The sequence below is a fragment of the Puma concolor genome, chromosome E2 (genome assembly GCF_028749965.1).
Source record: "Puma concolor isolate L17-30 chromosome E2, mPumCon1.1.hap2, whole genome shotgun sequence".
Classification (NCBI taxonomy): domain Eukaryota; kingdom Metazoa; phylum Chordata; class Mammalia; order Carnivora; family Felidae; genus Puma; species Puma concolor.
The window spans coordinates 41007107-41079195 of NC_141681.1; positions in this window are offsets into that span (position 1 = coordinate 41007107).

Below are 72089 nucleotides of genomic sequence, written 5' to 3' on the forward strand. Positions count from 1 at the left end.
GAAAGTGAGAGGATGGAGAACCATCTATCACACTACTGGAAGTCAAAGGAAGGCTGGAGTAGCCATACTTACATCAGACAAACTAGATTTTAAACTAAAGGCTGAACGAGATGAAGAAGGGCATTTTATCATAATTACGGGGTCTATTCATCAAAAAGAGCTAACAATTATAAATGTTTATGCACCCAATTCAGAAACACCCAAATGTATAAAACAATTAATCACAAACATAAGCAATCTTATTGCTAAGAATGTGATAATTGCAGGGGACTTTAATACCCCATGTACAACAATGGACAGATCATGTAGGCAGAAAATCAATAAAGAAACAATGGCCCTGAATGATACACTGGACTAGATGGACTTGGCAGATATATTCAGAGTTTTTCATCCTAAAGCTGCATGCAGAATACACATTCTTCTTGAGTGCACATGGAACATTCTCCAAGATAGATCACATACCGGGTCACAAAACAGCCCTCAATAAATATAAAATAAGTGAGATCATACCATGCACATTTTTGGATCACAATGCTATGAAACTTGAAATCAACCACAGGAAAAAGTTTGGAAAACCTCCAAATAAATGGAGGTTAAAGAACATCCTACTAAAGAATGAATGGGTCAACCAGGCAATTAAATTTAAAGAATTAAATTTAAAAATATATGGAAACAAATGAAAATGAGAACATGACAGTCCAAACCCTTTGGGATGCATCAAAGGCAGTCCTAAGAGGAAAATACATTGCAGTCCAGGCCTATCTCAAGAAACAAGAAAAATCCCAAATACAAAATCTAATAACACACCTAAAGGAACTAGAATCAGAACAGTGAAGAAACCCCAAGGATGGTAGAGGAAGAGAAATAATAAAGATCAAAGCAGAAAGAAACAATATAGAATCCAACACACACACACACACAAAACTGTAGAACAGATCAATGAATCCAAGAGCTGTTTTTTTGAAAAAAAGAAACAAAATTGATAAACTCCTAGCCAGACTTCTCAAAAAGAAAAGAGAGAGGACCCAAATAGATAAAATCACAAATGAAAATGGACTTATCACAACTAATTGCTCAGAAATACAAACAATCATCAGAGAATACCATGAAAAATTATATGCCAATGAACTGTACAACCTGGAAGAAATGGACAAATTCCTAGGAACCCACACACTACCAAAACTCAAACGGGAAGAAATAGAAAATTTGAACAGTCCCATAACAAGTGAAGAAATTGAATCAGTTATCAAAAATCTCTCAACAAATAAGAGTCGGACCAGATGGCTTCCCATGGGAATTCTACCAGACATTTAAAGCAGGGTTAATACCTATCCTTCTCAAGCTTTTCCGAAAAATAGAAATGGAAGGAAAGCTTCTGGACTCTTTCTATGAAGCCAGCATTACCTTGATTCCCAAACCAGAGACCCCACAAAAAAGGAGAATTACATGTCAATATCCCTGATGAACATGGATGCAAAAATTCTCAAGAAGATACTAGCAAATCGAATTCAACAGCATCTAAAAAGAATTATTCACTATGATCAAGTGGGATTCATTCTTGAGCTGCAGGGCTGCTTCAATATTCAAAAATCAATCAATGTGATACATCACATTAATAAAAGAAAGGATAAGAACCATATGATCCTGTCAATAGATGCAGAAAAAGCATTTGACAAAATACATCATCCTTTCTTAATAAAAACCCCCAAGAAAGTAGGGATCGAAGGAACATACCTAAACATCATAAAAGCCATATATGAAAATCCCACAGCTAATATCATCATCAGTGGGGAAAAACTGAGAGCTGTCCCCCTGAGATCAGGATGTCCACTCTCACCACTGTTGTTTAACATAGTGTTGGGAGTCCTGGCATCAGCAATCAGACAACAAAATGAAATAAAAGGCATCAAAATTGGCAAAGAAGAAGTCAAACTTTCACTTTTTGCAGACGACATGATATTCTACGTGGAAAACCTGAAAAATTCCACCAAAAGGCTGCTAGAAATTATATATGAATTCAGCAGACTCTCTGGGTACAAAATTAATGTACAGAAATCGGTTGCATTTCTATAAATCAATAATGAAGCAACAGAAAGAGAAATCAAGAAATTGACCCCATTCACAATTGCACCAAGAACCATAAAATTCCTAGGAATAAACCCAACCAAAGATATAAAAGATCTGTATGCTGAAAACGATAGAAAAGTTATGAAGGAAATTGAAGAAGATACAAAGAAATGGGAAAAAAAATCCATTCCCATGGATTGGAAGAATATTGTTAAAATGTTTAAATGTTTAAAACTACCCACAGCAATCTACACATCCAATGAAATCCTAATCAAAATTTAACTAGCATTCTTCTCAAAGCTAGAACAAGCAATCCTAAAATTTGTATGGAACCACAAAAGACCCTGAATAGCCAAAGTAACATTGAAAAAGAAAACCAATGAGGGAGGCATCACAATCCCAGACTTTAGCCTCTACTACAAAGCTTTAATCATCAAGACAGTATGGTATTGGCACAAAAACAGACACATAGACCAGTGGAATAGAATAGAGAACCCAGAATTGGACCCACAAATGTATGACCAACTAATCTTTGACAAAGAAGGAAAGAGTATCCAATGGAAAGAAGTCTCTTTAGCAAATGGTGCTGGGAGAACTGGACAGTAACATGCAGAAGAATAAAATTAGATCACTTTCTTACACCATACACAAAAATAAACTCAAAATGGATGAAAGACCTAAATATGATACAGGAAACCATCAAAACCCTAGAGAAGAAAGCAGGCAACAACCTCTTTGACCTCAGTCACAACAATTTCTTCCTCAACACATCTCCAAACACAAGGGAATTAGAAGCAAAAATGAACTATTGGGACCTCATCAAGATAAAAACTTCTGCGCTGCAAAGGAAACAATCAAAAAAACTAAAAGGTAACCAACAGAATGGGAAAAGATATTTGCAAATGACGTATTGGTTAAAAGGTTCGTATCCAAAATCTATAAAGAACTTATCAGACTCGACACACAAAAAACAAATAATCCAATGAAGAAATGGGCAGAAGACATGAATAGAAATTTTCCCAAAGAAGACATCCAGGTGGCCAACAGACACATGAAAAGATGCTCAACATCTCTAATCATTAGGGAAATACAAATTAAAACCACACTGAGATACCACCTCACAAACTTCAGAGTGGCTAAAACTAACAACTCAGGAAACAACAGATGCTGGTGAGGATGTGGAGAAATGGGGACACTTTTGCACTGCTGGTGGGAATACAAACTGGTGTAGCCACTCTGGAAAATAGTGTGGGTTTCCTCAAAAAATTAAAAATAGAACTACCCTATGACCCAGTAATAGCGCCACTAGGAATTTATCCAAAGGATACAGGAGTGCTGATTCATAGGGGCACATGTACCCCAAAGTTTATCGTAGCACTTTCAACAGTCGCCAAATTATGGGAAGAGCCTAAATGTCCATCAACTGATTAATGGATAAAAAAGATGTGGTTTGTATATACAGTGGAATACTACATGGCAATGAAAAAGAATGAAATCATGCCATTTGCAGCAACATGGATGGAACTGGAACGTATTATCCTGAGTGAAATAAGTCAGTCAGAGAAAGACAGATATCATATGTTTTCACACATATGTGGATCTTGAGAAACTTAACAGAAGACCATGGGGGAATAGAAGGGGAAAAAATAGTTACAAACAGAGAGGGGGGGAGGCAAACCATAAGACACTCTATATTTAATAGAGAAAAACTGAGGGTTGATGGGGAGGGGGATAGGGGAAAATGGGTGATGGGCATTGAGGAGCGCACTTATTGGGATGAGCACTGGGTGTTGTGTGTAAGTGGTGAGCCATGGGAATCTACCCCCAAAACCAAGAGCACACTTTACACTCTGTATGTTAGCCAATTTAACAATAAATTACATTTTTTTAAAAAAAGGAAAAACAAATATTATTGAAATGTCTATACTACCCCAAATAATCTACATATAGTGGTTTAAGGACCTAAATGTGAGACCTGGAACCATAAAATCCCAGAAGACAACACAGTAACTTCTTTGACATTGACCATAGCAACTTCTTTCCAGATAGGTGTCCTGAGGCAAGTGAAACAAAATCATAAATAAACTATTGGGACTACATCAAAATAAAAACAAAAGTTCTGCTCAGTGAAGGAAACAATAAAAAAAAATACTAAATGGCAACCTATGGAATGGGAGAAGATATTTGCAAATGACATATCAGATAAAGGGTTAGTGTCCAAAGTAGATAAAGAACTTATATAACTCAATACTCAAAAACCAAATATCCAACGAAAACTGGGCAGACATTTCTCCAAAAAAAGCATACAGATGGGCAATAGCACTTGGAAAGATGATCATCACTACCTATTGTCAGGGAAATGCAAATCAAAACCACAATGAGATATCACCTCACATCTGTCGGGATGGCTAAAATCAACAACACAGGAAACAGGTGTTGGTGATGTTGTGGAGAAAAAGGAACACTTGTACACTGTTTGTGGGAATGCAAACTGGTATAGCCATTGTGAAAATAGTATGGAGGTTCCTCAAAAAATTAAAAGTAGAACTACCTTATGATCCAGCAATCACACTACTGGGAATTTACCGGAAGAATGCAAGAACACTAATTCAAAGGAATACATTCACCCCTATGTTTATAGCAGTATCATTTACAATAGCCAAAATATGGAAGCAGCCCAAGTGTCTGAATAAAGAAGATGTGGTACACACACACACACTCTCACACACACATACACACACACACACACACACACACACACACACACACAGGAATATTATTCAGCCATAAAAAAGAATGAAACCTTGCCATTTGCAATGGCATGGATGGAACTAGAGATTATAATGATAAGCAAAATAAGTCAGCCAGAGAAATATCAAATCAGAAAATATTATTTCACTAATGTGTGGAATTTAAACAAACAAGCAAAGGGATAAAAATAAGAGAAAGAGAGAAATAAAGAAAGAAACAGACTCTTGATTATAGAAAACAAACTGATTGTTACCGGAGAGGAGGTGGGTGGGGGGACGGATGCACTTGTCATTACGAGCACAAGGTGATGTATGGAAGTGGTAAATGACTATATTGTACACTTGAAACTAATATAATGTTGTATGTTAACTAATTGGAATTTAAACGAAAACTTTTTAGAAAAAGAATAAAGTAAAAACCACTCACACACAAAAAAATTGTGTTTACAAATAAACCACAGGATGTGGCTTTTATCCCTCAGCATCTTTCACAAAGAAAACATTTTAAGTGCTGATGAAATCCAATTTATTGAGATTGTTTTCTTTGATGAATCATATTTTAGATGTCATGTCTAAGAACTATTCACCAAGCATTTGGTCCTGAAGATTTCCTCATTATTTTTTTCCAAATGTTTTATAATTTTATACATAAGTCTACTATTTTGAGTCAGTTTTTGTTTTTTTTTAATTTTTTTTTCAACGTTTTTATTTATTTTTGGGACAGAGAGAGACAGAGCATGAACGGGGGAGGGGCAGAGAGAGAAGGAGACACAGAATCAGAAACAGGCTCCAGGCTCCGAGCCATCAGCCCAGAGCCTGACGCGGGGCTCGAACTCACGGACCGCGAGATCGTGACCTGGCTGAAGTCGGACGCTTAACCGACTGCGCCACCCAGGCGCCCCTTGAGTCAGTTTTTGTACAAGGTGTGTGGGTTAGATTAATATTTTTTTTTTGTTCTTTGTTTTGTTTTGTCTCCACCACTGGTTGATGGAATGTCTACATTTTATCCATTTGACTGTTTTTGCGCCTTTGTTAAATAAGGTGTCTAAACTTGTGAATGGCTTTTTCTGTGTTCTCAATTCTGCTCCAATGATCTGTCTCCCTCTGCCAATACTTGATTATTGTAACACAATAAGGCATGTAACATATTGTGACATAATAAGACTAAAAAGAGGGTAGGGTGATTCTTCCTATTTTATTCTTATTTGTTAGAATTATTTTGGCTATTCTTTTACATTTTTATATACATTTTAATCTTGCATATATCAAGGAAAACCATTTATGGGATTTTGATAAGAATTGTGTGTAACAATAAATTTGGGGAGAATTTATATCTTTATTTCTACTCTTCCAATCTATAAAGTGAAATATCTTTCCATTAATTTATATCTTCTTGCTTTTAGTTCTGTAGTTTTTTCCATTCATATTTCGTTAGATTCACTCATAAGTCTTTTATTTTTTGAGTGATTATAAATTTCTTTATTTTCACTTGTCCAAAAATACACTTGATTTTTGTATGTTAATTCAGTATCCTGTAAATTTGCTGAACTCTTAATAATTTCTCAGACAATGTTTGTGTATTTTAATTGTTTTCTACACCAAAATAATTTAACATCTGAAAGTACACCAACACACTTACTTCAATTATTAAATTAACTAAGTGCAATTGCACAAATGACAAAAATAGATTATACGGTCAGCTTTAAAAGAAAAAAAAAAAACACACACATAACCTTAAATCCTTTATGGCCTGGAGTTAACAAAGTGCTAAATATAAGGTAAATGATATGGTTACTTTCCCCTGCATCCTTTGTTATTTTCCATGTAGTTAATTGTGTCATCTACAAATATGCAGTTTCATTTGTTCCTTTTTAATCTGTATAGCTGTCATTTCCATTTCTTGCCTTATTGTTCTTTCTACATCTTTCAGTAGTATGTTGAATGGATATGGTGGTTGTGGAATCTTTGCTCTATTTCTAATCTTAGAGGGGAAACAATCTTTCAATATAAAGTATGATGTTAACTGTAAGTTTTTAAAATAGATGTTCTTTGTAGGGGGCCTGGGTACCTCAGTCAGTTAAGCATGCAACTCTTGATTTTGGCTCAGGTCATGATATCACAGTTTGTGAGTTTGAGCCCTGCATTGGGCTCTGTGCTGATGGTGCAAAGCCTGCTTGGGACTCTCTGTCTCCTTCTCTCTCTGCTCCCCGCCTTGCTCATTCACACTTGTGGTTTCTCATGCTTTCGTTCTCACTCTCTCAAAACAAATAAATATACAACCAAAAAATAATAAAAAAAGAAAATATTATTTATTGATTTGAGGAGGTTCTTCATTATTTCAAGTTGGCTGAGAGCTCTTATCATGAATAAACATTAAATTTTTTGAAATTCTTTTTTGCATCAATTGATGCAATCATGTGGGTTTTACTCTTTAACCTGTTGACATGATAGATTACATTGATTTACTTTCAAATATTAAAGTAGCCTGATATCCTTGGACAAAGTACACTTGGGAGAGGTATATAATTATTATTATATGTTACATATTGTCTGTTTTAAAGCTCTTTTGTTTTGTGTTTATGTTTATAATTATTCTATATTATTGATAAATTGTGCCTTTTATCATTATAAAATGTCCTTTTATATATCTAGGGACAATTTTTGTTTTAAAGTCTATTTTTCTAAAAAAAGTTTAAAAAAAATAATAAAGGGGCGCTTGGGTGGCTCGGTCGGTTAAGCGTCCAACTTCAGCTCAGGTCATGATCTCACGGTCCGTGAGTTCGAGCCCCACGTCGGGCTCTGTGCCGACAGCTCAGAGGCTGGAGACTGTTTCAGATTCTGTGTCTCCCTCTCTTTCTGCCCCTCCCCTGTTCATGCTCTGTCTCTGTCTCAAAAATAAACGTTAAAAATTTTTTTTAAAATAAAGTCTATTTTTCTAAAAAAAAATAAAGTCTTTTTTTGTTACTCATATACCTATTTTCAGCTCTCTTTTGGTTACTGTTTTCATGGTATATCTTTTTCCCTTGTTTTTATTTCCATTCTATTTTGTCTTTGAATGTAAATAGAATCTCTTAAAGACAGCATATAGTTTGGTTATATTTTTTAAAATTCATTCTTCCAATTTCTGCCTTATAAATTAAAAGTTTAGTCCATTTACATTTAATGTAATAACTGGTACAATTATTATTATTGCAGCCATTTTGCTGTTTGATTTCTATGTCTTATTTTTTGTTCCTTAATTTCTTACCATTTTATTCTTTATTAAATAGATATTTTCTTGTGTACCATTTTAATATCTTTGTCATTTTTTTTGGCTATATATTTTATCAATTATTCCTTAGCAGTTTCTTTAGGGATTGCCATTAAAATCTTTGCTCATAGAGCCACCTGGGTGACTCAGTCAATTGAGCATCTGACTCTTGATTTTATCCCAGGATGGTGGGATCAAATGTCGAGTTGAACTCCATGCTCAACATGAAGCCTGCTTAAGATTCTCTCCCTCTCTTTCTCTCTCTCTCTCTCTCTCTCTCTCTCTCTCTCTCTCTGTCTCTCTCTCTCTCTCTCTCTCTGTCTCTCTCTCCCTCTTTCCCTCTCCCCCACTTGCATGCTCTCTCTCTCTCTCTCTAAAATAAAAAAAAATCTTTACTGGGGGTGCCTGGGTGGCTCAGTTGTTTAAGTATGTGACTCTTGATAGCAGTTCAGGTCATGATCTCATGGTTCATGAGACCAAGTCCTGTGTTGGGCTCTGTGCTGACAGCACAAGGCCTTTTTGGGATTCTCTCTACCCCCCCGTCCCTACCCCACTCATGCTCTCTCTCTCTCTCTTTCTCTCTCAAAATAAATAATAAACATTAAAAATAAAGGAACCTGGATCACATTAAAACAAAATCTTTACTTGCAGCATTATACTTTGGATTAATTCCAACTTTCACTAGTGTGCAAATTCACTAGTGTGCAAAATGTTGCTCCAATATAATGTTATTCCCCTCCTTTTGTATGTTATTATGTCACAAATGCATCTTTATGAAGTGTGTGCACATAGACATATATTTACAATTATAGCTTTATGTGATTGTTGTTTCAGTCAGGTAGAGGGGGAAAAAGTTACAATCAGACCAAAGTGTTTATATTATATTTTTAATTTATGTATGCAGTTACTTTTACCAGTGCTATTTAATTAATTAATATATTTATTTATTTTTTGGCCCTGGTCTATTCACACACTCCAGAACTGCTTTGTCTCAGCCCTGCTCTAGATGTTCAGGCCTCCTCCCTGTTGCCACCGATTGCCTAGCTAATTTTATTGAGGATACCTTGCACAAAGTGTGTTGTTTTTCTGCTATTTTCAAGATTTTATTTGGTTTATAGTATTTTTATTATAATGTGTTAGCTGTGCATATCTGAGCTTTTCTTATTTGGAGTATGTTGAGCTTTTTGTCTGTGTAGATTATTTTTTTACTCAAAATTGGAAAGGTTTTTGGCATTATTTCTTCAAATATTATTTATTCTCCTATCTCTCTTCATGTTATCTTATTCTGAACCCCTATTACATAAATACTGGTATGCTGATGTTGTCCCACAAGTCTCTGGTGCTTTGTTCATTTTTTCATTCATTCATTCATTCTTCTTTTTTTTCTGTGCATTAGACTGGAAAATCTCAATGAACCTATCTTCAGGTTTTTGGGTCTTTCTTCTGCCTGCTCAAATATTTAGTTTGTTTAGTTTTTCCAGTAAGCTTTTTGTTTTTCAGTTATTGTACTTCCAACTTTAGCAATTCTGTTTCATTATTTTTTGAAATAATTTATATCTCTTTATTGATATCCTATATTTGTTAAGATATTGTCATAATCTCCTTTAGTTCTGTAGAATTGGTTTACATTAGCTAATTAAACATATTCAGAATAGATAATTTAAAGTATTTGCTAGTAAGCTTGATGCCCAGGTTTCCTGAAGGTGTCTTTATTGATTGATTTTCCATGTTTATAATCTATCCTTTCTTGTTTCTTGGCATGTCTTCTAATTTTTGTTAAAAATAGAGTATTTTAAATATCACAATGTGGAAACTCTGGAGATCAGATTCTCTTCTCCTTCCCAGGGTTTGTGGTCTTTGCTGCTTATTGTACTTGTTGCTGTTTGCCTAGTGATTTGTAAATTAATTGTGTAAAGTCTATATTTTAAATGTCTGTGGCCACTAAAGTCTCTTTTCAGTTAGCTTAGTGATCAGGTAATAATCAGAGATTTCCTAAACATCTTGAATAAATAATCTCCCCACTTTTGCTGAGGGGCATACATGAATTTTGAGGTATGCTTTCAAAACTCAGCCAGTTGGCAATTCTGCCTTAGCTTTCATTTGGGGCTTGTGCAGAACCTTGAAGGCAGCCAGAAATAAGTTTAGAGCTTTCATTCTCCAGGCTTTCTTGAGCATGCACACAGCCATATACATGTGCTTGCCTTTCTAGATTCCCAGAAATATGTTTCAAAATCCCTATGGATATGTCATTTCTTAACTTTTCCCTTAATGCTTTTCCTTTTAAGTGAGTCTATTCTTTTGCCTCAAATATTAGTCATTGCCTCAGGTGGTCACAATATTAAAACATTTGCATGTACATGTTTTTTGATGAACTCCCCCTGGGAAGAGACTTAACAATGATAAGCTCCAAGTCTACTTAAAGACAAGACTTGTAAGTAGGATCTTGTAGGGAATCACCAGATACATCAAGTGACAATTCTTTTATTATTTACTCCCTCTGGTACCAGTGATGTGAGCTTTGAACTGAGGAGTGATGGGATGGAACTAGGGTAGATTTAAACACCACAAAGTTTGCTGTTCCCTCTGTGCTTCAACCACTTTTTTTAAAAGTGCCCTTGACTGTTGTTAAGTCTCTAGTTAATTTTTGAAATTCTAAAAAGTTAATTCTGACAATTTTTTTTGCCATTTTTTTATTGGGTTTTACACAGGGCTTAATTTTTAGAGGTCCTTGCTATACATTTTTTTCCTGACATTACCTAGTTCTATTAATTTTTGCCTCAGATATTTTGCAGCTATGTTGTTTGTTACCTACATAATTAGTTTAGTATTGCCATGCCGTTTTGGTAGTGTGACTCTTGTCATTACTTAATGTCCCTTTCTGTCTCTGATAATTTTCTTCAGTCTGAAATCCACTTTATCTGATATTAATATAGCCACAATAGTTTTTAAAAATAATATTTGCATAGTATGTATTTTTTTCTATCATTTTACTTTCAGTCTATATTTATCATTATATTTCAAGTGACTTTCTTGTAGACAGCATATCATTGGGCCAGGATATTTTATCCATCCTGCTGATCTCTAGCATTTAACTGGTATCTTCACGTCATTTAAACTATTTACATATAATGTAACTATTGACCTATTATGTTTAAATCTTCCTTTTTATTTATATTTTTCTGCTTATTCTGATTTTTGTTTCTATGTTTTCTTTCTCCTGCATTTCTGTGAGGGTACTTAAACACATTTTAGAGTTCCATTTGATCTATAGTGTTGTTGTACCTTTTTAGTAGATGTGCTTGGTTGCATCCTTATTCAAGTTTGCTGTTGTCTACATTTCAGTCATTCCAAATGAAGTGTAGAAATTTTACCCTCTTTTGCATTCCGTAATCCTCTTTGTTTATATTATGATTGTCTTAAATTATATTATCTTAAATTTATATTGCAATTATCTTAAATTATCCTTTATATTCATTGACAGTCACATCAGACTGTGTAACTTTTTTTTGGCTTAAATCATAAAACATTATTTAGAGAACTCAAGAAGAGAAGTAAATTCTATTGTGTTGACCTATATTTTTGCTTTATCATGTTCTTTTTTCTTTCTTTATGTTCAGAGATTCCTTCTTTTATTATCTCCTTACTATTTAAAGAATTTTCTTTAACCATTCTTTTACGGTAGGTCTGATGGCAACAAATTCTTCGTTTTTCTTCATTTGAGGATGTTTATTTTTTATTCCTAAAGAATATTTTCACTGGATATAGAATTCGGGGTTAGCAAGTATTTTATTTTGGCACCTGAAATGTATTGTGACACTTCCTTAATGGTTTCTGGTAAGAAATCGGCTATCAGTTGGGGGGTTCCTTTCCCCACCCCCTTCAATAGGTAATACATTGTTTCTCTCTTGCTGCTTTCAAGATTTGTGCTCTGTCTTTAGTTTTCAGGTAGTTAATTATAATGTGTCTTGACATGGATTTCTTTGGGTTTATCCTATTTGGGATTGCTTACCTTTCCGAGTTTGTAGGCTTATGTTTGTTTTCTAATTTGGTATTTTTTCAGTCATTATTTCAACTAATATTTCTTCAGCACTTCCTTCTTTCTTCTATCTGAGACTCCAATGACACAAAGGTTGAGCCTTTTGTTATAGTCCCACTCACCAGTTTGACGGTATGTTGAACTCCAGTCTTTTTTTCCCCCATCGTGCCTGACACATTTACTTCTAGACTTGTGAAAGCTCTGTTTTGTGCATTTTGTGAAGATTTTAATCATGTAGTCAGTGGAAAAAGCAAGATGGGGTGTGCTTACTTTATCTTACCCAGAACTAGAACCTCTTCATTTTATTTTGAAAATCTTTTTTCAGCCATGAAGTCTGGAGAGGAAAAAAAAAATGTTATTTTCTAATTCAGGAAGTTCTCGACACTCTATATTCTATCTAAATTATGATTGTAAATAGGCCAGTGTTTCATGATGTTATCATATACAGCTAAGTGCAATCAGCTAGCACTTTTGAAACTCTCACTGGAAATCATCTTCCCAATGTCAGCAAGTCAATTTTTATCTTTCATGTTACTACAGGAACCCAATTTTAATCATTATTTGGTCATTTCATAATAGAAGTTGCCATTTCCTATCTCTCATAATCACTTCCTCACCACTTTTCCTGCTTTTGTGAAGGGTTTCACTGCTGCGTTTCAATCCCCAATGTCTACCTGGTCCTGAAACTGATGCCAGCATATCAGGGTTTTGTTACAGCAGCACCCCACTTTTAAATACTGACTTTTTTTTTATCCATTTGCTTCTGAGACATAACTACTCCAAAATTAAGTGGCTTAAAACAACCATTTATAATTTTGTGAATTTAAGATTCAGGTGGCTGGTTTTGCTTAGTGGACGTTAGTTAGGTCAGCTAATGTGTCTGTAGTTACCTACACAGTCAACCAGAGGTGATGTAAACAGGACATTATTGGGTTTTGAAGGCAACAAAGGGAGCCTTCATTGGAGGACACACAGGAAGGGCAGAGATGGCCACCTGGCCCCAGGGAGTCCCAAAATCTTAAAGATCTTCATATTCATTATGGAAATCCATTCCAGTCTCTTCTGGACTTCTCTTGGTGACAAAGTTGTTCATTCAGACATTCTAATCCATTTCAGGAAGGATTTTAGAATGCATTTATTTAGTCTTCTGCTACCCTTGATAGTTCACTTGGGACTATCTGGAAGTTCCATGAAACTGAACATGGCAGCTGGAATGCTTTTGTCCTAACGAATTCCTCCGTTTCTGTGCCACTGGCTTGAATTATAAAGCTTTATTTAATGGTTCTAGACACCTTGGCATTGGTGGATCCTTCTGTAGAGACCCAGAGATAATGTAAACACACAGGAATGGCAGCAGACATATTCAAGATGCTCAAGGTCTTGGAGCAGGAAAGCCATCCCCAGGCACTGAACTTAGTGGGCCGGTTTCCTACAAATGGAATATATATATATATATATATATATATATATATATATATATATATGATTTTAAATTGCCTTTTCTTTAAGTGAGATTGGGTCATCACCCCTGCACTACTTTCTTCAGAACTGACATATCCCGTGAAAATGAAGCTAATGATGAGAGACAATATTTTAATGTTAATTAGATATTCCATGTGTCTTAGCTCATCAGACAACTTTTGCTCTTTTATGTATCAGATGAAAGCACAGCTCTTGCTTGGAGGAAAACAGAATACATAGAAAATAAAGTATTTCCAGTTTTGTAATTATTCAAATTATTGTTGCTTTTTAGAAAAACTCAGAAGATTTTGAGAGGGCAGGAGGATACTTAGCAATAACACAACTGCATGGCAGGAAGCCTCTAGGACCTTCTCCTTTCTCTTTCAGTAAACATTGTTAAAGGCTGTAATCTCCAATTAGGGAGCAACCTCCCCAAGAGTTACTCAGTGATTTGGTTAGACAAACAAGTGGTGGTAGGACCAAGCTTCCTTCTGAATGTATCTACCCAGGAAGAAAGAGCCAAAAGCACACCAAAAGACTCCTGGTGTCCTTTGGCCTCCGGCATGCCAATATCCAGGCTGGAGGAAAGACACTGGCATACCCATAATGAATAAATACTACAGTAAGACCATTTAAAATAGTGATTGGAAAAAGAATGAAGACCATTTCATTTGCCCTGTGAGCTTCCTATCTATTAAATGAATATAATGGATTAGTTCAGGAATTCTACATGAAGGCCACGGTCCCCTCTTTTCCAACCCCTGAGATGTACAGCAAAGCTACAGGGTCAGGGTGGGGCTGCTTTCCAATGACGTATGTCCAGATAAACCCTTTTACAAACGGGAATACGTTGCATTTTTCCGGCAGATTGAGGCATAAAACGGTCGAAAGCCGCTGTACTGGGTTATTTAACCATTCTGTAAACTCTTTAATTCCTTAATTTGGGAATTATCTGACCCCACTTGACAGGTGACTACACGGATAAATGTCTGATATTTGTGCATAAAACATTTATTTATTTATTTATTTATTTATTTATTTATTTATTTATTTTACTTTTGATGTTTTCTTCAAAAATCTTGGAATAATTTTAGATTTATAGAAAAGTGGCAAAGAGAGTCCCAAATACCACTCACTGTTTCCCTTAATGTTTCTGTCTTATATAATCATATTTTTTAAAACCTTGTTGCATTGTTATCAACTAATCCCAACTTTATTTGGATGTCACCAGTTTTCCCTGGCAGATGAATGTCCTTTTACTGTTCAGTATCTAATCCAGGATGCTACATTGCATTCAGAAAATATTTATTTTTGTACGCAAATTTCTATGCCCAGTATTGGTGGCTGTGTTTATGAGTCACAGAATAATTCAGTGCCCCCTCTTTCTAGAAGTTCACGAATGTGGGAGGCAAAATAATATGTATACAAATGTTCATGTGTCCTTGTCCTGAGGTGTTCAAAACATGACGCATGAGACTTCAAAGCCCCAAATGCCAACAGCCTCAGGGTGTGGTGGGTAGCAGGCTTCTTTCCTTAGGATGTTCTGACCAGGACAATTAAGTATAATGGGTGAGTTTGTCAAATGATCCAATTAAAAATAGAATTAAAAAAAAGTTACTTTTCATCAAGTGTCTGATGCTTTTTTTTTTTTTTTCTGCTTCTTTGGCACTATGCAGACAACTTGAGGCATGTCGATGATTATTTGTCTTCAGAAAGAATAATCCAGATAAAATTGGCAACACTTTTTAAATGGTTAATATCTGCTATGATGAGGATGGCGGAGAATGTGTACTCCATTGAACTACTGTTGGGAGAATAAACTGATGCATCCTTGAAGGTTATCAGGGAATGTGTAGTTCATGCCATTAAAATGTGCATACTGGGGCGCCTGGGTGGCGCAGTCGGTTGAGCGTCCGACTTCAGCCAGGTCACGATCTCGCGGTCCTTGAGTTCGAGCCCCGCGTCAGGCTCTGGGCTGATGGCTCAGAGCCTGGAGCCTGTTTCCGATTCTGTGTCTCCCTCTCTCTCTGCCCCTCCCCCGTTCATGCTCTGTCTCTCTCTGTCCCAAAAATAAATAAACGTTGAAAAAAAAAAAAATAAAAAATAAAAAAAAAAATAAAATGTGCATACTTATTGACCCAGTTAGCCAAAATATACTCAGCACAGCGTTTATAATGACAACAAATTAGAAGCAACATACTATTTAGCCAAGATTGCTTAGGCAAATTATGGAACATACATATGAAATTAATACACAGCTTTAAAAAATAATATTATAAAAGAATATTTAATGACACAAATGTTATGTAATACTACTACAAAGAAAGAACTTTACATACAGTTACGCACAGCATAATTTGTTTTTGCTTATGTATATTTATATCTTGAAAGTCATTTTTACTTAATGTATTGACAGTGGCTACCTCTGGGAAGTGTTTTTTTTTTTTAAGTTTATTTATTTACTTATGTAATTTTTTGAATGTTTCAGTTTTTTATTTAAATTTCAGTTAGTCAACATGTAGGGTAATATTAGTTTCAGGAGTAGAATTTAGTGATTCATCACTTACCTAGAACACCTAGTGCTCATCACAGCAAGTTCCCTCCTTAACACCCATCATCCATTTAGCCCATCCCCTCACCCTTCCCCCTTCCTGCGATTCCTAGTTTGTTATCTGTGGTTAGAGTCTCTTATTATATGCTTCCCTCTCTTTCTTTTCCTTTCCCCTATGTTCATCTGTTTTGTTCCTTAAATTCCGCATATGAGCGAAATCATGTGGTGTTTGTCTTTCTCTTACTGACTTATTTCACTTAGCTTAATACATTCTAGTTCCAACCACTTCATTGCAAATGGCAAGATTTCATTCTTATTGATGGCTTAGTATGACTCTCTCTCTCTCTCTCTCTCTCTATATATATATATATATATGTACATATATAATTAATATTACTCAAATCTATCTATCTATCTATCTATCTATCTATCTAACTTTGTTGACACACATACACACACACATACACACACACACACCCCACATCTTCTTTCTTTATCCATCTATCATTTAATGAATATTTGGGCTCTTTCCATAATTTGGCTATTGTTGATAATGCTGCTATAAACATCAGGGTGCATCTGCCCCTTTTAATCAGAATTTTTGTATTCTTCGGATAAATACCTAGTCATGTAATTACTGGGTCATAAGATGTTTCTATTTTTAACTTTATTGAGGAAACTCCATGCTGTTTTCCAGAGTAGCTGCACCAGTTTGCATTCCTACCAGCAAAGTAAGAGGGTTCTCTTTTCTCTGCATTGTCACCAACATCTGTTATTTCTTGTGTTGTTAATTTTAGCCATTCTGACAGGTATGAGGTGGTATCTCAGTGTAGTTTTCATTTGTATTTCTCTGATTATGAGTGATATTGAGCATTTGTTCATGTGTCTATTAGCCATTTGTAAGTTTTCTTTGGAAGAATATCTATTCGTGTCTTCTGCCCATTTTTTCACTGGATTATTTGTGTTTTTTTGGGTGTTGAGTTGTTCTTTATAGACTTTGGATACTAACCCTTTATCAGATATGTCATTTGCAAATACCTCCTCCCATTCCATAGGCTGCCTTTTAGCTTTGTTGATTGTTTCCTTCACTGTGCAGGAGTTTTGTATCTTGATTAAGTTCCAGTTCATTTTTGCTTTTGTTTTCCTTGCCTCTGCTAATGTGTCTGGTAACAAGTTTTCCAGCCTAGGTCAAAGAGGTCGCCGCCTGTGTTCTCTCCTAGGATTTTGATGGTTTCCTGACTCACATTTAGATCTTTCATCCATGTGAATTTATTTTTGTGTATGGCTTAAGAAAGTGGTCCAGGTTCATTCTACCTGTGTCTGTCCAGTTTTCCCAGAACTATTTGTTGAAGAGATTGCCTTTTTTAGATTGGATATTCTTTCATGCTTTGTTGAAAATTAGTTGACCATATAGTGTGGGTCCATTTCTGGGTTTTCTATTCTGTTCCACTGATCTATGTGTCTGTTTTTGCACCAGTACCACACTGTCTTGGTGACTACAACTTTGTAACATAGTTTGAAGTCAGGAATTGTGATGCTTTCAGCTTTGCTTTTCTTTTTCAGGATTCCTTTGGCTATTCAGGGTCTTTTGTGGTTCCATACAAATTTTAGGATTGTTTGTTCTAGCTCTGTGAAAAATGCTGGTGGTATTTTGATAGGGACTGCATTAAATGTGTAGATTGCTTTGGGTAGTATGGACATTTTAACAACATTTTTTCTTCCAAGCCATGAGTATGGAATGTTTTCCCATCTCTTTGTGTCTTCTTCCATTTCTTTCATTAGTGTTCTCTAGTTTTCAGAGTAGAGATCTTTCACCTCTTTGGTTAGGTTTATTCCTAGGTATCTTATGATTATTGGTGCAGTTGTAAAGTAGATTGATTCCTTGATTTCTCTTTCTACTTCTTCATGATTCGTGTATAGAAATGCAACATATTTCTGCATGTTGATTTTGTATCATATGACTTTACTGAATTTACTTATCAGTTCTAGCATTTTGTTTTGTTTTGTTTTGTTTTTGTTTTTGTTTTTTTGGTGGAGTCTCTCAGGTTTCCTATATAGAGTGTCATGCCTTCTGCAAATAGTGAAAGTTGACTTCTTCCTTACCAATTTGGATATCTTTTCTTTCTCTTGTTGTCTGGTTGCTGAGGCTAGGACTTCCAGTACTATATTAAATAACAATGGTCGGAGTGGACATCCTTTTCTTTTGCCAACCACAGAGGAAAAATTCTCAGTTTTTGCCCATTGAGGATTATGTTAGCTGGAGATCTTTTATATATGGTCTTTATGATTTTGAGGTATGTTCCCTCTATCCCTACTAAGCTGAGGGTTTTTATCAAGAATGGATGCTGTATTTTGTCAAATGCTTTTTTTGCATCTATTCAGAGGATCATATGGTTCTTATCATTTCTTTTATTAATATGGTGTATCACACTGATTGATTTGTGACTATTGAACCACCTTACAGCCCAAGAATAAATCCCACTTGATCGTGGTGAGTAATTCTTTTAATATACCGTTGGATTTGATTTGCTAGTACCTTGTCAAGAATTTTTACATCCTTGGGGATCTTTAAAAAACAGCCTTATTGAGATATCTTCACATACCATACCATTCTCTCACTTAAGTTAAATAATTTAGGGTGTTTTTTTTGTATATTTACAGACTTGTACACTTATTACAATCTAACTTGAGAAAACTTTCTTCACCCCAAAAAGAAACCCTAATGCAGTCAATATTGCACACTATTACACTCTTTATCAAGCTCTTGGCAAACACAAACCTACCTTCTGTCTTTATAGTTTTGCCTGTTCTGGACCTTTCATATAAATGGAATTATACAAGATGTGACCTTTGTGACTGTCTCCTTTCACTTAGCATAATGTTTCTAAGGTTCATCCATACTGTAGCATGTATCAAGTACTTCATTCCTTTTTTACTGCTAAATTATAGTAGTATATTGTCTGGATATATCACATTTTATTTCTTCATTCATATTTAATAGACATGAATCATTTCCATTTTGTGACTATTATGAATAATGCTGCTAAGGACCCTTGTCTGAGTACAAGTTTGTGTGGAGCCATATATTTTCAATTCTAGAGTATACACCTAGAAGTGAAGGTACAGAATCATATGGTAATTCCTTTGTCAACATTTTCAGGAACTACCAGAGTATTTTATAAAATGCCTGCACCATTCTACATTGCAACCGGAAGTGGATGAGAGTTTCAATTTCTTCACATTCTCATCAATACTTGGCATTGTTTTCTTTTTAAAAGTAGACACTGTAGTATATGTGAAGTGATATCTCAGAGTTTGGGTTTGTATTTCCTTAGACTAATGATATTGAACATCTTCACATGTGCTTGCTGTTTATTTTTTAAGTTTATTTCTTTATTTTGAGAGAGAGAGAGAGAGAGAGAGAGAGAGAGTGAGAATCCCTAGCAGGCTCTGTGATGTCAATGAAGAGCCCAACGTGTGCTTGATCCCAGGTCGTGGGATCATGACCTGAGCCAAAACCACGAGTTGGACACTCATCCAACTGACCCACTCAGGTGCCTGCTTATTGGCCATTTGAATATCTTCTTTAGAAAATTGTCTATTCAGATCCTGTGTCCAATTTTTAATTGGGTTAACATCTTTTTTATTATTAAGTTGTATGTGTTCTTTATATATTCTCAACATATCAATAAGATATATGCTTTTCAAATATTTTCTCTCACACTCTGTAGCTTGTCTTTTCATTTTTTTCAATTACATAATTCGAAACAATTTTTTTTATTTTTGGTGAAATCCAATTTATCTTTTTGTTTTTGTCCTTTATGCTTTTGGTGTGGTATTTTGTAACACCAATCATGAAGATTCACTCTTATTTTTCTTCTAAGAATTTTATACTTTTAGTTCTTTTTAAAAGTTTAAAAGTTTATTTATTTATTCTGAGACAGAGAGAGAAAGACAGAGAGAGTGGGTAAGGGGCAGAGAGAGGGAGAGAGAGAATCCCAAGCAGCCTCCACGTGCTGTCAATGCAAAGCCCAATGTGGGGCCTGATCCCATGAACCATGAGATCATGATGTTGGCTGAAATCAAGAGCTGGCTGCTTAGCCAACTGAGCCACCCAGGTGCCCTTATAGTTTTAGTTCTCATATTAACATTTATTAGCCATGTTAATTTTTGTGTATACTGTGAGGTACAGGTCCAGCTTCATTCTTCTGCATGTGGGTATCCAGTTATCTCAGCACCATTTCCTGAAAAGCCTTCTTTCTCTATTGAATGGTCTTGGCACCCTTGTCAAAACTCAGTCAACTCTTGCATTTATATATAATCGTTTGTTGACTAAACTCTCAGTGTTATTCCTTATGCCAGTAACACAATGTTTTGATTACTATAATTTTGTAATAAATTATAAAATATGTAACTATGTGATAAGTAATAAGAAATGTGAGTTATCTTCTAAGATTGTTCAGGCTATTCTAGGACCTAGCATTACCATTTGATTTTTTTTATCATTTTTGATCAGAAATTTCCGTACTTTCTACAAAAATGCCGCTGGATTTTGATAAGAAGGGTACTGAATTTGAAGGCCAATTTGGACAGTATTGCCACATTCACAATATTAACTCTTATCTATGACCAGAGGATATCTTCTTGTTTATTTAGATCTTCTTTAATTTCCAGCAATGTTTTGTCATTTTTTGCTATACAAGTTTTACACTTTTTTTGTTAAATTTATTTTTCAGTATTTTATTCTTTCTGGTGTTATTGCAAATGAAATTGTTTTCTTAATTTTATTTTTATGTTGTTTATTGCTAGTGTATAGAAATTAAATTGCTTTTTGTATACTTATGTTATATCTGACAACTTTGCTGACCTCATTTATATATCCTAATAGGCTCTGTGTGTGTGTATTCCTTAGGAATTTCTATACATAAGATTATATATATACTTCTTCCTTTCCGACCTGGGTGCTATTTATTTATTTATTTAAACCTAACTGTTCTCTCTTAAATTTGAGTAGAACATGTTATGTAGAAGTGGCAAAAGAGTACACCCTTGTCATTTCCTTTTATTCTCCTTCTCTTTCCTTCTCCTTCTCCTTCTCCTCCTCCCCTTCTTTCTCCTCCTTCTCCTCTTCTTTCCTCTTCTTCTTCTTCTTCTTCTTCTTCTTCTTCTTCTTCTTCTTTTTGATCTTAGCAGAGAAAACATTTTGCATTTCACCATTTAATCTTGATATTGCTGATATTATAATTTTTTTCTTCCTTTGCTTATATATGTAAAATTTTCTATAATGTACAAATCACATTTGCAGTCTAATAGTTAGCAAGGAAAAAGAGTAAATGGCCCAAATCCTAGCAACTAATATTAATGAGGGTTGGGGTGGGGCAGATACAAAAGAGGACTCTGAACTACTTGCTTTTTTTTTGTGGGAAATTGTGTGCTCAGTGTTTTCACACTTCAGTTTTCCCACTGACCTCTAAGGCAGCCAGACAATGAAGTAGAAGGAGAGAGAGAGAGCAGGAACTATTCATGAATATGAGAATTATACTGTACTTTCCAAGGAACCAAGGAAGAGGTAGCCTCAGGCTAAGGACAAGTACTATTTTAAAAAAATGAATGGTCATAAACAAAAGAATTGGGTAATTTTTTAATTTGGGTTTCCCCAAAATCGGATTCTGAAATACAGATCTGAGTGCAAGTCGTTTATCTGGGAGTTGATCCCAGGAAGCACCAGAAGGGGAAAGAGGAAGGAAGACAGAGAAGAGAAGGAAGCCAATGCAGAGTGTGTCAATGTGCAAGATAGAACATTGGGCAGCTGAAGACTCCAGGAGACTATAAAACACATCCCAGTGCCATCTGAGGGGCAAGGAAGCTGGGGTATTCACCCTCCACTACCACTTGTCTTTTCTTGAGATGGGCTAGACATACCTTACCCCATACATCAAGCTTGTCTTATGTAGGTCCCACTATGCTCTTGCGGCCAGGGGAAGCCTTCATACAGAGTCACAGGGCTGACGGTAGAAAGCCCTATTCATGTTTGGGAACTGTAAGTGATGAGGGTATATGCCATCTGCTAGGGAGATTATCTATTTTCATTCAGTAGTCCTCTCTGGGTCCCCTTAACCAGCTGGCTTTTTAATGGATTTAAAATATAACGTGGTTTCAATTGTTCAGATGAGCATACTTTGCAACTTTGAGCCTCTAGGGAAAGAAATCATTTCTTATCAAGGTTCCCATTCCAACCCCTCTGTATTTTGCCTGGGGCCAGGAATAGAATGGGGGCACCATCTAATTTTGTAGAATTAACCAAGGGATTACAATATGTCCATGTCACAACTTTGTAGTTGGTAACTCTTGGTCTGGGGCCATACTGAGGAATAGAGAGGAAAAAGCTGTAATTGAAACAAGCCCATGTACTGTTTCCCATGCTGCTGGGGTGGGGATGGACACAAGTGGGAACACAGGCTTTTCTAGTCTCTTAAGAAGACAGACCCCCTGGGGAGCCACTCCTGCTATTTATCTGGGGTCTTTTATAAACAGAGACTTAACCCAAACTTACCTAAAAGAAATAGGAAACTATTGGTTCATTCCATTGGAAATTTCCAGGGATGCCCTAGGCAGACTCATGAGCAAAGTCACCAGCATCCAGCCTCTCTTCCTTTCTTGGTTCTGCTTCTTAGGTATGAGCTTCATTCACAGACAGAACTTCCTCCTGTGGTGTCTACTGACAAGTCTAGAACTAGATGCCGCAAGTCCATCAGCCCTAAGCGGAAGAACATTCATTCTAACAAAAGGCAAGTGTGAAGTCGCCTCGGCCTGGTTCAGGTCATGTGCTTCTCCTGTGCCAGCTACTAGAGTCAAGGGGACCGTAGTCTGATTGCATAGGCCTGGGTTCTGTGTCTATTCCTAGAAGGAATAGATGGGGTCAGAAGGACGACAGATGGTCCAATCATATGGACTAGGAATAAGAGAAGAGACATCTCCAGAGAAAGTGGAATGCTGCTGTCAGATGCACAAGTGACACTATGTAAGCAAAGATAACTGAGGTCTATGTGGCATAGACCAGTGTTCTGTGCCTATGGACATGCTCTTCCTTTAAGATTTATTTTAATTATTTACTCTTCGTCTCCATTTTCCCCACCTAGATAGATAGATAGATAGATAGATATAAATACAGATATATTGGTATAGATATAGGTATAGGTGTAGGTATAGGCATAGGTATAAGTGTAGGTGTAGGCAGAGATGATAGACACAGAGATAGAGATAGAGTTTTAAATATACTATATACCAGGTATTGAGACAGTCAGAGAATTATAAATCAAATAATCACATGGCTAAGTGTTTACTTAAATGCAAACAATGTGTAGAGATCAGAAAGCTACTATGATTACCTGGTTGCCTACTCGTGATCTAGCCGGTTCCTGACTGACCCATTTCCAGCAAGAGGGGTTGCATTCACACTGAACTTCTCATGGGCCAAATGGCCCTGAGATCTTCCACAGTTGAGCAGCTGGTATATCCTAGAAACTGCTCTCAACAATACAAAGTACATATACAAACAAATGTTCACAAGAGGTTTATGTATATGTCGTCGTATTAAGTTATTAAATTTAACTACCAATAACTGCCAAAAAAACCACAAAAAAATGTTAAGGATATAAGGTATTCTCTGACTATAAGGCAATTGGTTTAAAAATCCATCACAAAAGTAATGTTTAAAAGCCCCCCATAGTTTCAGGAAAAAAATTACAGGTTTCTAAATAACAAGTCAAGAAAAAGTAAAAATGGGAATTTGAAAATGTTCAAAATTGAATAAAATGAAAATGCCACAGATCGAGACAGAGAAAAATAGAGATTTTTCAATACCTGTGTTAGAGAAAAAAAAGCCTGAAAGCCAATGAGATGAGCACCACAATGAGAAAGCTAAAAAATGGACAGTAAATTAAAGAATATAGAAAGAAGAAACAGCAAAGGTGAGAAAAACGATTAATGAAACAGAAAACAAAGAAACAATAAAGATGATCAAACCTTACCTTTTTTTTTTTTTTTTTGAGAAAGACTGTAAAAATAGACAAATCTCTGGCAAGACTGAGCAAGGCACAGAAGTTCAGGTACAAATAACTTTAGGACTGAAAAGGGAGACATAACTACAGATATTGTAGAGATGTAAAAGGCTCTAAATTTGAAAACTTGAACCAAAAAAAATACCATTTTCTAGAAAAAAATGACTTCTGAAAATTGACTCAAGATGGGAGAAAAACTCCACTATGTATCTATAACTATATCTGTTCCCATCTCTTGCTTTTTTTTTTTTGATTAGGTTGTCTTTTTTTTAATAATAGTTGTAACAGTTATTCACACATTCTTTACTCAAGTCCTTTGACAGATTTCTATCTATCTAGATCTGTATCTACCTAACTTTCTGCTTGTCTGTCTATCTGACAGTCTGCCCATCCATCCATCCATCCATCCATCCATCTATATTTCTATCTATTTATATCTCTCTCAAAGGGCTTTTGTAAAGTATGTGTGAATAACTCCTATAACTATTATTAAATAATGAGATATCTTAGTTTTAAAAAATCAAGCAAAAAATTTGAAAAGACACTTCATATGGAAAGACATAGTTGCCAATAGCCACATGCAAAATTCTTAATATCAGTAATCTTTGATGAAATGCAAATCAATACAACAATGAAATACCATTTTACACACAGAAGAATGGCTAAAATTAAAATTCTCAAAGCACCAGATACTGCCGAGGATATGGAACAACCAGAGTCCCGTAATTGCTGGTGGAATGTGAAATGATAAATCACTTTAGAAAGCCCTTTGGCATTTCTTTATAAAGTTAATCATGTGCATATCATAAGACTAAACAATTCCACTTGAGATACTTACCTAAGGAGTTATATACCAGTGTTTATAGTAAAAACACTTATAATAGCCCCAAACTGAAACAACCTAAATATCCATCAGTAGGGGAATGTATAAACAAATTGTGTGTCAAATGCAACACCACCTGAGATTAGAGAGTAAACTACTGATACACCAGTAACACAGATAAATCTCAACAAAAATTATTTTGAGTGAAAGAAGCCAGACACAAAATAGTGCAGAGCGTATGATTTCATTTAAATTATGTTCTAGAAGAAGCAAAACTAATTTATGATGAAAGAAATAATAGAATTCGTTGTCTGGGGAGATCGTGAGGAGAACTGGCTAAAAGGATACATGAAGGATTTTTTCTGGAGTGATGGAAATGTTCTATATCTTCATGGGGATGTGGGTTGTGTGGGTGTAAGCAGTTGTCAAAACTCATCAAATTATATACTTAAGAACCATGCATTTCACAATATATAAATTATACCTCAATAAAAATATCTTAGAAACCGGCTAAGTAAAAGAGGAGATTGAATCAGTTGTTAAATATCTGCACACACACATATATATACACATATATACACACAAACTAGCAAACAAACAGGCCTACACTACCAACATTCCAGGAAGTGATATCCTCAGTCTTGCTGATTCCACAGGATGGGGACACTTACCACCATGCCAGTATCGGGAGTCATCTGCCCCTCAGTGTGTTGGCTGGCAGTGGGGTGGGAAGGCTCATGGACCATCACTAGGGAGGGAGAGTATGGGACAGAATGAAGCTGGAGGATGGGTGGGGCATTCATGGCAGGTCCTAGAAGCTCACATGGCAGACATTGCTGGTTGGCTACTGAAGAGTCGCATTCCCCCGATGTCCCTTCTGTCTTGCTCACAAAACCCTCATCTTGTTCAGGCAGAAGACAACCTTGAGTTTCAGGGAAAGTTATGCCCTCCCTCAAACCCAGGAGATGAGTCTTTAGTGGTCTGACCAATGAAAGTACCATCGTCCTTGTCTTGATCGGTTTTAATGATGGCAGGCTGCACAATTCCGGCCAATAGGAGATGAATGGAACGTGCCAGTGGAGGAGTGGGCAGTGTGGAGAGGCTTTCAGACACGCTTCCCAGACTTTCTAAAGGGTCAAAGAGAAGGGACATTCTGTCCTCTGGCTTTGGGCACTGCCTTCTGCAACTGCGATACTTGGAGTTCCTGAAGACATCTTCGTCCCTGGGGGCCCAGTCCAGAAGGAAAAGCTGTCGTGCAGGATGCCAGGAAAGCTATATGGAAGTTACACTCTTGATGCTGTTATTGAACCACCAAATTAACCAAATCTGAACATTTCTCACCTCTGGACTCTTATGTAAGATCATCAACTGTCTCGTTTAAGTCATTTTAAGTTGATTCTGTTACTCCGTCACTTTGCCGCCCAAAGCATCCTACATAATTCCCCATAATTAGGATCTGAATATTTATTTGATTTGGCCAATGAGAAGCCACCGGTCACTGGTAAGCGAGGAATGGGGTTGACACGGTCAGATTGTGGTCTAAAGTGATCACCCCGCCTGCAGTGTGAAGAATGGATCTGGGAGAGTAGGAAGAGAGAATAAGGAGCCAATGGAGATGGTCTACAGGAAGGATGATAGAAGACGAGGACATGTCAGACCCTGAGGGTGGAGGCAATGACAGAGAAGTGAATGGATTTAGGAAAAAAAAAAAAAAAAAAAAAATCTCTTACGTTACCTCCTCCAGAAAGCCGCCTCCGATTTTTCCCAACTAAGTCCTGGTTTTAAACTCTCTGTCCTCCAAGCCCTCAAATGGTGGTTATACAGCCTTGTTTTAGGGCCAGGTCTGTCTTAGCTTGTTCACACACATGTCTCCCAGTGACCCGGGAGCTCTCTAAAGACTGAGACCCAGGCTGAACATTTCTGTCTCCCACAGCCTCAGTGCCTGACACACGGGGGTCATTCACCAACGCCTGGAGAGCTGAACTGTCTAGCTCGCCTGAAAGAAAACAGGTTCTGTGGCTCCTTCTCTCCCGTTGGCAGGCACGCGTTACCTTTAGCGATGGCCCACCCACCCATCCATCTGTGCTCACCCACGGGGAACCTGACACGGAGGCACGGAGCCAGCTCAGTGGAGGGAGGGGCCTCGAGGGAGGCCTCCGCTCTCAGTGCCCGGTCCCCGATGGAGAGTCCAGCCCTGCCTCTGCCACCTGGGAAAGCTGCCCTGCCTCTCTGTGCCTCAGTTTCCCCCTGCGATGGAGGAGTGCTTGATTTCTGAGAACTGACCCTGTGGTTGAGGGAGAGCCTGCCTTTTTCACAGGCTCCCAACCACTCCCTTTCCTCCTGGGGACTGACTTCCCTTGCAAGAAACTCGAAGGGGCAGAGTGAGGAACCTGCTCCAAGAGAGAACGAAATGAGGCTTGTGTATTGAAATTTTTCTTTCTCTACAAATTCACATTTCGTGTTTTCGGCGAGGAATGGAAAGGAAGGCTGTTGGCTTTTGAGGACTGTTTATTTTCAGGGAGCAGGAAGATGATCGTGCTGGGGATGGGTCCGTCCTCAGACAATAGCCACTGTTTGTGCCCAGACTGCGGACGTGGCCTCCCCTGGGAGCCTCTACACCTGGGGAGCCGCAGCGGCCAGGCCCTTCGCAGGTTGCCCGACTCTAAGACATACCAGAAGGACATAAATAATCAGCCACCAATTCTTCAGCTTGACTATAAAAAGCATGCATATGCTCTGTGCAGGTTTTCTTAAGGTAAGGGACAGAGCCTGGGCAACGCTGAGCTTCTGGAACTGCCCATATGGGGAGGCGGTCTTTCACCGATGATTCTGCAGACAGAAATTGCCCATCTGCACTGTTTGCAGGTGTTTTGAATGATTATATTATTAGCTCTGTCTGTTCAACTTTGCTTTTTTATGGTGGCTTTAGTATTGCAGTAAGGGGGGGAAAAAAAGAAGAAGAAGAAAGAAAAAAGAAATATAAAGGCAGCCATCTGGTTCCCGACTTGTGATAGCACTCTCTGTCAGGAAAGGGGGAAGAAACATCCACTGCTTTCTCGGGGGCGGGGCAGGCACGGGGCAACCCCTAATTCTGCCCTTTTTCCGAGAGAGTGGGATTTGGGGTAAGCAATGTCTTTAATTTTGCCAGGGGAAACTGATTTATTTCCTCATTTCTTCTCTCCCCACCCCTTGGTGCTCTGCCACTGCCTTGAAGCTTACCTGGGTACGAGGGCTGGTGATGGTTATGTCCCCCAAACCCTCATTCTGGCCAGGACAACTGGTTGTGTGTGTGTGAGTGTGGCCCCAGAGAGCCATGCCTGGGCTGTCCCTCCCACCCATGATTCTGGGCCTTAATTTGATCTGTGCTGTGACCTGGGACACTTTGCAGGGCATCCGGCTGCAGGTAGTAAGACAAAGATTTATTTGATTATCTGTGCATGGGTAATTCATCAGGGAAAGGCTCTCTGTGTCAGGCAGCCCAGAAGCGGGTTATTTAGGGTTGTGCAGCGCGGCCAGGTTTGGGAAGGTGCCAGGAGCCAAGAGCCCAGCAAGGTCATGACGCCTCCATACCAGAGGAGATGCCAGGCAGATCTCAAGTCACACTTGAGCCAGAGGGTGTCATCCGCCTTTTCATTGGTTTGGGCAAAGAGAAGAGAGTTTTGTATTTTTTTTTTTTTCCTCTAAAAGGGCAGAAACAATGCTCTGATGTAATGTGAAGAAGCAAAAAGGGTAATCTGACACCGAGCCTTGTCTCCTTCTCTTCCCTCCAGGTACCACATGCTGGACAAGTCATGGCATTTTATGTATGTGTATTGTGTGTGTATATATATATATATATATATATATATATATACATAACGCATATTATATATATACATGTATATATACGTATATATATTACACATATAATATATATACACACACGTATTATACCTATATATATTCAATTATGTACATATATATGCATATACATACATATATACATTATGTATTTTATATACACATATATTGCCTTGTGCACTGTCTCTGCAACATGCAGTCGTGAGAGGTGACACATGAATTCCTACATCAGCTAAATGCAAGAGGCAGCATCAGCCCAGGGGTGTCTTAGACAATCAGAAGGAGGAAGCCGGAGGAAAGTTCCAGAGAAGAAAGGGAAGAGTCCCTAAAGCTACACTTCACGGATCCTTTGGTGCTTTGGGTTACAACGAAGATAGCTGCCCCTCGACCCCCCAAAACAACAAGCGCCAGGAAAGGAAACTTTTTGGGTTGGGGACCAACTTTTGTTCTTCATCCTTTTCTCTCCCTATGGCACCTCCCTTCCAAAAATGAGCCGAGTGGTCTGTATTTGCTCTTGTCTGGTGCAGGTGAGGGCTTTAAAGCAAAAGCTGGGGGTAATGCTTCTTCATTTGTTCTGCGAAAGCCCAAGGCAGGAGGGTAGTGCCCTGGGGGAGGGGTGGCCTCACAGGGAGGTGGAGACCTTGGAAAGCAGCTAGGGAGAGAGCGTGTCCCCTCACCTGGAGAGACGACATTGATCAGTGGTCCTCAGGGTGGCCCCTTGTTGTTGGCCGTGCCTGGAGCTGGTAAGATCTCGGAAGGAATGGCTTCATGGTGCACATTGTATGGACACATCCAAGCCCTGGGGTCCCCAGCCTTGGCAATGGGCCAGGAAGGCAGCTGAAGTTACAGACATCACGGCATTATGTAGAGGTGGGCCACAGGTGTCTTAGGGGCAGTCGTGATGGAGAGAAGATCGGAGGCCGCTTCCTGGGACACTGTGCTTTGGGTGACTTGTGCCCAGGAGGAGGTGGGTTAAGTGACACTTATACGTATAAAATGCCTGGAATGGTGCCCTTCTATTGAACAAAGTGATCGTAAATTGAGGGTCTAGCATCTCTAGTTCGAATAGTATTGAGAAATGAGTACTTTCTGGTACCATTGAGCCTGGAGCTGCAAATTCACATCTGTACAGGTCCTTGTGAGGGGTCACAGGGAAGCCCAGAAAAACAAGATCGGGAGACAGAGGAGACTGGAGCGAGAAGATAGATCAAGGGGGCCCGCGGACCTCAGCGGGAGGAGTCTTGGGCTTGGCTTTGTGGTCAGTCCCAGTTAGATGCACAGCACTAGGCTGAACTTACAGAAGTGCTGTTACTGTAGGCCCTGAACAGCCACATTTGGACACTTTCACACCCTGCGGATGTGGCCTCAAGACTCAGGCTGCTGGACTTTGAATTCCTTTATTTATTAGCTGTGCACCATGAGTAAGTCCTTCCTTCCTTCCCTCACTCCCTCCTTCCTTTTTTCTTTTCCTTTTCCCATTCTTTCTTCTTTCCTTCCTTCCTTCCCTCTTTATTTTCTTTCCTTCTTTTTTCTTCTTTCCTTCTTTTTCCCCTTCCTTCCTTCCTTCCTCCCTCCCTCCATCCTTCCCCCTTCCTTCCCTCCCTCCCTCCTGCGCTTCCTCCCACTCAATCCTTTTCTCTTTCCTTTCTTTTTCCCCCAAGATTCCTTATCTGCAAATGCAAAATAGGAGTTGATAATAACAGCACTTACCTCACTAGGATTGCTGAGAGGATCCTTATCTAAACTGCTGAGGATACTGCCTGCGCCCTGGTGAGTCCTCCGTAGACATTAGCTACAACTAGTAAGATTGTCCTTATTGTCTGCATACCTGCTTCCTTTTCCTTTCTCGATACTGAGAGGCAATACAGCGTAGAAGAAGAATAAACTTTGCAGCCCGGAATCAAACCGAAATGTGTTAATTATTTAATATTAAAACCATCCTCCTCATCAGATGGGTTACACCCTCTGCTCTGTGTTTTCACCCTTTCCTTTTAAGTGCAGCTTGCTTACCCTTGGCTTGCTGGGACTCCAGGGGGGCTCCGGAGCATTTTGGCCCTCGGGTCTACCACTGCCAGGAATCTGGTTTCTTTATTTCTTGCTCCACTTCCTCCCTGCTTCTCCTTGCCTTGGCTCAGCGCCCCAGGGAGAGGAAGGGCCTAGAGAGCTTTCCTCCAGGCCAACTCATCCAGAGCCTGAACAGGGAAAGCAGTAGTCTGTCTGGACACAGCTCCTTCCGGGAAATGTGTAATCAAGGAGGCTGATCAAGGGACCAGGAGGCCTCTCTTCGGGGTAAAGTTTGCATAGAGAGCTTTTATTTATCCTCAAATTCTCTGTGACCTCATGCCTAGTGTGTCTCCCAAGATCCCTCCCCACCCCACCCCACCCCAAGCTCCCCCCAGACCTCCCACAGATGGACCAAGAGGTGTGGCTGTGTAGTGCTTTGCGCACGGTTATGCCGCAGCCGAGCTGTGTCGGTGCTGTCTGGTCGCACAGGCAGGCCCTCGGCTCCCCCGCTGTCCCCACAGCGGGGGAACACATATGGCGGAACTTCCCCTTCTTCATGTGCTTGCCTCTGTCTCTGTACAGTCTTTTGGGACCTGTGCATGTTCCCTTGAAGGCCCTGATTTCAATTATAATTAGCAGCGAAAACTGCTTTATAATCTATTCCACCTCAGAATTCTCTCTCTGAACAATTCTGTACACTCAGCAATTTTCGTGTTTTTGACTGGATATTCCCAAGGCAGAAAATCAGATTGGCTCGACTCATGTATCCAGAGGCCCACTGCCGGTCCCTCTGCCCTGCTGGGAAGGGACTGGAGCTTAGTGGGATCAAAGAGGCTGCCTCCCCGGGCGAGGGCTAATTCTGCAGGGGAGCTGGCCAGGAAGAGCATCCTGAGGGCGCAGGGGGCTGTCTCCCGCTCTGCTGCGAGCCCCTGCCTTGACATTTGTCTTTTTCGCTTCAGGAAAAATCGGACTCCTTCCGCCACCAGCTCAGATATCCCAGTGAAGCTTTCTCCAACGCCCAACTCCACACAGGCTTTATTTTGCATCATATGCTGTCTTACCCCACAATCTTTCTTTAAAAGCATTCTACATTCTCGATTCCATCTTTCATTCAACACCGTCGGCTGAGGACCCACCGCTTGGCACAGTCCCAACGCCCCACGAACTGCAAGATACAGTCACTGTCCTCGTGGAGCTTGTCATGGAGGGAAGACTGAAGATAGAAGCCCCAAACCCCCACTGTGGGGCGGGGGGGGGGGGGGGTAGGAGGGCCAAGGAAGGAAGTGATCTTTTATAGAGAGCGTGCAGCACAGGCCTCTCTGACAAGGTGAGGGTATACACTGTGAGGGTATCCAGGGAAGGTATCTTCTGGGAAGAGAGAAGAGAAAGTACAAAAGCCTTGAGATGGGATTCTTTGGGCACGTTTCAGAAGGAACAAAGAGGCCCAGTAGGCAGGAGCTGAGGGAGAGGTGTCTGTAAGCCAGGGAATTTGGGGCCACATAGGATTCTGCTCTGAATGAGACAGGAGTCACGGAGGTTTTGACAGGGAAGCACTATGGTTTCACTTCAAGCTTCACGGGATCAATCATGTGGCTGATGTGTTGAGAACGCTAGTTGGGAGGCCGTTGCGATGACCCATATAAGAAACAATGACGCTCTATACTAGGGAGGTAGAAATTGGGGATGATTCTCTTACTGTATTTAGCCATCGACTTGGGGGATTTTTTTTTTTTTGTCACAGAAGCTAGCATGACTTACCCTGACTAATGAAAGCACTCACTATGCAGCAGAGACATGGTTCCTGCCTTCAGGGAAGTTGCTGCCTGGCTGGGAAGACGGACATTAACCAAAGTTCATTTCTTGCTCGAAATCCCGGTGTGGGTTGGAGGCTCTGGTGGGAGTTTTATTCCAAGCAGTGACTCCAGGATTCAGGCTCCTTCCATGTGATGCCTTTGCCATCTCGGAGTCGTTCACATCCAGCCACAAGAATGGAGCGAAAAGGAGAGAAATCTAAGAAAAAATGAAGCTAGAGAATCTCAGAGCCCCAGAGGACACTTCTGGGAGGAAAGAAGGGGGAGGTGAGAGGCCGGACCTCCCCGATTCTGTCCCCACTTTAATCAGAGAAGACCTAATTTTAATTGCTTCACATATTAAGATCTGACCTAAGACTTTCCTTTTTAGATAAAGTCTACAGTTAGAATATGAAAACCTCTAGATCTGATGATAATCCTAAACTTCTAGAATTTCCACATATGTGTTGGTGGGAGAAGAGTTGTCCTCAAGATAATTTGTTGATTTTTTTAAATGTTTATTTACTTCTGAGAGAGAGAATGGGGGAGGGGCAGAGAGAGAAGGAGATGTCGAATCTGAAGCAGGCTCCAGGCTCTGAGCTGCCAGCACAGAGCCTGATGCGGGGCTTGAACCCACGGGCCGCAAGTTCATGACCGGAACCGAGGTCGGACACTTAACCAACTGCACCACCCAGGTGCCCCTGTTGTTATTTTTAATTCAGGTTCTAAATATGATGGGAAAGCTGGTCTCTCTCACTCAAATAGTAACCAAAAGTTTTGTCTTTGTTTCAAAATGAAATTTTGAAATGGTCTAGAAGATGCCAAAAGGAATAAGCTAATGAATGATGTAGCAACCTGGGTAGTGTGAATTAGATGCTTCACGGTGGGTCCAATGCACCTGCGCCCAGAGGAGGGCACTATGCCCTGTAAGTATTCTAGCCCTGACCCTGCTATGTGAGCCACGACCTCTGCCAGGTCTGATTCCTGTCCTCCCTCCCTGCCACCACCCACCCTCCGAGCTGCGGGCAGATCTGGGACCACAGGGGGTGGCTCTCCCTGGGAACTTGGTCTCCCAGCACAATAGAATGACTGGGTTTTTGTTCTCACTACTTCTGCACCCTCACTTGCAATTGCTCCGATGTCTACCCTGGAGAAGGGAGAGGGATTGCTCCTCTGAATCGCTACTACCTGAACCTTGGGCTATTGGAGGGGACACTAGCTTGGGAGAAATGTAGCGGGCCTAAAAGGATCTTGGGGCTCCCACTCCTTGACACCCGTTATCTGCATGGCAGTGGCCAAATTTTATCAACTGTCCCCCAAATGCCAGTAGTTGGGTAAGACCCATTATCCAACTTCTATAGACGAGAAAGCCAAGGCAAGGAAAGGGGAAACTGTATCAAGTTTTCTGTAAGCTTTAAAATACTGTGGGAAAGAGCCTGTAACATATAGCTCACAAATGAGTCGACTAAAATCAAATGTCAGTTTCCAGTTGTAGCCCATGACTAACATGTAGCCATGACTATGTCGATCCTGACGAGAAGTCTTGGTCTGCACTTTCTTCTGGATCAGGATGAACCCTCCCCACAGATGGAGTGAATTATGGCAGCTGACAGGAAGGGTCCTCAGGGAGTGGCCCTTCCAAGCCACATCCCTGTAGGTGTGGACCCTGTATGAGTGTCAGAGCCCTGGCACATGGCTCCACCATCCAAGCATGCTCTCAAGCACAGTCTGGGCAACTGGTTCCACTGGTCTGTGTCGTTGCCAAGGTACAAGTGTCTGTGCACATGGGACAGGCACACACACAACTTTTTATGATCCCTTGGAATCTCCCAGGACAGCACATTTGGGCAGATTGTGTAAGAAACAGGCTGCCGGGTAATTGGCTATAAATAAGCAAGTGATGGCAATGCCAGATTCCCGCATCACCTCCCTAATCCGCATCTATGCCTTTCTGTTTGATTTGAGGGGGTTCTCTTATTGGATGTGCTGAAACAATAATCACTTAAAATGGGTATTCTGAAATCCGTAGAACAGTCGATTCTGAAGACGACTAGGGGTCTCGTTGTTTAAAATGTGTGATTTCCAATTTGCTTTCTGTGCTACCAGACAAAGCTCCTACTTCCTCGGGAACAGACCCATAGGAAGAGCCCAAATTACATGATTTGGTTCTCGACAAGTGGAGGACGAATCCGTAATGCCGAAAGTTTTGACCGTAAGCCCTACTCCACAAGACTGACTTCCCCCGGATACAGGGGAGATCGGGGACCCAGCGCCTAACCTTTGGGAGGACTCCAGCAGGGCCCAGCCCCGGGACTCACCTTCCCCTGCCTGTGTCTTGCCAGTCCCTGCTCCGCACTGTGAAGGTGTGCTCCCGTGGGGAACCTGTTCTCCCTGCCGCTGTGTCTCCTCGACAGACCTCCCACCACACAGACCACAGCCACATCAGAAGTGCAACTGATAAAAATATTGCTGCCGTTAGCACTCCCCGGCCCTCAGAATTAGCAAAGTGCAGAGCTCGGAGATTCTTAAATTGTCCTCAGGACCACACCCGTGCAGTGGGAATTTCCACCACCCTGACAGAGTGAAGAAAGCCCACTCCAGGTCCCCTTCCCCAGTCCCCCAGGTTGAAAGCAAAAAAAAAAAAAAAAAAAAAAAAAAAAATGGCATGATCTTTGATGCAATCTCATACAAGGCCGTTGTCAAAAGCCATATAATCATTTATAAGAAATAGCCCACAACAGTAATGATGGCTTTCGACACAAAACAGAACTAAAAACCGGGTCGGTCGTCGATAGGTGTTAGAGCCCTGTGGGCTTGTCCACGCGCCCGTTTCTGTAATCGGCAGACCCTGGCAGAGTGTCTGTGCTATGGAAGTCACCCCGGAGGACAGAGAGGGGGTGCCCACCCAAGGGAGCCACGTGCACATGCTCACCACCGGCCGTAACACACAGGGGGAAGAGTGAGGGGCCAACAAAGGAGTGCAAGGAGATTTGCTGTTCCAATTAACAGAACGATTTGCATACATCCATTTCATCTGGCCCTGTAAACTCAGCTGTGACAGTTTGGAAAATTGGGTGTTATCCAGTGTGGTACCACGCGGATCCGACACAAAACTCTCATCCCTCCTCTGAGGATCCTTTTGTTTTGCAATATTGCCGGGTGTGAGCCGTGAGGGAGATTTGCTCTGTTGTTCTGTCACTATTTCTGGCCTGGCCAGCCCTTCACTTCCCTTGTCAAAGTTCCTTAAAGTCATTAGGAGTTAAATGTTAAGAAGGCTGGTGGGGATGGGAAGAATGGGGAGGAAGGGGGCAGGAAGTAGGCTTCCGGTTATGGGAAGAGCCAGTCACCGGGACAAAAGGGGCAGCATAGGGAACACAGCCAATGGTACTGTAACAGCGTTGTGTGATGACAGGTGATAGCCATGCCGGGGGTAGCACAGCATAATGTATAGACTTGTTGAGTCACTATGTCTCACACCTGAGACGCATTAGTGTAACATTGTCAACTATACTTGAATGAATGAATGAATGAATGAATGAATGAAAAGAAACTATGGGAGCCCCTCTCTCTGGGTGTCACTAGTAGAAAGGGAAGCACGTACCCAAAGGCCGTTCTCTCCCTGAAAAGCCAGGCCAGAGCTGCGGTCCCTTAGGGCTGCCCCGGCTCCAACTCTGATCACCTTGTCAGAACCCTCGGAAGGCACAATGTCCTATGTGTCCTAAGCCAGGACCCCAGAGGTGCTAGTTTTAGCTGAAGCCCGGATATAGGCTGGGGTTGGGCTTTGCCATCCCGGATAAACACAACAGAAAAGGAGAAATAGATTAAAGCACTCTATGGTTTATGTTAAAATTGTTGAGCTAAAGCCACGAGACAGACATTGTCTAGTGAGCAGACTCTTTGGGTCTGCCTTAAATTATACAACCCAATGTCCTAAAATAAGCCCAGATTTAGGATTCTGCCCTCTTTTGTCTGCCTCTCACTCTCTTTTCTCCTCTCCTGCTCTCTGCTCTCTCTCTCTCTCTCTCTCTCTCTCAGAAAAGTATATTATTTTTGATGAGGAAAGGAGGAGTCTAGCTTCCTTTGGACCTTAAAACAGTATCAAAGGCAAAGACTACAACATTAGTAAAGGACAGTTTGGATGTCTGCACCCTCCTGCCTCCAGTAGTGCTTTTGTTTCCCCTCCCCTGTGTCTCCCTTGTGCCCCACTCACCTGGGTCTCTCTCCACTGCAGTGGAATAGGCCAAAGAGCCCAGGGTCCCAGCAGAGTCCCAGGCCCTACCATTCCCTCAAAGCAAAACTTCCATCAAGTGCCTTAACACCTCTAAGACTCAGCTAACCTGTCCTTCCAGTGTAGGGAACTCTGTAGTGAATTCCACTCCGTGGGTTGTTATAAACACTAACAGGCATGATGACCTAAGGCACCGTGGTGCCTGTCTGGGAAATATCATGTGTCATCCCTCCCATTGCCCACACCCAACAGTGTTCTGTATCTGGCAGGGCTCACTGTGGGCCTGGGGGGCAAATGGGCTTGGACAACCATGAGTCGGCAGGTTTTCTGTGGAAGAAATGATCCGTCTCTGGTTGTATCCTATGAGGACGAAGGGGCTGGGTCATATCCCCCATCTGGAGTCTGAACTGGGTTACACCCCTCTCCTCTGAAGCATGGCCTCACCAGGCCAGATGAGCCAGACCAGATGATGCCCACCATGAAGGGGTTGGACCAGATGGGGCCGTGGCCTCTCTGTAGGGCACAACCATCAGCAGGATTGTACTTTTAGCTCTCCACCCATGGCGATCCAGGGGTCCATTTGGAATAGGAAGCAGGCTCTGAATAATCCTGCGGCCCCACAGAAAAGAGACTGAGCTGGGAGGAGGGTGTTAGAAGCCTCCTGTGCTTGGTGTAGACATAGCCAGCATGGTCTGACAGGGTGCAGTCATACACCAGCATCTGCGAGAGGAAAGGAGAGGGCATTTCTCTAAGACTCTGTACCGTGTTGAACAGGTTCCCCTGTGAGGGCCTGGCCCACAGTGGGTGCTTCCTAAGCAGCATCGATGGCCACTGGTGGCAGCAGATTCTGAGTCCCCTTTACTCGGCCACATAGTCCATGTGGCCTGGGGGAGCACTTCCCTCTCTTGGGCCTGTTTTCTCATGTATACCTGGGAGGAGGGTCTTTGCCAAACGTCAGACACTCAGCCCTGGAAGGATGATCTCTCCCTTGAGTCTGGTGTGCACAAGGCAACTACCAAGGACAAAGTAGGGTCAGAGAGTGATAGTTGTGTGAAACAGTCCCAGCCTCCTGCCTGGTGTCTATCTCCATGCAAAGACCACCTATGCGCTCAGGTATCCACGGTCATCCCAAAGAGCACCCACACCTATGTTTCATGGAGGGACACAGCCCTCAGCTTAGCTCCGGGCCTGGGTAGCATCCTACTAGCCAGCTGGCCACACAACCAGATAACCGAGCTGACAGTCCGACTGAATGTTCTCAGAACCGGGCCGCCAGTGTGTTTCCCAGAAGCCCCTTCTTCCCATGATTATCTAAAATTTAACGTGCATAGACAAATAGTTCAATAATTCCACTTTGGCCCGAGCTGTGGTTCGGGTGTACCGGATACCCTAGGATACTTATAAACATTTTCCTCATCCAGATTACATTGTTCCCTCTGTGTGCATCTAGCTTTGCTGGGGGAAAAGAGTTCACGTGGGAGGGAATTTCTGCAGGTTTACCGGGAATGTCTCAGAGGAGAAAGCAGCGATGCTTGGCTAAAAGCTTAGAGGGACCCCTGCTTCTCGGGGCTTTGGGTGTGAATTCCCTTGTGTAAAATCTCAGCAGAAGCTGATCTGGGGCTTCATGTTTTAGCTTCTACAGGATCCTGGAGGAGGAACCCCAGGCAGCTGCAAGAGCCGCGCCCCCAGAACAATAAGATCTTGTAGCAGCTGATATTTATTATTTGGTTCTTGCTGTGGGTGGGGCCGTGTTCTAAGCACATGCTTATTAACTCATATAATCCCCACAACAACCCTCAGAATTAGGTAAGTTATTATACACACAAGGGGACACGTTGCTGCTGGACAGAGATGAGCTTTCTTATTTTCCAGGAAACATGCCATTTAGGAGATGCTGCATTTAAATCCGTTCACCAGCCTCATGTCCCATTGCGTGAGCCCTGGAAGCAAAACATTTTTCCCTGAAGGGATCTGGCTTTCCATAGGGAAATAAAGCGTCTTGATTTCACGCAGAGACGCGAGATGACACAGAACAGAGGTCAGGCAAGCCACTCCACTATTCTGTGCCCAGGACACAAAACATAGCTGTTCAGAAGTCTTCCTTCTTGAGGAACCAAGATTCAGCCCCGGGATCCTTCCCAACACCATGTTCCTGGAAGCCACGATAAATGATTTCCATGAGTGCTTTGCGACATCTCTGCGACGTGCTGTTATAGGACAAAGCGTATGTCTGTACCCTTCCTGAGAGGGTCTGTTGGCAGCTCTGTGAAAGATTCGGGGAGAAGCCACTAGCTCTAAAGTGGCTTTCCTCAAGTGGCACGGCCACTTGAGTCGAAGTCTAGCTGGCCTAGCTTGGGCCACATCCTGCCACTTGACTGGTGGAGGTCAGACACCTCAGCGTAGAGTCCATCGGACTGCAGGTATGGGAGTAGAGGTCGTTTCCAAAGAAAAACCCATGCACTTTTACCAAAAGCTGGTTTAAATATCGAGCAGTCAAATAAAAAGTTCCTCTGTGCCTTGAGTGTGGCTTCTGTACAACCCAGCCCCACAATATTTTTTTTAGCCCTGGATCTGGACCACTTGCATGTTCTAGCTCATGTTCCAGCATTGCGTCTGCATCGGGGCTTGACAGTCCCATGCCTACCGTGTACCAGGTGGCCTCTTTGGGTCACCTCATTTGATCCTTATGAGAAACTTAGGAAGCAAGTTTGATTTCCCCATTTTCAGGGTGAAAAAACTGAGATGTAGAGAGGGTAGGTAACACATTCAAGGCCACACAGCTAATAGGGTCTGAAACTGGATCAAGGTTCTTCTCAAGTTCTTTGCAAATAGAATTCTAAGATCCAGGGGCGCCTAGGTGGCTCAGTTGGTTAAGCATCTGACTCTCGATCTCGGGTCAGGTCATAATCCCATGACCTGTGAGTTCGAGCCCTGCATCGGGCTCTATGCTGACAGTGTGGAGCCTACTTGGGATTCTCTCCCTCCCTCCCTCTCTCTCTCTGTCCCTCTCCCACATGTACATGCTTTCTCTCTCTCTCAAAAATAAACAAATAAATTTCAAAAACAAATTCCAAGATCCATTTATGTATTAAGTGATTAATTCACTTATGTTTTGTTGAACACCAAATATCCTTTAGACTTGCCTTCTTGTGTACCTTTGTTCAAGGTCATCCCCTTGGGGACGTCCCTGTGTCGTCCCCACTGAGGTGAAACTCAACCGACCTTTGTAAACCAATCTCCTGGGCCATCTTCTTCAGACAGAAAATTACTTTCCTTTGTTACAATCTCAGTGTGAGCTCCTCTGGCACCAGTTCCATCCACCGACCGTGAGAATCTTGATTCCCCGTCTCCTCACCCACTGGTCCGTGAGCTCCCCAGACATTGTGCTATGTCCCCGCATTTAACACAGGACCCCACAAGCTGTAGGACTCAGTAACAATGATTGAAGTGAGCTGTTCTATTGAGGCTGAACCATTCGAAGTTGTCAACAACTGATCAGTTTTTAACCCCCAAAACCTGTAATCGCAAGTTGGTCAACCTAAATTAATTGTTGTCTGCCTTTATTGGGGTTTATGACTGACCAAGAGACATTCTGAACAATACATACTAGGATAGGCTGGTTTTGTATGTTTAAGATGTTTCCTAACCCATGGCACCCAATGATCAGGGAAGCATATGTTTTACTTTTCATGTTTCATCTTAAAAAGTTAAAGCCAGGGGCGCCTGGGTGGCGCAGTCGGTTAAGCGTCCGACTTCAGCCAGGTCACGATCTCGCGGTCCGGGAGTTCGAGCCCCGCGTCAGGCTCTGGGCTGATGGCTCAGAGCCTGGAGCCTGTTTCCGATTCTGTGTCTCCCTCTCTCTCTGCCCCTCCCCCGTTCATGCTCTGTCTCTCTCTGTCCCAAAAATAAATAAACGTTGAAAAAAAAAAATTAAAAAAAAAAAAAGTTAAAGCCAGGGGCACCTGGGTGGCTCAGTTGGTTAAGCATCTGACTCTTGATCTCAGCTCAGGTCTTGATCTCAGGGTCGCGAGTTCAAGCTCTGCATTGGGCTCCGCACTGGGCTCCGAGCTGGGTGTGAGACGATAAAAAGAAGGGAACACCGACCCCTTACCCACCACCTCCCAGGTTCAACAATTACCAAACTTGTGTGTGGTTTTACTTAATCTCCACCCTGCCTAGTTCCACCTTCCTCAATTATTGTAAAGCAACTCCCACGTTGTCAAGTCATTGGAAGGTCGTCCAGCATGTGTGTCTAAAAGAAAATAAATCTTAAAAAAAAGGACTAAAATATTTAAAAGTAAGTTAACATAACAATTTCTTAATTTCATCAAAGATTCAGTTTACACACACGCACACACACACACACACACACACACACACACACACAGAGTACATATAACCCAATAAAATACAATGGGGCAAACTATAGTTTGTTTGAATCAGGGTCTGAAGAAGTTACACACATTGTGTTTGGAGGACATGCCTCATAAGTTTCTTTTAATCTTTGTGTTTCCCTTCCTAGACATTGTTTTAATCAAATAGTTCTCTTAACAACTTTCCCATTGACTTAAGAGGAAACTGAGGCCCTAGAAAGTTTACTGGTTGTGCGCAGTGTCCCAAAGCGCGTCCGGGATGCAGGCCAGGAATGGAGCCCAGATGTTGGGCCATGAGCCTTCCGGTCCTTCGCCTGAAGGCTCCAGCCAGGCCCGCTCAGGAGGGTCTGACCTACGCTCCCAGGGCCCACCCCGGGGTCAGCACCGCTGCCCTCTACAGATCTCCGTTTCCTGTGGATCTTTCCACCAGGCAGCCAACACTGCTGTGAAAAAGGTTCAAAGGGTCTGCTGACACAGAGAGCCCCTAAAAGGCAATATTTTGATGATTTAAGTATAAGTGCTCAGAAACATGTGGATTTCATTTCCTTCAGAATACACTTGGGTATGAAAATTAAGGGGAAACGTGCTTGGCAAAATACAACCCGGGTTTCCTCAACCCCCTGAATTGGCTTAAGATGTTTAGCGAATTTGAAGTGAAGCCACCCTTTCTCTCTCACAAGCCCACCAGGCTCACACTCATCTGCACATTAAATCTGCACTCAATTGGCTACCGCTGGGGCCGTGACCTTGTTAGAAGGGGAGGAAGGGGAGAGCAGGACTCGGAGGGGCAGGGTGGTGGGGAAGTCAGGGCGCTGCTCCAGGCCTGGCCTTGCCCAGAAGAGGGTCCTGCAGGTCCCCTGGGAATAGCCCCAGGGGAGCCCTAGAAGCTTCCACAGCTCATGCCCAGGGGCTCGGCCACACCCTGGCCACCTCTCTCCTTTCCCCTGAGGAACAGCCATTTGGAGTCACATAGGAGACAGGAGACTTGGTACCCACTCTGGGGAGATCCTCTCCCTCTTCACCAGTGTAAGGATGGGATTCATTCCATGACAGTCTTCAGAGCCCCACGTACCCCAGGGGTACCTGGAAATGGGGTTTCTGGTACCTGGAAGTTTCTGGTATAGGAATGAGGGAAGGCAGACAGAGGTCTTGAGGTGAGTTGAATACACTGGAGAAAGAAAGAGGGGCGCCTGGGTGGCGCAGTCGGTTAAGCGTCCGACTTCAGCCAGGTCACGATCTCGCGGTCCGTGAGTTCGAGCCCCGCGTCGGGCTCTGGGCTGATGGCTCAGAGCCTGGAGCCTGTTTCCGATTCTGTGTCTCCCTCTCTCTCTGCCCCTCCCCCGTTCATGCTCTGTCTCTCTCTGTCCCAAAAATAAATAAACGTTGAAAAAAAAAAAAAAAAAGAAAGAGGAAAGGGAAACCCGGCTAGAGGGAGGCAAGGGAGGGAGGAGAGGAGGGAGGCAGGAAGGGAGGAAGGTGGGAGGCAGAAGGGAGGGAAGGAGGGGAGAAGGGGGAGGGAGGATAGGGAGGAAGGAGGGGGTGGAGAAAAGGAGGGAGGAGAGAGGGAAGGGAGAAAGAGAGGGGGGAAGGAGAAGAGAAAGAGGGAGGGAGAAAGGAAGGCGGAGGGAGGAGGGTAGACAGAAGGAAAGGAGAAGGAGGGAGGGAGGGAGGGAGGAAGGGGAGAGTGGGGAGGGAAGGGAAGGAGGGAAAGGTGTGTGACACGGAATGGGGGAAGGTAGACACAGGTCCAAAGCTGGCTTCGGGACCCCAGGTCAGGGTTGCTGCCTCTAAAATAGTGTCTCTGTCAGCAAGCATTTCCAGAAATGCCCCTTTAATTGGGTACACTACAGAAACTGTGAGAAGCATTTTTCGGGGGAAAATTTCATGAACTAGGACAGACTTCCTCTGTCTGCTTTTTGTTTTAATCATCACCGTCAGCAGAAAAGGCTCCAGAGGCCTCGCTGCTTGTCCTGATTAATGGACGCCAGCCCTCTCTGTGCCCTGGGGTGCCCGCCGCGTGCGAGCTGTGTGAGATCACGGTGCCTCCACCCATGGGGCCCACGGTCATTGCCGGGGCCTCCCAGGCATCAGGCACTGTGTGTGGGGCCCTGAGGACGGAGCAGAGGACAGGGCAGGCAGGGCTTCTGCTCCCAGAGGTACATGTGGACAAAATACTTTTCCTGGTGAAGGGAAATGAGCTGAGGGACCACACACGGAGTTTCCTCGGTCACATGCTTGCATTGGTCAAGATGCAGGTGCCTTGGTTTGGGGTTCCCCTAAAATAGACACTGAGACAAAGCTTTGGGGGACACATGGTATATATGCGAGGTGACCCCAGGAAGCACAGAGAGGGTGGACAGAAGCGAGACAGAGAAGGAAGGAAAGCCAAAAAGATTTTGTCAGTGAAGAGGTCAGTGCTGTGGGCAACTGAGGCTCAGTAACATCGGGGCTCCTGGACCACCTTGTCGAGCATCCCGTGGGTGGTCCCACTGAGGGGCGAGAAGCTGGGGCGTGTCCACCAGCCCCTGTCGCTCATTGGTCAAGGGGCTGCAAACTCCCAGCTCTCTGGTGCTCCCTCCCCTAGCAAGGTTCCAGAGCTAAAGAACAGCCTCAGGAGGGAAGCTGGGGCCGCAGGCGAATCATCTTTAGGTGGCCTTCTGAGTGGGTCTGAGGGGGGGCAGGTCTCGCTCAGCTTGGTTCAGTGCTAGCCCTACCCCCGAGGCAAACGCCAACACCTGCCCAGATGAACAGGCTGGAACGGGGTGGGTGGGAGGTGGCGTCGCACAAGCCAGGAGCTACACCCCTGCCCGCCAAGAGATGAGCAAGCAGCCTGCATCGGCACAGCCTTGCGTGAACCAAGCGCTTAAGAGCCCAGCCTGCATTCAAGTGACCAGTGCTCCCTGGGCTCCAGCCTCTCCCGCCTGGAGCCACACAGAGAGAACAGGAAGGCCCCTTTGCTCTGGGCCTCGGGTAGCCTGGATCAAGTTCACGGCTAATTAGGAATAAATGTGGAACACGGTTAAAGATGAACCTTCCGTAGCCACATTCGTGAAAGGAGTAACTGGTGTATGTTTTGCTTTTGTAGAATGTTAATGAACAAGTGGCATCACTATCCATTATTTATCTTCTCTCAGTGGCACTGAATCGTTTTGGTGACAAATATCAAATTTCCGTGTTTACAGAAAGCCAGCACATGTGTTGATAATGGCACAATTCGGTATTTACAGTATAAAGTGCTGACTTGTTTTTCTTTAATATAGAAATTTGGTAATTATTACTGTAACTATTCATTAAAATGTGAAAGTAGCTACATAATAAATTGATAGGCCATTTATTTTGTATCCCAGAAAAAAAAAAAAAAAATAGCCAGCTTGTCTTTGGAAATCCTGGCTCATTAGATTTGGGGAAATTCAGCCCCTGTCTGGGAGAGTGAGCTGGAGGTGGCACAGCCTTGGCATAGGGCAGACAATCAGTTAAAACACTTCGACAAAGGTGTATCGGTTTGAGAAAGCTGCTGAGAATCGGCCCTGTCCCAACATCCCCTAGGTGGGGCCGACGTCACTCCACGAAGTTTACACCGTAGGTATGGGCACTGTTTTGGTGCTACATGACAAAGTGAAGCCTGTAATCACTTGATTACGCCTTTAACTTGGCAACATCTTTTTTTTTTTTTTAATTTTTAAAATATGTTTATTTATTTTTGAGAAAGAGAGAGACAGAGTGTGAGCGGAGGAGGGGCAGAGAGAGAGAGAGACACACACACACACACACACAGGATCCGAAGCAGGCTCCGGGCTCTGAGCCGTCAGTACAGGGTCCGATGCGGGGCTCGAACTCACGAACGAACCCCTGAGATCGTGACTGTGAGCCAACATTGGATGCTTCACCAACTGAGCCACCCAGGCACTCCTAACTTGGCGACATCTTGAATAGAATCGTTTAAAACCCGGAATTTGCAGGATTGACGAGAATTCACTGCAGAACATCATAAGAAAATACTCCGAGCTGGTTGGATAACAGCTCTAATATCTGAGCTTCTCAGTCTGGGAGACGTGTACCTGTCATGACCATTCATTCATTCATTCATGCATGTATTCTGGTGGAATCTATCGTAGGAGGGTAGCGTACTGGGTGCTGGAGGCAAAGATAAAACCCTGTCCTCTGGAGACTCAGGGCTTAGGGATAACCCAGCGCCACCCAAAGGAACTTCACATTGGGAAGTGTTAAGGACGGCAACAGTCTGAATCACTGCAGGCAAACAAAGGAAGAGGGGCTTTAAAGACCTTGGAGTTCTGTCCCATGAGTTGGTCCTAGGTTTACCAAAGAGCAGCCCCTTGCAAGGAAGTACAGGTGGAGGCAGGGTGACGTGGGTTACAATGGTTGCATCGGTTTCCTGGGTCTCCAGTTGTAACTTAGGAACCTGGTTACGGACACTTTTCCTCAAACCCAGTGGAAATGAACGCTACGTCCTGCCAGTCTGTGCATTAAACCCCATGTCTCCCAAGGCTCTTGCATTTGCAAAAGTACAATAGGGGCGCCTGGGTGGCGCAGTCGGTTAAGCGTCCGACTCCAGCCAGGTCACGATCTCGCAGTCCGTGAGTTCGAGCCCCGCGTCGGGCTCTGGGCTGATGGCTCAGAGCCTGGAGCCTGTTTCCGATTCTGTGTCTCCCTCTCTCTCTGCCCCTCCCCCGTTCATGCTCTGTCTCTCTCTGTCCCAAAAATAAATAAATGTTGAAAAAAAAATTTAAAAAAAAAAAGTACAATAAAAAAAGTATAGAAAACTTAGGAAACAAGACCAATTGTACCTTGCCTACATTGGGAACCCTAGGTTCTCCTGAAACCTTTGCTGTCCCCATCACTTTGACATGTGCCTTCCTCTTCGTCTTAATTTCTAGGAACAGATTCCTATATACTTAAAAACAAAAACAAAAACAGAGGAGTGGGGGCAGGGAGAGAGATCTGGAAGGGGGCTTGCTGGGCCCATGGTTTTGTCCCCTGACTTCCCCAAATCTGGCTTGATCTCCTTATAAGACAGAGGTCCTTGGGGGCCAGGCTTGGGCCTGCCCACAGCTGCAGGGCTCCCTAGGATGCGAGGGCCTCACCAACAACAGTCTCTTAAAGGGACCGACGGGCTCTAACTTGGACCTGGTCCTAAAAATTAGCCTTTTAAATAATTTTTTTTTTTCCTTTTTAAAGAGCAGCTGCTTTCAACGACTTCTGAAGTTTTGCTTCCTGGTAGCTAACATTCCAAAGCACTCTAAAAACCAATTTTACACTTAATAAAGTTTAACTATTCAATATTTTTCATTTTAAAACTAAATAACAGACATTTAAAAGAATATTTCTTTTTTAATGACACTCATGCTACTATTTTATAAAGCTGAATGACACCCACCGTGCATTCCTATCTCTCTAACTGCCAAATACTCTATTAGTCAAGTTTGTTCATATTTACAAGATTTTTTTTTTTGGATGTTTTACTGCTATCAGAAGATCTAACATCTGTTTCTCCAGGGATTCTCCATGTGTTCTGTAGTTTACAACAATTGAAACCACTGTTTTCGAAATGCGTTTGGATTCAACTCAATGTACTAAGACCGGATTTCACGGGAGCCCTGCGCATACATCTGGGGCCTTCTCGCGTGTAATTTTTCCGAATGGTGAGACATTCGCTCTGGATTTAGGTGGGTGACATAAAATAATAGTGGAGCTCAATGGAGCACATGTGTAAAATAATGTTGTCAAAGGCACTCAAGTGTGAGAATGGTTTGCCAGTGTCTCTATTTCTGTGTGGAGCACAGCACGGGAAAAGGCGTTCCCTTGATTTGGCTCTTTTAAGAACTACGTGGTAGGGACGCTGCAAGTTCACTTCCCTGCCTCCAGACAGGAGAGGGAGTCTTGCTTGGCCGTTTACGGACAACGACACTGTCCAGTAGAGTTTTCTGCCGTAATGGGAATGTTCTACATACGCCCTGCGCAGGGTAATGTTGCCAATAGCCCCGTGTGGCTATTGAGTGCTTGAGACATGGCCAGGGAGACCCAAGAGCTGGGTCTTTATTTTATTTAATTTTTAGATGTAAATTCTACTACCCCTGTATAGCTAGTGGCTACCATCCCGGACCATTCATAGATGTCACAGCCACTCCAAAGCCAGTCATTCTTTGATTAACGTGGACTGAAGTGGACTTCCCCAGACCACCAATTTCTCCTGCCCAGGTAGGTACTGCTTCAGTGTTTACACAGCAAACAGCACAGTTGGTTTCAAACTATTTACTACTGAGCCTGCCGCCAGTCCACGTACCACAGACATGCAGATCGGGAAAAGAAGGTCTTCCTGAAGACATTGTCCCCTCATTAGATGGCAAGTGATGTAATCATACGCAAATCTACCAGGTCAAATATATGGCAGGCACCCTGTGAACATTCGCGGTGTATACAGTTTGCCGAACGGTAGGTAGCAACCTTGTTCTTCACGTGGTTTCCAATCCTCGAAAGTAGGCACAGCCCTCCGGCTGCCGGATTCATAAAAACAGAGGTTGGATGCCCCTCTCCCCCACACCCCAGGCCCCAAGCAGGGGTCTAGACAAACCAGAGAAGATTGATAAGAAGCTGGCTGTATGCTAATCATCTTCTTTGATGCAAGTCCATTTCCAAGAAGCCTCATTCGGGGAGGGCTTCTGTGAAAATCACCATCTACTCTTTCCTGTAGGATACCAATATGTCCCTTCAGGTTTGGGGAACAGTGACAAAGCACCCCTTCAGCCTTGTAGTCTGTGAAACTGAGGTCCTGGGGTGGCTCGGCTCTGTTCCACATGGCTCCCTTCCTCCAGAAGACTAATCAGGCCCCTTCTCATGGTGAAGGCAGAGGAGAAGAAGTACAAGCCAACATGTGCAAGTCCTCTTGAGGTGGAGGCTCCGAATTGCTGTGCTATCACTTCCGCCTTGAGTTTAAGCCGTAGCAAGTCACGTGGAATAGAGAAATTCATTCTGACTCTGTGAGACGAACTCCAAAGTCTCCCAGCAGAGTGCATGGAGACAGGAGAGAGACCGGAGTGAAGTCCTGGGCCATTCGTACAATCCATCCGTTACAATTTCTCCAGTGATCCTAGCCAAGACAGGCATGGTGGTTATTTCATGGCAGTGAGGCTATAGGCGATTCTTCTTATCTTTGCTTTGTCTATACTTGATCATTTTATTTTACATTGTCAAATCACAGAAGAGCTGCATTTTATTGTTTGTTCATAAAGGGACTAGACTTACGACAATAATTTAGAAACTGTCTAAAAATAAGGAGGAAAAAAAAAGCCATCCAAATTGTGTTTTTGACCAAGAATGTCATGAACATGTGTGGGACACATCTGCCTTGTTGGAGACTGCTCTGTGCATTGAAGGTTTGGAGTTTGGGCTCCTGCACATGAAGGGCCAATGATTCTGCCAACCAACCCCACCACCCCCACCACCTACATTTCCCAACGACCTCTAGGGTCCCCTCCTCATTGAGAAACACTGAAGACCACATTCATCCTTTCGGTGCGTTTCCTCTTGGCATTTCTATGCATGACATTCATTCATTCATTCATCCATCCATCCATTCATCCATTCATTTTAGTTGTTTTATTGCTCATTTATTCACTGTTTTCCATGGATACAACACACCACATGAATCATTTTGACTGCAACATTTTTTCATTTAAAGTAATGATACAGTCTAAATACCCAAAGACCTTTGACTTTCTAAAGTCATCTTTCCTTGAACAAAAAGTATATATATATATATATATATATATATATATATATATATATATTTTTTTTTTTTTTTTTTTTTTTTAAGGTACCCAACTGGCTGGGAGAAGTCCAGTGTCTTCTCCGGGATATTTTGTGGATCTCTGGGGGATGAGCCAGAGGTGTCCGTGATCTGCTCCCAGCCGTGGCTTCTGCTACCCCCTTCGGCTGGCCGTCCGGCCATCATCTCAGGGACCTCCACTGCTGCTCTCTTTCCCCACTTTCCATGGGCACTCCTCCTTTCCTCACTTATTTCCCAAGTGACTTCTTGCTCAAGGCCTTTGTAGACAATGGGACTCTTCAACAGTTTTTGTGATAATGGAAGGCGGCCACCACTTGGAGCCGGGAACGACTTCGGAGTGCATGTCAGGTATTGGGATTGTGCAAATTCACGGACATGACGTATTTGAGGGCACACTTGGAGTTTCCTGGGAGAATGCAGTCATACCCTTCTGTCCTGCAAGTTTTAAGTCAAGTGAGAATCAGCGAGGTAACTAGATATCAGTTAAATTCCTGGAAAGAAAAGCTTACATCTAGAGCCCAAGTCAGCATTCTGATCCCCTCCTCCTCCCAGGTTTAGAAACTGGGATTCCTTACCTGGCCAGGCGCATGGAGAATTATAACCCATTTCTCAGGAGAGGCCAGTTGTGGAAAACACACAAGGGCAGTTTCCATAACACGTTAATCCCACCTAAGAGATAAATACAGACCGCTGAAAACCAAGTGCTCCCCAACACCTGAGATGAGCCAGTCCCCTTTCTCAAGTGGAGAGAGAAGTGGATGTAAGTCCCCTGCAGTGACCCCTTCCGCCCACCATCTTCTCTTTGGCCCAGTGCACTGCTGAGCTGTCCTCTCCTTTAGGATCCAGTGAACAAGATCCCCTCTCTTTCCTGGGGCCACCAGGAGAATAACAGTATCTATTGCTTTGGAATTAACCTCCAACCTGATCCTGACTTTTATACCTTAAAGAAATACTTGAGGAAGATCTTGAGAGATGTTCTTCCATAAATAGGCCTCGGAAACTATTAAAATAAGTATAATTTAACATATAACATAAATAGAAATGTATATGCATAATTTTAACCCAAAAGCTTGTATTTCCTGATGATAGTGCATAAATACACCTTTTTTAAAAAAAGTCTGTAAAATACGAACAAAATTCTGAAAATGACTCTAGAAGAAAAATAAACCCTGATGTGAAACAGAGTATGACAAATGCTCACGTGTCCCATGCGTGCTATTCAATGCTTGAGGCTTTGTGTATGAATAAATTAAGATAACAGGGTGAGAAGAAACCACTCTGCCCAAACTCCCTTAAATACAAATAACAAAAATTAAAAAAAAAAAAAAATTAACAACTAGTAAGTACTTATCGGTGCCATAAAACAAGAAAATGTCACTTAGCAGACCCAAACATGTGGGGAATTCCGAGAAGACAGAAACCAGATGGGGCAGGAGTGACAAGAGTAGATGGGATCTGTAGCCGAAAATCCCATGTGGCCCACGATTACCCTGAAGATAAAAACGAATCCAGAAAAACTCCCAAGTCCGGGAGAGCGGCCCCGGGCAAATGCCGGGGTACTGACTTAGAAGCTGGCCTTCACACATTTACAGCAGCTGCTGGGAGGTTCCTTCCTCGTGTGCCCACCCCCTCTCTACACACCTGTGTCCTGAGCACCCATCAGCTGAATCTGAGAAGGCCATCCCCAGAAAGGGGACCCTCCTGGGACAGGGTTGGTAGGGGCTTGTGGAAGCGGCAGAGGGAGGCTGATTTCTCTATGACGTTCCTGTTCAAATGTTTTCTTCATTTTTCTGCTAGGCTCTTTTTCATGTATGCATTTGAAAGATTTCTTTACATATCCTGGGTAGAAATCATTTATTAGTCATGTGTGCTGCAAATGTGACCTCCCACTCTGTCTTCTCTTTCAAGTTCTGTATGACCTGTTTACCTTCCTAATTTTGCAGTGGTGAGATATATCAATCTCTATCCTTTGTCATTAGTATATTCTGACATTTGTAGAAAGGATTCTATTTGAGAAAACGTTTCCTATACCAAAGGTCATGAACATAGGCTGCCGTATTATTTTCTGCAAGTTTTATAGTTTTGCTTCTCACATTTAGCTCTACAATCCACCTAAAGTTGGTTATTTGTGGGTGGGGAGAGTAGGGAACTGCTTTTACTTTTCCTTTCACATGAATACATATTGTTCCAGAATCATTGACATACTCAAATGCTTTTCCCCAATGCTCTTCAGCAATACCTCTGTTTGTGTGTACTTTTATTCTGTGGTGGTGATCTTCTGGATACCAAAGACTTTTGATAAAGCCAGTGTGATATTGACCACACAGCAGTAAATTTGTCAAGCCTCCTCATCATGTTCTCCCTCACAAGTGTCTTGGCTGTGCTTGGCATTCTATTCTCCATATAATTTCTAAAATTTTTTAATGTTTTTTTAAAATTTATTATTGAGAAAGAGACAGTATGAGTGGGGGAGGAGCAGAGCAAGACAGGGACACAGAATCTGAAGCAGGCCCCAGGCTCTGAGCTGTCAGCACAGAGCCTGATGAGGGGTTCGAACTCACAAGCCATGAAATCATGGCCTGAGCTGGAGTTGGACACTCAGCCGACTGAGCCACCCAGGTGCTCCATTCTCCATACAATTTTAAATCATCTTGTCAAATCCCACACGATCAAATGGGGGGTGGGGGATGACACTTTAAACATTTTGAGTTTTGAAAACCAGAAACGTTGTGCCTATTGTCTAGAACGTATTACTTTGTTTTAAGTATAATTTCACAGAGTGCAGGTGGATTTTGTTTGTTAACACTGGGAGTTGCTGACCTTCACTCCGTCAGTCCCAGCAACTGCTGGAGATCGGTCATGTCCAGTTAGGGCAGTCAGTGACATACTTGGTTTCCACTCCTCCATGGATCTTTATGTTGTTGTGCCCATTGTGGTGTCTCTGTTTCCTTTTCCTTGTTTTGCTGTTTGGATCATGTTTTAGTCATTCATTCCACTTTGCCTCTGCTATTAAAAAGTTCTTTTGTACTGTTCCTTTACATTCATGGCTAATTTCCCTTCCCCTGCTTTTTAATTTCTGCACATAACACTCTACCATTATTTGCAAATAAATTACCAATTATTTCCCCATCAAGCCCTAATTTCCCCCATCTCAGAATTCCTTAAGGTGAGAGCGATCGACTAATTTCACTTCCCCAACTCTCCCCATGCCTTCCTCTTGCTTCTTATGTGATCTTTGATTTTCTCTTTTCTCCGTCTCTATCACTCTCTCCTGTAGATTTTATTGAAATATTTTACTCATTAGAACTTCCCCTATTTTGTGCTGTTATAAATATAATTAAGCTTGTCATATATATGCACATATATGTTACCTATTTAATATTTCATGTATTAGCCAGACTCATTGCTTACTGTTCTTTCTTCTTTGTTTTATCTTCTCTCCTGTTTCTTTTTCCATTAGAGCCATTTCACAGGTGTTCTCTGATGGGATACTTGGGTGACGTACTTTCTATGTTTTGAGTACATTACTTTCACGCTGTTAGATTTATGATACTTCATGGGGCAGAGAGATATGAGGTTATACATCTTTCCTTACTCATGTATAGACATGATTCCACTGTCTTCTAGCTTTCAATATTGCAGACGAAAAGTTGATGTCGCTAATTTGTGCTTTCTACTTGGGAGCATGTACAATTTCAATTTTTCTATGAAATTCAAAAAACCTTACCAAATAGGTCTACCCATGTGTTTGTGTGTATATGTGTTTTCTGGTCATTTTAGTCCAACTTGTTTAAGCACTGGGAATCTAAATTTTCAGATGTATCTCAGTTTGTGGAATTTATGTATTTATTCTATTTCAAGTTTAATGATTGTCTCTTGTATATCTGCTTTCCTTTTCCCATAATTTCTTTCATTCATATGTTAGGTCACCAAGATTTATCCCTTAATCTTCTTACTTTTTTCATGAAGTTTATCATATCTACTTTTTTCCCTATTCTTTCAAATATCTCTTACTCATGATGGTGGCAGCATTAATTCAATCTTAATAGTGATACATCTCTTCTTTTTTTTTTTTTTTAAATTTTTTTTTTCAACGTTTATTTATTTTTGGGACAGAGAGAGACAGAGCATGAACGGGGGAGGGGCAGAGAGAGAGGGAGACACAGAATCGGAAACAGGCTCCAGGCTCCGAGCCATCAGCCCAGAGCCTGATGCGGGGCTCGAACTCACGGACCGCGAGATCGTGACCTGGCTGAAGTCGGACGCTTAACCGACTGCGCCACCCAGGCGCCCCTGATACATCTCTTCTTTAACTTATTTAATTCTTTTACTTTAAAATAATATTTTAATCCCCCCAAAGTATTTTATTATGAATGCTAATTTTCTTAAATCTCTTACTAATTTCTTACTCAGATATTTAGCAGTCTCTTTTACTGGGTGGCATACCAATTTTACTGCCTAACTTTCCTCATTAAGTTTCTGAGCTCCTTTCACTGGAATGTTACTATTCTTTCTGGGTGTATAGAGTTGACTTAGCTTGAGTTGTTGGAGTATTCTGAACAGCAGAGATCGTATTGGTGGTTAAAGATGTGGTAGTCCCTGACCCTGAGAACCTGGAGAGTAAAAGCAGAAGTCATCTGCCACTAAGGAACCTGGAGAGACCTCTTGCCTTCTGATGTCCCTACATCACTAGCAGCAGGATCAGAGAAATCTCAGTTTACCCATCCAGTTTACTAGTTGTCTTTCAAGAAGGTCCATAGACCAGCTCCCCCCGGGTCACGTTACACTCTTGTCCTTTTCCTGAACTTCATCACTGCTGTTTGACCATTTGTTCAGCACCTGTGCTCCCTACCAGGTCCATCAAGTTGCAAAGACTCATTCCACCAAATCAACTCTTGTTGATTGAATAACAGCCTTGTGGTTCAGGAGAGGCTGGTAGTTTGGATTGGGTAGTAGAGGAAGAAGGGAACTGGGTTCACTAGAATCCCCTTCCCACCATTGGCCAGGACATTCCAAACTGTCAGCAATATTGCAGAAACAAGGTCCACAGATTCTGTACGAAAAGAAATTTGAACCTAAAAATCTGTATCCAACCAACCAACTATTCCATGGGAAGAGACTAATGAAGGTGTTGTTATCTGACATTGTTTATCTAAAAATTGTTCAGACAACATATAAGAAAGTCTTCATAGCCCAGGGTTAGGCAAAAAGTTCCAAGACATGAAACCTTATGCATGATCCATTTAAAATGTTGTTAAGTTCCACGTCATCAAAATTAAAACTTTTACTCTAAGAAAGATACTGCTAAACAAATGAAAAGATAAGTGACAGGATGGGGGAAAATATGTGAAAATCACATATCCAATATATTACTTATATCCAGATATAAGTAATAACTCTGAAAACTGGACAATAAGAAAAGAAACAACCCAATTCTTAAAATGGGCAAAAATCTTGAAAATGCACTTCACTGGAGGTCATGTATAGACAGCAATAAAAACATAAAAAGCTGTTCAGCATCATTGGGCATGGGGGTAGTGGCCACAGTCATAGAGCACTGTACCCCTATTAGAATAGTCCAGATAAACACCAAGTATTGGTAAAGATGGGAAGCAAGTTGAACTTTTGTTCTCTGTTGTTAAGTATCCAAAATGATACAGCCACTCTGAAAAAAGCTAAGCATTTTATTATACATTTAAACACATACGTAAAATATGACCTGTCAGTCCCATTTCTAAATATTTATCATAAAAGAATGAACACTTTAACTCATAACACTTTAACCTGTAAGCAGATGTTTATACCAACTTTACTCATAATTGCCAAACGGCAAACAAACTAAATATTATTCAGCTTGTAAATGGTTAAATAAACCCTGATACATCAATACGGTAGAATACAAATTGGCAATAAGGAGGAATAAACTATTAATTCCCGCAAAAACTTGGACGGCTTTCAAAGGCATTATGCTGAGTGAAACAAGCCAGTCTCAAAAGGTGACGTACTATAGGATTCCACTTTTTTTTTTAATTTTTAAACAAAAATTTTAATGTTTTTATTCATTTTTGAGAGACAGAAAGATACAGAGCACTAGCGGGAGAGGGGCAGAGAGAGAGGGAGATGCAGAATCTGAAGCAGGCTCTGAGCTGCTAGCACAGAGCCCAATGAGGGGGTGGAAGCCACGAACTGTGAGATCATGACCTGAGCTGAAGTCGGACGCTTCACCGACTGAGCCACCCAGGTGCCCCTCCATTTATTTTTTTAAATATTTATTTATGTTTGAGAGAGAAAGAGAGAGCCCCTGTTCACACACAAGTGGGGGAGGGGCAGAAAGAATGGGAGAGAGAGAATCCCAGGCAGGCCCTGCTATGTCAGTGCAGAGCCCAATGCGGGGCTCGATCTCATGAACTGTGAGAGCAGAAATCAAGAGTTAGACACTTAACCAACTGAGCCACCCAGGTGACCCTAGATGATTCTGTTTAAATCACATTCTCAAGAAGTCAGAACTATAATGATGGAAGAGAGGTCAGTGTTAGCCAGAGACTCAGGCTGAGGGATAGATCTGACTACAAAGAGAGCAAGTTTTTGTGTGACTGAACCCTTCTCAAGATGTATTGTGGCGGTGGTTATATGAATCTAGGCATGTGTTAATTGCTTTAGAAATGCCAACCAAAAAGTCTGTTCCACTGAAATATAATTTCACAAATTAAAAAAAAAAAGAAAAGAAAAGAAAAGAAAGGCATAGTGGATCCAGCCTAAAGCGATGCCTTTGGACTAATAAAAATTCTAGAAATGGAGAACTGAGAAAACGGAGGAAATGAAATTGTTTTAAAAACATAATAACAAATTTCCCAGAATGGGATCTTCACTTTGAAGTGTTTTGTATGATAAATGAAAGTATACCCCCACCTAGACATAGCATATCAGTATAGTCAGAGAAGTAAGATGTTCCCTGAAAAGGAGGAAGCATTAGACTGGCACTGCCTGGCTGACCCCCTGTCCTGGGTACTAGAAAAATAAATGGATCAAGACCGTCAAAGTTCTGGGGGTGGGTTGGGAAATGATCTCCAAATCAGAAGCCTATCACCTGGCAAACTATGAACCCAATGAGAGGGAAGAAGTAAGATATTTTCAGACTACAGAAACTCTGAAAACTCACCTCAAGTACATTCTTCTTTGAAAGTTATTTGATAACCCTAGAAACATAGCAGAAACCAAGAACTAATGTGGAATCCAGAAAACAGTGGATCAAAACGGAGAAATAACAATGTCCTATTTCAGAATCCTGCAAGCACCCAGGGAGCAAGCAGTCCAGATCAAGGTGGCAGGATCGCTCCAGGAGAGAAGGACAATTAGAGAATTACAAGAGAATGATTGAGACATTGGACAAATGTCCAATGCTAAAGACAATTGGTGAGGTTTTTTGTTTGTTTGTTTGATTGTTTTTGGTTTTGTTTTAGAATGAATTTAAATGACTCTGGGCACATTCTGCTTTGAGTGGTGTTGTGGTCATGATGTTGATCTCCTGGTGAAAGAAATGAATCCTAACTTTTTACTTCGTTCCGCTGTGAGCAGCTTTCGTATAAGCATGATAAAATGATTGCTGTTTCATCAGCCTTTGATTTGTAGAATTACCCCATTGACGAATCACAGAAGATCCAGATTTTATCACACTGCAAAGTGTAAATGTTATGAATCTTGGCAAAATAAAAGTACCTTTGAGAGAGGTTGGGAGGTAAAAATAGGGAGGTTCAGGGTACTATGATGCTGATCTTACAAAGTTAGAATTCAAGAAATTTAATTCAAAAACTTAACCTATAATTGAATAGGTTAAGAGAGAGGGAGGATGGTTTACTGGTTAAGAAACATGGACTCTGAAGCCTGACTCCCTGGGTTTCAGTCCAAGGTCTGCCACTTATTAGTTGTGTGAGCTTGGACACATTACATAATATCTATGCCTCAAGTGTCCCATCTTGGGAGTATCAATTGTAACCACCTTCAGCGAATTAGTCTGTCATAGACCCTTAGAACAGCCCCTGGCACAGAGAAAGTACTCCATTCATGTTTGCTACATACAAACTCAAAGAGCAACAGAGAAATTAATAAGGGTGACAAAAGTATGTCAGGGAGAAGAATATGGAAATATAAGATGTGATATCATGGAGCAAAAATTCCATTCGAACATAGCAAGAAGTTAGTGGAGAATATCTACGTTGAATATATCTACGTTGAATATATCTACGTTGAAAAATGGCAAGTCCCAGTTTCAGAAATGGCAATATGGAGATTTACAGAGATAAAAGTCTTCACTTCAGGAAAACTGGCCTGGGATTTGGGGGTATGTAGGGGCTGGACTCTCGCTTAGTAGAGTAAGATCTTCTGAACCATCTGAATCTTCAGCCACGGTCGTGCATTAGTTTGAGAATTTTTTTCATCAAAAGTGTTTAGGCAGGTGAATGCTATAAATGTCTACCTTGTAAATCACGTTTGGATAGGAATCGAACAAGGAAGACTTAATCCAAACAATGAAACAACAGAAAATACAAACAGAAAATCATAACAACTGGAAAACACAAAATAAGGTGGCAAGAATTATTAAGTATTTAAATAACAGTGATGGACTCCATGGGCTAAGGGGCTCACTCAGCTTTCCTGTGATGGCACACTGGAGGCTCTCTGGGATCACCACATTTTCTCCAAGGCCACGCCTGCCCTGGGCAGCTCCCAAGGGGTACACCCAGGCCATTTCTCCAGGACATGGAATCCCTGGAACAGGCAACTTTAGCTCCAGGTCTCACATTGCCAGGCTGGCACTTTCTGAGACTTTCCCTCTCCAGTATTTCTCCCTTCCCCTCTGCTTCCACAGGGATCATCAGGGACTTTACTATTGAAAGTCCCTCCCTGCCTCCTCTTGATTTTGATCCTTTATTCTCTACCTGTAATCTTCCAATAAATGGGGTACATGTCTAATCTCTTCTCTGGGTTTGCTTCTTGGAGGATCCAGCTGATCAAGCAGAAGATAGAGTTCCCAGATGTAGTGATCAAATAAGATCCAATAGGTAGCTGTCCTCAGAGATACAGCTAAACAAAATGAAAGGGAAAGGCTGAAAATAAAGGAATGGAAAAAATGCTTGAGGTGGAGGTTTACCAAATAAGCAAGCAAATCCAGAGAAAAGTGCTAACCACCACCACCACCACACACACACACACACACGATGCAGCAATATTGATGTCAAAACAAATAGAAAAATGGACAAATCCATGATTCTAGAAGGGGACTTTAACACAACTCTGAGAAAGAGTTTCAAGTTTCAAGTTTCAAGTCCACCGAATATGCAAAATCTGGGAAGTGTGATCAGCACTAGTAAGCCTTCATCACACATGCATGTCCCCACACATGCTTACATGTCCCCAAACTTTCTAACACCCTTGGAACATTTACAGAGTTGTGTTAGGTGTTAAACAAAAAAAATTTAATATAAGTTATGAAAAAAGCAGAAATATTTCAGCTCCTTATTCTCACACCATAATGAAACTGAATAAGAAATTAATTATTAAGTGAAGACAAGTGTATAGGGTGTGGGTTGGAAGACAAGCAACCTGGAAAAAGTCGTTTATTTTTTTTATTTTTTTTTTAATTTTTTTTTCAACGTTTATTTATTTTTGGGACAGAGAGAGACAGAGCATGAACGGGGAAGGGGCAGAGAGAGAGGGAGACACAGAATCGGAAACAGGCTCCAGGCTCTGAGCCATCAGCCCAGAGCCCGACGCGGGGCTCGAACTCACGGACCGCGAGATCGTGACCTGGCTGAAGTCGGACGCCAACCGACTGCGCCACCCAGGCGCCCCTGAAAAAGTCGTTTAAATAACTCTTGATATAAGGAAAGAAAAGCTCAAATCATGAACAAGTTCTAAATGAGCAACAGTAAATATGGTTGACTTAAACATAGGCAGGAGATGAAAGTAAGAGAAAAAAATAGAGCCATTAAATACAGTTTTAAAAGACGAAACAGAAAAATCTTATATTAGAACAAAGACAGCATGCGACTCTTGATCTCAGGGTTGTGGGTTTCAGCCCCTTGTTGGGTGTAGAGATAAATAAAAAAAAAAATCTTAAAAGAAAAAGAGTAAAGAATAAAAAGTATTTGTGGATCCCAAAGCTGATTGTTTATATGGCAACACAAAGGACAGCAAGGACTGTACGGAGCCTGGATTGTTCTGCGAGATGCGTCTGCTGTGGTTCCCTTGCAGTAACGTCTGTCCCCACCTCCACTACCAACGTAGATGCTTCGCAGTGGGTACCATGACAAGGCACGAATTTTATGTGTTTTTCTATTGTTGCTTCCCCTTTTATATGGCGATGAGTCATTCATTCATTTATTCATTGAACAAACGTCTAACACCTACCATGTACCGCGGCATGGCGAGGAGCTGGAGGTTTGCATTAAAGAATGGTTTGACATGGCCATTTTGCATCACGTGTTAAAATATTGATCACAGCCGTCCCGTTAGTATTTTTTTTTTCAACATTTATTTATTTTTTTGGGACAGAGAGAGACAGAGCATGAACGGGGGAGGGGCAGAGAGAGAGGGAGACACAGAATCGGAAACAGGCTCCAGGCTCTGAGCCATCAGCCCAGAGCCCGTCGCGGGGCTCGAACTCACGGACCGCGAGATCGTGACCTGGCTGAAGTCAGACGTTCAACCGACTGCGCCACCCAGGCGCCCCTGTCCCGTTAGTATTTAAATTCCTATTGAAATTGGCACGCTTTTATATTTACATACATTTTCCTGTTGCTGTTTATTCAGGTATCATAATTCACATTCTATAAAAGCCGTCATTGTTAAATATAGTTCGTTGCAGTACATCACGTATACAGATAGAGGAGTGCAATCACTGTGCAACCAAGAGACAAGACTTTTTCTCTATCTCCCAAATTTCTTCCTATATTTGGAACCCATCACCTCCTCCCCGACCCCAGCCTCCTGGTCTTCTACCTGTAGTTTTGTCTTTTGGAAACATTAGATAAATAAAATCATATAGAATGTGGTCTTTTTGTGTCTGGCTTCTTTCACTTCGCTTAATGGTTTTGAAATTTACCCCTAATGTTGCATGTATCAGTTGTTCATCCCTTTTCATTACTGAGTAGCATTCCACTGTGTGGATAAGGCACAATTCGTTCATTCCTTAATAGACGTTTTTGTTGTTTCCAGTTTAAGGGCATTATGAATAAAGTGCTATAAACATACATACATATACTTATAGGACTTTGTGTAGACATATGTTTTTGCAAAAACACATAGAAGGGGAATGGCAGGCTTAGTAGCGGGTCATGTTTTACATTTTAAGAAATGACAAACTTGTTTCCAACGCGGATGTACCTCTTTGCATCCCCACTAGCGACATGCGATGCTTACAGCTTTCCCCATCCTTGGCAACACACAGTACTTTTAGGGTTTTTAATTTTAGCTATTCTAGGGAGTGTATAGTAATATTTCTCTGTGACTTCAAATCACATTCGCCTAGTGACCAGTTACGTTAGTATCTTTTCACATGCGTCCTTGTTATTTGTGTATCGTCTTTGGTAAAGGGTCGGTTCAAAGCTTTTTTCCTTTCGTTTTGTTACTCAACAGTAAGACTTCTTTGTATATTGAGGACACAAGTATATGTTCGGCAAATACTTTCTTCCAGTGTATAACTCACATTTTTTTAAACCTCCTTTCCCCCCACAAACTCTGGATCCTGTTTAATTTCATTTATAGTTCCTAAAATTATGATGTGATTAAAGTTGAACTTAAAGGGGAAAAAAAAACGATGTATTATCCATACACTTGACGGTATGATTTGCCAGTTTGTATCTTTTAATTTTTTTTTAATGTTTATTTATTTTTACCCACAAACCGTGAGATCAGGACCTGAGCCGAAGTAGAATGCTCAACCAACTGAGCCACCCAGGCACCCCTTTGCCAGTTTGTATCTTATGTAGCCATATTTTATCACACACACACACACACACACACACACACACACACACACACACGTCTTTTATTATTGGTCTGAATTCTTAGATGTCATGACAGTCTCAGGTATGGATTTTAGTCTGGACATTTGAATCACAGTGTTGTTAAGACTTTGTCTTTTTCACTCACCATCCCCCCCACACTCCCACCCCACACCCCCCACCCCCCGCCGCCTACATTCTTAACCATGTCTTTTGAAAAGTAAAATATTGTACTTTGAGTCTAATTTATCCACTTTTCTTTTATATTTTATGATATTTCTATACTATCTAATAAATCTTCACCTAATTTTAGGCCACCAAGTTTTTTTCTCTTACATTTAGGTTTACAGTCTGTTTTCAGTGTGCGGTGTGAGGAAAGCACTGAGGGCTTACAATTTTTTTTCCAGATATATATCCAATTGTTCTAGTTTTTCTTGTTGAAAAAGCCATCATTTTTGAAAATATTATCCTTTCCTCATTGAATTACTTTAAGCACCTTTGTCAAAATCCAATTTACCATATACGGTATGGGTGTGTTCTTAAATTCTCCATTCTCAATCTTGAAGGTCTATTGCTACGTCTTCTTGGAGAATTTATTCCTTTATTGTTTTGTAATGTGTCTCTTTATGAATGAGAATACTGCTTGTTTTGATGTCTACTTTGTCCGATCTTAATATAACTACTCTATTTTTTAAGATTAATGTTAGCATATTGAATCTTTTTTCCCCTATCTTTTTTACCCCACCTTTTTTTTTTTTTTAACCTCTGTATATCTTTATGTTTGAAGTGGCTTTCTTATAGACGGCATATAGTTGAGTTCGGCGTTTTATCTAATCTGATGATCTCTTTTGCTTCTTAATTGGGGTATTAGATCAATTATTTTTAATGAAACTATGGCTGGATTTAAATGTATATTTTTGCTAGTGGTGTTCTTTTTTAATTTCATCTGCTATTTTATTTTTTTTTCCCCCTCATCATGTCTACTTTTAGATTGAGTATTTTTATGATTCTATTTTAGCTCCACTATTGGCTTATTAGTCATACATATTCTGAAAATTTTTTCGTGGCTGCTCTATGGTTCCAATATATATCTTTAATTTATCAGGTTCAAATCATTTTTATCCTGCTTCGTGTATAAAGAAACTTACACTAGATCCCCCACTGTCCCTTCCTCCCTCCCTTTGTGCTACCGCTGACGTATATTTTCCATTTCCTGTCTCCCAACTTTGCTGAGTATATTTACAGTGATTGAAAATAAGGAAAGGTGACATTTTAATATTTACTCCATTTTTGCTGTTTCTAGAGATCTTCATCCCTTATGTAAATCCAAGTGTCTGTCTGATGTCATATTCCGTCTGCCTTAAGAGCGTCAGCGTCTTCTGTTTCTCCAGTAGGTTCACCACAAATTCTCACCAGTTTTTTGTTCATTGGTTCGCCTAAAAGCCTTTCCTTCACCCTCTTTTTTGGAAGGTTTCTTACCTGCATATAACGTTGTGAATTAATGGTTTTTAAGATGCCACTCAGGGGCCACCTGGGTGGCTCAGTCAGTTAAGAGTCCAACTCTTGATTTCAGCTCAAGTCATGATCTCACTGTTCGTGAGTTCGAGCCACATATCAGGTTCCGTGCTGACAGTTTGGAGCCTCCTTGGGATTCTTTCTGTCTCCATCTCTCTCTCTCTCTTTCTCTGTCTCTCTCCCTCTCTCTCTGCCCCTCCACTGCTCTCTCTCTCTGCTCTCAAAATAAATAAATAAACTTAAAAAAATAATAAAATCATAAAGATGCCATTCAGTTCTCTTCCACTTCATAGTTTCTGACAAGAATGCTGCTCTAGCAGATTTCTTCTCCGTTTCTCTGTGTAATGGGTCCCTTTCTCCAGCTGCCTTCAAGATTTTCCTTTCTTACCTTTGGTGTTCTGCGATTTCACCGTGATATATCTAAGAGGGCTTTTTTTGTTCTTACTTTTGGGATTTATTTTGACTTGTGTTCTCCTGAGTTCCTAGATCTATTTTTTTTTTTTTTAATCTTGACCATTCTCTGTATAAATTTTTATGCCCCATTATCTCCTCTTTCTGGGATCCTTTTTGCTGTACATTTGATCCTCAGAACTTATTTATTTTATCACTGGAAGTTTGGATCCTTTGTCTCACACGTCTCCATATCCCCCACAACCATCCCCTGACAGCCACCGTTCTCCTCTCCAGAGAAATGCAATTCAAAATCAAAGAGCGGTACAACTACATGCCTACCAGAGTGGCTAAAAATAAGAAAGCCTGAAAACACCAAGTGTTGACCAAGATGCACTTACTGGAGTTCTCACACAGTGCTGTTGACAATGCAAACTGGCTCAGACACTTGGAGAAAACAGTTTGTTGGTTTCTTATAAAGCTAAACACATAATTACCATATAACTGAGAAATTCTTCTTCTTGGTATTTATGCAAGATAAATTAAAATAAATGTGTATACAAAGACTTTTTCGTGCATGCTCATAGCAATTTTATTCATAATAGCCCCAACTTGGAAACAATCCAAACGTCCAACCACTAGGGAATAAACAAACTGTAGTATATCCATGCAAGGGAATACAACTTGGCAATAAAAAAGGAATTAACTACCCAATAATAAGGAAGAATCTCAAAAGCATCGTGCTAAGTGAAATAAGTTAGACACCAAACTGCATATTACGGAATTATTTTTATGTTGTAGTTAATTCCAGAAAACAAAACAAAACAAAACTAAACTAACAAACATGGTTGCTTCCTGGGGCCCTGGTGGGGAGGAGATTTACTCTAAAGAAGCCTGAGGAAACTCTTAACATGATGGAAATATCCTATATCCTGATGGTGGTCATGGTTACCAACCATATATATTTGTCAACCATTTTTAGACTGTACACTTGGAAGTGATGAATTTTGTTGTATATACATTATACACAGTATACATGATTAAAATAATAAGAATAAGATGGGAATAAAAAGATTTTCATTAGTAACAAAGAGATTATTTTCAGGACAGGTGCCAAAAGGAGAGAAGAAGGTTAAATTCTCAAAGAGAAATGAGAATTTGAGAAACAGAGCTGGAGATTGAGGAGAGAGGACTGGAGGACACAGTAGTAGGGGATAGACATCAGAAACCAGAAGTGAGAGCCTTTAGCTGGGGATGAAAAAAGCAAACAAGCAACTGTCTTCTCTCCTGTCTTCCATCTTCACAAAGGTGCAACCATCAACCTACACATCTGCCGTTTATCTTTCTAGAGCGCAGGCAGTGGCTTCTGGCTGGTCTCATCCCATCCACGCTGGTGTCCAGCTCACTGCATCCTTTTGTGACTAATTATTGCCCAGTTGTTGCAATCAAAATAACACCAACGATAATAATAAAAATAAAATAAGATAAAATAAAGTATGGGGAAGTGAGTAGTGAATGAATGTGAAATGTAGGGCTGTCCTGAGACCACCACCACCACCACCATCATCATCATCATCAAACAGATTTGTTGTGCTAGTTACGTAAGGGGGGCAGGCACAGGTCGTGCACAGGTCGTGCATTCTTCTACTGCCGAGGAGACTCTGAGGAACCACTGAACTTCCAAAGATCATAGTCCAAAACCCAGCAGCCGAGTTTCCTCACTTACATTTGCATTTGAGGGCCAGAGGATGTGAATTTCCCCAGTCATGTCAGATTCAATGGTCTTCGCTCTAGGATTTTAACCTATAAACAAACAACAAAAGCCAAAATATGTTTGAGGAGAGAGCTCATTATTTTCTATTCATCTCTTTCACCTAAATATGCTATCAGCGTCAACCATATACAGGGCATCAAGCTACTAGTGGTGTCCAATAAAAGGACAGCCACAAATCTGACAACTGAAGTGCTTTCTTTGAGGACTCAAGTTCACACTGTATTTACTTCTCCTTTGCAAGAGTGAGTGCGTGCTGAATGCACAGGCACATCTTGACTACAACATCAACAGTCTAGGGGTTCTGTCTTGACATGCCCCACGTGGGGCATGATGTACCCAGATGGTCATGGAGGAAGCACTCTGTGCAAACTCACTTTCCTAAGAATTGTAACCACCGAGTCTGGGCAGAAGTTGGGATGTGGTCAATGCCATCTCCCACCGGATAGGTAGATGTGTGACTGCAGTAGACTCGGGGACTAGAGAAGCCCATTCATTTGCCTTTCCAAGGAGGAACCACCGTTTTTCTGGAATCTCATCACAAATTTAGAGAGTTGGTTTTAAACATGGTGATTCTGGGATTCCCTTGCCTTTTTCTCTTTCCCAAAAGAAACCTTCCTTGGGGTGAGAATGGAGGGGGGTACATCTGTGCTTAGAACCACTCCCATTGCTCCAGCATGGCCAAGTTCATCGATCCAGCTCTTGCTTTATTTCCCCACAGCCTTGAGGGTAGTATGTCTCATCTCAAGCTCTCTTGGTTGCTCTTTTTTCCTTCTTTTTTTTCCCTTTTTTTTTCTTTCATACTTCTTTTTTTTTTCTTTCCAAGGGAGGGGGGTTAGGGAGGAGAAAGCCATTGTCAATTAATAGAGAGACATTTTCACCAGGTGTTTCTCAATTATCACGTTGGCAGCCAGCCCCTTCTGTGTAAATTGTATTAAAAAAAATTCCTTCCAGTGCAGAAATCCTCCTTGGGATTGTAACCAACTCAGTGTCTTATTTTCTCTGAAGGAGGCTCATCCTCTGGGAACGGTCCTGCTTAGAACTCTAAGAAAAGCCAAGGTTGCTGCCTCCTGCAACATCATGATTTAAATGCGTTAAAGTGTGTGATTATCATTAGGTCTTTAACACTCTAGATTCACTCCCTCATTCTGCACAAGTTTGAGAAATAAACCCGCAACCAGTCTCCAAGAGAGATTGATGCTTATTCTGTGTCAGAGGCCTGGTCTCCAGACGTCCCCATAAATTTGTCTGCTGGAAGACCATAAACCTCATTCAGGGTATGGAAGTTATTTAGATTGGAATTAATTGCTTTTTCCGTTGTTTTCAAATATGCAAATCAAAATAGCCAAAGGAACATGCCCATAAAAAAAAAAAAAAACAAAAAAAAAAAACAGTCCATTCTTCTGGAGAGATTCTGGAATGTCCTTTGCCAAGGTGACCCGCCTCTTCTCAATGAAAAGGCAAAGGTGTGTTTTCAAAAATGAGGCATGTATGTCTGGGTATTTCCTCTTGGTCTGACATTTTCCTAGTCACTAGGTCAAGTGTTCTGTGCTGCTCAGAGCCTCTTTGACTTTAACAAGTTACCACAAAATGAAATAGGGTTATCAAATCAACAGTGGAGAGTAAAATTGTCTTGGCCAGCCCTTGGAGCGTGCAGGGAAATGATTTCATGGTTAAGTCTGGATGCAAATGCAGAAGATTCACTCATTGTCATTAAAGTCTCCCAGTGGTAGGGGTTGGACAGCCATGATTCTTCTCATCAGAATCCTCAGCAGGGTTAAAAATGTCACTGCCTTACAGCTGTTACAGCACAGCAGCCTGTGTTTGATGGAGACTCCAAGGGACCTCTTGGGGGAAAACATGGCGGCTCATCTGGGAAAACAACTTTTGTTAACATCCCCGAATTGGGAATTTCCCATAAACCTTCTAAGCTTGGAAAGGCTCCCAGCTTGTGCCAACTCCTGTATAACAAGCTCCAGACGCTTTCTCTCTTCTGTGCCAGGTGGGTTTCCTCGAGCTTTACCCTAAAACCATTTCCTCAAAGCCCAAAGCCAGGGGCAGGGAAGTTCTAGGATCATATACTTGAACAGGGCTGCTCTGCCTGGGTGTTCAGACTTTAGTCCTGTCTGCTCACAGTCTGTCTGCCCAGACAAGGGCCCCATGTTCAGCCCTTTCCTCATCACATCCCTGGTGAGTAGTCACAGGTTGACTGGAATATAAGAGTAGTCAAGTTTTGTGAGGATTCAAGTCCAAGTCCCGAACCAGGATATACAGAAGTCAGAGAAGGATGGGACCATAGACTCCCCTTGTTGCATTAGGTCAGGGGCCAAGAAGCGGAGTCTGAGATGGGGATTCTGGGGCTAATGGCTTACTGAAGGAGTGCTCTCAGGGAAAACCAGTGAGTGGCTGATGAAGGCAGTTCAGGGCAGGGGAAGGGGCCAAGTAAAGATCTGGTTTCAGCTGAAGCCTGGCCTTAGTGTCAGCGCATGGCAAGTTCCCGGAGGATGCATGGTCCCCATGCAGGCATTCTGTTTCCAGGTGAGGGGCCAAACTTGTCCGCCTTCACATCAGCCACCTACGGGGGATGCCCTCACCTCCTACCCCTGCCACATCTAAGAAAAAGTATGTAAGCTCCCAGGTATCTCTGAGCAAGGTGGCCCCTGAGGGCAGTTCTCACAGGACCTGGCCTGCCGCGGTGGAGGGCAGGGTGCCTTTCTGCTGTCAGCCTGAGGGAGAAGCATGTGAAGGACTGAGTCCTGCCATTCTACCAAGTGGAGGAGTCATTATGCCTTTTCCCTGGGTAACATCTGTCCCTGGAAAAAGGGCAGAGGAAGGGGCTAGCACTCCCACTCAGTTATTTAGAGAAGGCAAAAGTCGCTCCTTTCGGATTGGACAGGAGCGTGGGGTGGATGGGAAAGAGAGTGACCCACGGAGAGACCAGTGCAGTGCCCCAAGGAGCAGTGTGGTTTAGCCAGGAAGGGGGAAGACATACCAGGAAGGATGCCCGAGTGACATGGACATGGGCCCTGCTTCCCAGCCACTTGAAGCAGAGACGCAGCGGATTTTTGGGCACAAGAGAGACAGGTCACGGTCGCTCCCTGGTGGCATTGCTTACCCACAGGGGTCTGCGGGCCCCAAGGTTGGAGGGCCTGTCGCACCTCAAGGGCTCTCCCTGGAGCAAAGCCACATCCCGCTGTGAAAGTCGTGTGTGGGGGCGCGCGCGTGCACATGCGTTTATACGCAGGTATGCGCACGTGTGTCTGTCTTTCTGTGTGTGTCTGTGTATCCATATACTTTAAAAAAACAAAACCAGAAGCCTGAGACAAAATTTAAACATTGAGAGATTTCATGTAACACCCAGGCTCTAGGGTTGTGTTGTTACCGTCGCTGTGTCATCACTCCGAAGTCCTTGCCATATGGCCTCACCTTCTCACGTGGCTGGAGCTGTGTGGTGGCCGAGCCTCTTTTGCATGGCCTTTTTCTTTCCAGCTCATCAAGGCTCACCTGCCCGGGCCCTGGAAGTGTCCAAGAGTGACCCCACAATACATGCATGGAGACTAGACAGACGGACACGCACTGACATTTGCAAGTTCATGTGATAAGAGCAGTGAAGAGGAACCCAGGCATGGAAAGCCTAGGCTCACAGGCAGCGAAGGGATGCACAGTGTTGTTCAAGGTCAGCTCACATCTCTGCATCACTGTCCCTCCTGGTCCAGACTTCACAACTGCTTACCTGGATCAATGTCTTTGCCCCCATCAGCCTCCCTATCCCCCCCTTCCTCCCCACCTCCAGCCTTGCACAGTTCTGTCCTAGTTCTGTCCTGGTTCTGTCCCCGCCTCCACAGCCACCTGCTTTCAGCTCAGTCCAGATTATTTTCCTTCCTGGAAAAACCCTTCAAAGACCCCCGAGTCCAGGATGTGATTTGGGCTCCTTAGTCCAGCGGTCAAGACCCAAGGAAGTGAGTAGTGGGTCATCCATGTGTGGTAAGTAAGTGCAACCGTGATGTTATCCAAATAGACACACACACACACACACACACACACACACACACACCCCTTTTGTAAGGCACTCTGTACAAATGTGCATTCCAAGTTATAGATTCATTTGGAAGCATCCCAAACTTCCAAGTTCTTAATCAAGGCTTCACCAACCACAAGTGCCTATATTTCAGTGATGTAAGGAGCATTGTTTCCAGGGCAAATTTCTCTCCTATTAAATGAGGGAACTTTGGGTACATGCTCTGCCCACAATCATGTCACATGAGGCTGTGGGGTGACAAAACCTTCCTACACAGATGTGGCCTGGGGCTCCCTGGGTCTCACGGTGGTGCAGGGGCCACGAGAGATTTAAGGTTTTGGTGAGCAAGGCCATCCCTAATTACCAGATGATGGAGCTGAGTCAGGGAGTTTAGGAAACCTGCAGAAGTCAGGAATTTAAACTTTCATATAGAAACTCCATGTAATCCAAACAGGATTTTTATTTTCCCTTAGGAAACTGGTAATTGTAAACATTCTTTGCAAGAACCAACATCAGAAACAGCTATGGTGATTATGAAACTAACCAAACATATAATGATAACAGAACAAACAGAAAAGAGTGATAAGAAGCTTATTCTCTCAGCTGATAAAATACACAACAAAGCTACAGTCACTAACACAGGGTCACACTAGTGCAGATTAGAGGTCACAAGTTAAAATGATGGTTTTAACTGTACATTGGCATCATCTTGGAGTTTATGAAAAAAAATAGAGAAATGCTGGTTTCATCAGCTTAGACGGAATGTGACCTGAGCTTCCAGGTTCATAAGTGCCTCTTGGGTGATTTTAATGAGCGGCCAGCCAATGATTGAGAACCACTGGATTAACAGAATGAAAAATACGCTACACAACACATATTGAAGCCCCGGACCCACCAGTGCTGCGGTATTTCCAAGTAGATTATAAAGATGACACCAAACACTGGGAAAATATATTAACAGTGTTCGTGTAATTCATCAGCTATCTGGCTATTAAGTTGGATCTAGAATTCACTTATTTCAACAGAAACCATGAAAGAAAGAGGACCAATGTATAATGTGGTAGAGTAAGCCCTTCTAGACTTCCTAAGAAAGCCAGAAACTTCACATGAAGTAGAAATACGATGATTTGACCTATGTAAAAATGAAACTAAATCATGAACTGAGCAAAAGATAAATTGCCACACATGATACAGAAAAAGAGTTAAGAACCTTCACTTTCAAAAAAAAAAAATGATAAACCGAAGGGAAGAAGGCAAATATTCAGTAGAAAAATTCAGAAGTAAACAGAAAGAGGTAAAGGACAAAACAAAATGTACAAATGTACAACTTGTCAATACATAATAGAGTGTATTCCACCTCATTAGTCACCAAAAGTGCTATTCAAAGTAAAAATGATACATCATTTTCACCCATCATATTGGAAAGGGTTAAACGTTTAACAAAACCCAAAAATAGCCGGGATGTGTGAAAATTGAGAGTCTCATATCCCGTTGCGGGGAATGAAAATTGGTATTTCTTTCTGGAGTGGAGTCTGCCAACTGAAATCAACTTTTTGTTGTTGTGGTTGCTGTTTTGAAAGAAGCATGTCTTTGACCCAGCGATCATAGTCTTGGGAATTTACCGTAAGGGGGTCAATGCTGAGAGGGTGCAAAGATATAAGCACAATGGCATTCATTAATGCTTTTAGTGGCGAAATTCTGGGAATAACCTAAACATCTGTATGTAAGTGAATGGCTAGCTAATATATCATATACACAGTCAAATAAAGTCACTTTATTTGAAATAATGCAATAATGCTATTAATCTTTGTTCATTACAAACATGGTGATCTTTTATATGTCTTCCTTCTGTATACACTATTCCTTCTCCAGAACCTGCTATCCCCCTCCACTCTCATATCGGTTCACTCCTAATCATTCCCAAACCAGCTCAAGCTGTCCCTTCCTCAGTGTCTTTCATGCTTATCTGAGCCACATAAATAGCTACCACTGCTTAGCACCCAGGACATTCCTTTGCTGCTTCCATGACAGTAATTATTCATTTATTCATACAACACATATTTTATTGGGTACCTACTACTATTTTATTGAACACTCCTAAAATAATCGACTCTTTACATGGCCATCTCTCCTACTGGACTGTTGCCCTTACAGAGCAGGAACTGTGCCTGATTTATTCTGTTACCCTAGATTCCAACCTGGAGATTGGTTAAGTCAGCAAGACAAGTTTATTGAATGAAAGGGATGGAAGGATGAATGGATGGATGGATGGATGGATGGATGGATGAAGTGAGCTAGTGATTGAGTGGCAGGATGGGTAGATAGAGGAGTGGATAGATGGCTGAGTAGATGGGACTAGGTACATAGATTAGTGAATGGATAAGCAGAAGGGTGATGAATGTCTGGAAGGCGTTTAGTGTCCCTGAGTCCATCCAGTTGTCATCCTTCCTCAGGAAGGTCATTTAGAGAACTCCTATCATCTAACACCACCTGCCCAGCTATGTTCAGGGCCTACAAAGTATATATTTAGGGTCCCCAAGGCATTCAAAATTATAAAAATTATATAATTATTTGACACCATTGATTCCACCACAGCAAAACAGAACAACAAAAACAACAACAACAAGAACCTTTGTATTTTCCAGGGTTCAATCTGGAAAACAGAAAGCAGAGATTTCATTTCACAGACCTTGGAAAGGCTGAGAAGCCACCAGAGGCGACAGAAGCAACCCAGAGACTAGCAAGAGCGGCATCCTCTCCCCCACCCCCAAGGGAGAGCAGGAGAAGGAGAGTTCAGGGTTATCAGGCACAGGGGAGGCAGCATCACTCACTGGCAGCTGGGACCAAGGTGGCCTGGACCAGAGGGAGGTGGTCCCAGGGAAGACGCAACCAGTACCCAAGCAAAGGACACAGGGTCCTCGTTTCTCTTGCCCCGCTCTCTTAACTCTCCCACTGAGGCCTCCCACTAGCCAAGATGCAGGGTCCTGGGCAAGTGGAGTGCAGACATCAGCAGAGGGTGAGGGGTGAGGAATGGATCTGAGGACAAACAGGCCAACACCTGCACACCCCACAAAATTGAAGTCAATAAATATTTAAATGTATCTGCAATGTCACATTCTTTATGTCAGCCAAGCAACGGCAAATGAACGCTTACAATACGTTATGAATAAATTATGTTGGGTGTGTGTACATTTTAATATGTCTGATGTGGTGGGGGGGGGGGCGGGAGGCTGCTAAGGACAAGGAAGGCCTTAAAGTGACCCTCCAGACACTTTCTGCCTACTGTGCATATTCCAAGGCCCAGCTTCCTGTTCTCTAGTTGAATGATTTGGAGCAAATTACTTTACTCAGATTAC